Genomic DNA, 72,089 nt, shown 5'->3' with positions numbered 1-72,089 from the left:
ACTTTTATTCAGTGTAGCGTTTTCTTACATTTTAGATCTTATTAATGGTACCTCGCTTGTGATTTTAATGTAATTGTAAAATTGTTCAATCAAATTACTAGGTTTTATAGCAACATATAAATAGTTAAAATTAAATCACTAATTTTTCCTTAACTGTTCTTGCAAGGATTTATTTTTAAGTTTTATAACTATAATTCAAGTTCTAATAATTAAAATTTTTATTTCTTTATTTTAATAATATTCTAATTTCCAAAAGCCATTTAAAACAGAGATTCTTTTAAATAGTTTGATATTTAATAAAATAAAACACAGCTACTAAATAATCACAGTCCTAGGTATTTTTAAATTTATTATTTTAATAGAATTAGCTCAGACCGTCATCAGACATGAAAATAAACTTTTAATTAGTGGTAATGCAAAATGGTAACTGTTCTTAATTAGGCTTATATTGACTGATAAATTTTAAATTTCATAGAACTATCTCTCAGCGTTCAAAATTATAAATTTTAACCCCCTCAATTTGAGGGGGTTACAAGATTTATATGGTCATAATTTTAGAACGCTGTGAGATAATACTATGAAGATTAAAGTTTATCGATGATTATATGTCTAATTCAGAACAGTACAAAAATTTTTTATCAACTTGTTGACCCTCTAATGGGGGTTATAGTATGATTATAGGTTTTTAAATAAGATATTATGGACTTACTAAGAAAGAGTAACCTTGACAATCTATCACAGAGTATTGTGGAAAAGCTTTTAACCAGGAAGTGTACGCCTTCTTTTATATCGGTGTCGCAAGATTGTTTCGCCAGAGCTAACATCGAACCTCTTGATTGTGCACCATAACTCTACCCACTGCGCGAAGGCTACTGTTTTATGAGTTTTTGTGTTTCCAATCTTGACTAAAAAATTCTTTAGTTGATTAGATATGGAAAAAAAAAATACGCAACTTTCAATGATGTTTTACAGCAAGTCAACTAATATTATTGAAAGTCCATCATTCATTCAATACCGTATAATACTCGGTTAATCATCAATCAATAAATAAATATTTTTCTTAAATTTTTTTTGTGCCTCGTAGTCTTCAACGACGGTAGTAGTGTAGTAATAGAGCGTTTGCATCATTAGCTTGAAGTTCCAAGTTCGATCCATACCACGTCTTTAAAAATACCGTATTCAACTTTTGTTCCATCCTAATAAATCATTAACTTATTATTATAAATAGTTTTATTGTTGTTATTACTATTATTTATGTTATTATTACTATTATTATTATTATTATTACTATTATTATTATTATTATTATTATTATTATTATTATTATTATTAAAGCTATTGTAACAATGATTTACGGAAAATAAATAGCTTGTTTTTATTGTGTTGTTGTTGTTGGTCAAGGTTTGTGTTTCAGAGTTAAAAAGTTGAGAGTGGTTTCTTACCGCATAAAAAAAAAATTAAAGATTACTCTCTTTGACTTTGGTGGCTGTCTCGACATTGGGGAGGTGAATAACATAACAAAAAAAAAACACTTTTCTTTTGAAAAAGTTTTTTAAGCAATTCAATAATTTCCTACTCATTAAAACACCTGAAAAATGCAGAAAAATAATGGGAATAATACAAATATATGTTTACATTATTGTATCAGATTACTCCTGGTAAACCAGATTATTACTATACTTTGTGGTGAGTGTTAAGGTAAAAATCAATTTTAATGTTTACAGGGATTCCTTAAAAACACTTCTGAAGTATGAACTTTCAAAATTAAGCACAACTACGCCAAGTTTTCAAATTTTTTAATTTTTCCAAGCCAGATCTTTGTGATTTGAACAAGTCATTACTAATTGAGTTAACTTTTAACTACTGCACTGTCTCCATCAAAACCAATACATTCTTTGATGAAGTCTGAATTCTATTATTGAATTGTAATTTAGTTTAAGATAGCTTTAAAAATATTTCTTTTCTCATCTCTAGTGTCTTGTGGAAAAAAACTTTCCAATCTCTAATTATATCTATTATATATTTGCACTTCATTACGTAACAATTCTGTTACTTAATATAATGCAACGTATAATATATAAAACATAACATTATATAACGTAGTTTGACAAGTTTAACAAAGTATAACGTAACTTAACAAATAATGTTTTTTATCATAAAGACTTAGCGTTTCTAAAAAATAACAATAACATGTTCATATTTAAAAAAACAGTTGTTTTTTTAAATACGAACATGTTATTGTAAAGGAAACTCTTAGAGCACTGTGAAGTTTTATCGATAAATGATATAATATAGATTTAGTAATATATCACGTTTTATATGATATATCAAAGTTTTAGTGATATATCAGAGTTCAAAATGACAAATCAAGTTTTATCGGTATATGATGAATCTTAGAGTACCACATTAAATGGTTAAATAAAATCTAGTTTATAAATATATATAGTCAAAAGTGCTTAAACAATATAAAGTCAAATAATTTTTTAGTATAAACTATATTCTTAAGTTTAATATATCACACAGTGGGCCATGGTGTGCCTAAGTCAAAATTATTTTTATTCAATTTTTGTATAAAAAACTACTATTTAATGAGCGTAACATATTGATTTACATAAAGGACATAACATAAGGACTGCTAATCAAAAAATGCGTCTTCACTAAAATTTTTTAATTTTAAGTTGTCACCCTGAACAATATTTTAGGTGGTCAAGCGCTTTTCTTAAAAAGTTAAGAAAAATATTTATATATGTTTTGCCATTTAATTTTAAGTAATTTATATTACTACGAATTTGAATTGTAGTTTTAATACATATATACCCAGTGGGCACAATGACGTTGAAATAACGTTGAAACAACGTCGCAAACCGAAGAAATGCAATGTTGAAACAACGTTGAAATTTGATGGAATTGGAAACAAAATCCGACGTTGAAAACCACGACGTTGAAACAACGTCGATGAAAACGTTGTTTCAACGTTGCTCTAACGTCTTATCGACTACATATCATCCATATTTCAACTTCGATAAAATGAAAATTAAAACTTCAACGTTGAAATTACGTTGTTTTAACGTCTTATCGACAATATATCAACCATATATGGTTGATATATTGTCGATAAGATGTTAGAACAACGTTCAAACAACCTAATTTCAACGTTAAATTTTGGTCATTTGATAAAAATTATACAGCCTATTGGATATAACTTATATCCAATAGGCTGCAGCCATGTTAAATTGTCATCGTTAACATGTTAAATTGTCTCGACTTGGATTGCGATAAAATAAGACAATAAAAAAGCAATATTTTGCGCTAAAAGTAGTGTTTTTCATGTTCAAAAAATTATTTTAAGGGAGTTTATATAAGAAATAGATAGAATGTTACCATTTTATATATGCATTTTATATTAACATATTCGAATCGTCATTTACGCACCGACCGCCACCATTGGATCTGTCGGGTGCATATTTCAACAAACTCATGATATCTGTTCTGACTTCAGCAACCATAGCAGTCGTTTTACTAAGCATGACGCTCTCTATAAAAAAAAGGTATTGCCTGAGTAATTTGCAACAAGTACAGCAAGAACTTGAAATTAAAGTAGCACCAAAGCATCAAGTTGTGTTTTTCAATAACAGATAACATTACTCATGACTTACCAACAACAACCTTACAAATTATTGTGTCTTTAAATTTCTCTTTACCCTTGCCGCCAGCCATGTTGAACTTTGATTGTAAACCATTGGTCATCAACCTACAACAAAAAGTTATTATTTTTATAAATACATTAAACTTTGATACAATATCAGGTTAGGTAGCCCAATGGCACCGCGTAAATCGCGGAATTCCGAATGGTTTTAAAATTTCAAAAATTCAATGACTTTTTTTTTTGTAGGAATAGGTCAATTTCAATAAAAATTATACATATATATAATAGATCATCCAGGTCAAATTTAAAAAAAATCCGAAAAATTGTTTTCGGAAAAAGTCCGGATTATCCCCCCTCCCCCCTTATTTTCCCTCTTAATTTGCTTTCATCTGAGTTGCTTTTTACTTTTTAGTTTTAAATTTCATCCTGTAAGATAGGGTCTGAATTATATTCAGAATCTACTATTGCAGTAGCCTCACAATTGCTGCTGCTACAGACATCTTCATTTAATGAAGCTGAGCAATCAATATCAATGTCACTACTAAGAAGCTCATTAACCAAAACATTATTACGTCTCCATCGCTTTAACCGGGTAGCCATTTCCCTAAACAACAGAAGGCACTTTTATAGTATGTATATATACACTTATATGTTGTCTGAAAGTTTTCTTCCTTATTTTGTTGACAAAAAGTAAAAGTTAAAATGCAAGACCAGACTTTTTTTTTATTAATTGATAGACTGCCTGCCCCAACCAAACCCTCAGTCGATGTAGCAGCACTCCCTTGCGAGTCAGGCTAAAAGATAGTAGATGTAGCAGCACTCCGTTGCGAGGTAGGCTATTTATCAGACGATATAGCAGCACTCCCTTGCGAGTCAGGCTATTTGTCAGTCGATGTAGCAGCACTCCCTAGCGAGTCAGGCTATAAGATAGTCGATGTAGCAGCACTCCGTGCATGATTTACAGTAAAAAAAATAAAAATAAAAGCATTTTATTAAAAAAAAACGAAAATAAAAACATTTTAATAAAAAAAATAAAAATAAAAACATGGTTTATAGTGTTAAAAACATTCAGAATGTTTTAAAAAACATTCTGGTCAATTAAATTTGCGTTTTTGCGGCTTTTTTAAAAAACGATTAATTTGTAATTAAATTAATGGTTTTAACTTTCTGATAACTCGCAAATGTTGGACGAAAGTCAAAAGAAATTAAAAGTGACGTATGTGTTGGCGTAAGAATCACTTTTTTTCTTCCGCTTTTCCCAAATTTAAAAAAAATATAAAAATAATAATAACAATAATAAAAATACTATAATATAGTATTATGATTATTATAGTCTATATGATATATTATTAACATATCATATATTTTATGTATATATCATATGTTATACATAATAATATCATATATATATATATAATATATATATATATATATATATATATATATATATATATATATATATATATATATCATATATTATATGTGTATATAAATATATAAATAAATATACATATATAATATATACCGTGAAAAGGGGTGACTATGAACAACGGGGTGAAAATGAACATCGACGCCAAGTTTACTAAATTGTGAAGAATCACGCACTATATAATTAAATAGTGTGTTTTATGTTATTTTAATTTAGCTATTTTATTCTAAAAACTTCCACTTATATATATATATATAAGTATTTATATATATATATATATGTATATATATATATATATATATATAATATATATATATATATATATATATATATACATTTGTAAATATAAAAATAGTATAGTATTATGATTATTACAGTCTATTTGATATATTATTAACATATCATACATTTTATGTATATATCATATATGTTATATATATATATATATATATATATATATATATATATATATATATATATATATATATATATATATATATATATATATATATAACATTGATAAAATATATTTTATATATATATAATATAAAATTAGTATAGTCAAATATACTAACATACATAGTAAAACAATTTAATCAAACTCTAAAAAACTACTTACTTAAACAAACTCTAAAACAAATTTTAAGCAAATTCTTCATGCAATACACACACTGATAAAATAAAATAAAAGATCTATTTAATATTTATCACTAACGCATCGCAAATTAAGAAATGTGGTATCGTTAAATTGACAAACTCAAAACCTTATGAAATGGCAATAGATGGCCAAATCAATGACTCGTAAAGTCACGCATGCGTATTTGAGTTCTCAAGATGCAAAACGAACGGTGGAACTCATAATATAGACGTTGAATTAACGTTGATTCAACGTCGCGTTAAGTTGATCGTTTACAACGAATTTTCAACGTTGATAAAATGTTGATATTTGGCTATATGACGTCGCGACTAAAAATCAACCGTAAATCAACGTTGAAATAACGTCGTGTGTCCACTGGGTAGGCTATCAATTAGCATTTCGGTTTATCTTCTTGAACGTATTTGAGTCATTTTATGATCAATCAAAGATAATGTGTTTAATGGTTGAAATAATTGCGTTTTTTCTTGATAATATTATGCTTGTATTTTTTCGGCCATGTTTGGCCAGGATTTTTATGGCTGATATTCACTGAAAAAAAAAAATTTAATGAGTTAAAAACAGTTTAGGTTGCAGATACTTGCAGATGTCGACTATGTAACTAAAACATTACACATGATTTTATACTGTGACAACTGTCAATGAAACATTTTTTTTTATATTACTATATGCTATTGATTATACAAAAACCCTATATAAATAGGTTGCTTAGATATTGTAAGTAAATTTTTCGCTAACTATATTTAACTTATATTATATTAGATTATGCAAAATATATTTTATACATATATATATATATTCATATATATATATATATATATATATATATATATATATATATATATATATATATACATATATATATATATATATATATATATATATATATATATATATATATATATATATATATTTATATATATAATATATGTATGTATAAATATATATATACGTATATATAAATACACACACCTTTTTATATTTGATATGTTTCAAATACAGTTTTTTATTTATTACAGGTGTTACTGAATTTGCACACTCAAAATGGTTTACAATATGGAATTTCGATTCTAAATGCATAGATACGAACATTTGAATGCTTAATCCACATTGCTTATAAATTGCCAATCAAGAAATGGTCTTCAAGATTACCAGCTGACAAGAAACAAATTGAAGTGCAAAAGAAAAAAATTCAAATTGCTTTTCACGAGAAAATGGGACTGATTGTCGATAGACCTAAGGCTAACGGCTCAGGAACATCTAATGATGGCAACACCTCCAAAAGAGCCTTTCAGAATGAACAATTGTTTTCTGAAATAACAGGATTTGATTTTGAACTTATAAAAAATGCTCCATGTTGTTCTGACTTGTATATCATGTGGTTTTGAGCTTGATGCAAATTTATACAGGGAACACTGTACGCATACAGCTAGGTTTTACGTGGAGTGCTATCCATGGTACTATATGCCGCAGAGCATTCACAAAATGTTAATTCATGCTTCCAGTGTTGTTGATTACATAACCTTACCAATTGGCTCTTAATTAAGTGAAATTAAGTAAAGAAATTATAGAGGCCCGGAATAAAGATTTTAAAAAGTATCGTGAGCATTTTACACGCAAGTCTGACCGTACCAAATGTAATGAAGATTTATTTAAGTGATTATTTTGCTCTAGTGATACAGTCATTTCTTCATTAAGAACAATTGTTAGTACTAAGAAGAATTTTTTGCCAAAAAGTGTTCTGCAATTATTAAAAAACAGTGTTTAGATGTTCTTATGGATTTTTACATGCCAAATTTTGGTTTTTTGGTTTGATTGTTATTAAAATCTAAATTTATGCATTGCAAATTAAAGTTGTTAGTATTCTATAATTAAGATGAGTTAAAAAGTTCCCACATACATTTATTTGGAACACCAGAGCATCAAAAATCCTATTTTTATAATAATTTGCAGTAAATAAGAAAACAATTTGTATAAAACTGGTTGTCACTATAAAAAGCTTGTTGCTATGCATAATAAAGTATCCATAGCAACCAAACCTAATATCGTAATATAAAATACACACCTCGTATGAATGCTCTTACCAAATTTTGTATATATGACACAAATAGGTTAATGCTACGCCAAAATAGGTATCCATAGCAACCAAATAAAAAATAACTCCTTCATAAGAAGCGCAGACCTTTTACTAGTGCTCGTGGCAAATTTAGTATGTATAGCACACATAACAAGTCTGCAATTACGAAAAGTAGGTCGTTGCTATGCAATAGTTAGCTTGCTATGTAATCGTTAGCAACTAAATAAAAAATAACATCTTAATAAGAGGCGCAGACCCTTCATTGGTGCTCATGCCAAAAATAGTGAATGTAGCACTACTATTAAATTAGTTATTAATTTTGTCTCAAAATTGGCCATTCTGGCCCAATGTGCTTTTCGACGTTAGAATTATATTGTTCTTCTCCACATTTAAAATAAAACGGATAGAATAAAAGACTTTAGGAGACGGCATATAATTTTTTTTTATTACTTATTTTTTATTACTTATGTTTTTTTACTTATAACTTAGGTTTCAATACAATAGAAAAACATTATTCTGAGGAAGACAACACTATCAATAACTCAAATTTTTCAAAAAATGGAAATAGAACAGGATAATTCTAACGTCGCGACATGTCGATATATTTGTTGATAGGATTGTTGATAAGTATGAGTAAAGACGTCCACTCGATGTTTGTTGGATGTCTTGAAATATCCAATGCCCATTGTTCTAGAGCAAAATTAAAAAGTTTTAAAACTGACATATTCAAAATTTCTATACTATAATAATGTTTAATGTTTAAAGCCATTACCAAAAAATATCCTTTGGAGGTATGAATACACATATATGTATATATTTATACCTCCAAAGTTTTTAATGTTCTAAGTGTAGAAAAATTATCAAAATTCTTTTTATAAAACCATTTTTAAGTTTAAGTCTATTTGTAGTGGTTTTCAATAACTAGAAATAAATTTAAACTACAAATTTCTGGCAAGCCAGATGTTTATTAAGTCGGTTTATTAAGTTAATTAAGCTGCGGAAAATCTTATTTAGGTAAAATAGCTTTAAATTTTATCAAGAATACTTTAACATGTAAAATACGTTAGTAAATGTGGTTCCTCTAAAATATCTAATCATGAAAACTCTACCAAGGAGCAATAAAATGGGATACAACATAGTTTGTATTTGTCTTTCAACAAACTTAAAAGCTAGAAAGGTCTCAGAAATATTGAATATTTTAAAAAACTAAAGAAATTTAATTTTTAAAATTTAATATCTTAGATAAGCTTTTACAAAATTTAATTAAGTTGAAACATCTGGTATAGTATGTAAACTTATCCTCTTTCTTATAATAAAATTACAATATTTCTAGGGGTTATATATACCCTCGTTGTTCAAGTAATATAAAAAACCGTTAAAAAAACAAACAAATAATAAAACTTCAATGTAATGTGTTCTTGCGTCTTAAAAAAGAAAAATAAGGTTTCCAAAACGACGATGTGACGTAATTACCGTCGTCTTTATTCAAACCACCTTCACCTGGAGAACACTGGTGAAACTGTATTTCCAAGGACTCTCTCACTTTTCTCTTAAAATAGTCTTCCTCTACTTTAACAGTGTTGTCATTATTCCAACCAAAGGCGCCATGACAATTTCTGGAATGCGTCGCTACGGCCGAAATTTTCCATTTCCCCTCAAAAGTATGTTTTTGATGTTGGCAAATGCGAGATGAAACCTTGAGTTTTGTTTCACCTACATAGAGTTTTCCACACGAACACTCCAGTTTGTAGACTCCTGGGTAAGAGTAGTAGGGAAGTTGAGGCTTGTTTTTTTGAGTTATTAATTGTTGAAGATTTTTTGGTGATTTAAAAACTGGAGCGTAGCCTACACTTTTAAATATCTGTTTTAATTGATTACTTAATTTTGGTACCCATGGTAGAGAAATATAATTTGATTCTAGTTTTTTGATATTATTGTTGTTGTGTTGTTGATTATTTTGATTAATGTTTTTTATTTTTTTGACAATGTTTTGAAGTATTTTTTATTATAACCATTTTCTGTAAACATTTCTGTTAGAAACTTTAATTCATGATTTATGTGTTCTTTACTGCATAATGCAAAAGCTTTTTGGATAAAACCTTTAAATACACCATAAATTATTTTTGCATCGTGACAAAAATGCGGCTTTATTGGCACATTAGCTATTGCATCTTTGCGATAGATATTAAAAAAAATATGTTCCGGATTTGTTATTTGTTATTGAGAGATCGAGAAAATTTATTGTGTGTGAATCACTTTCTTTTTCAATCGTATATTTTATATTTGTGTGATGATTATTTAACAAGTCAAGAAAACGTTCTGATTCTGCCTCATTTATAAAACATACCTTTTAAATGATTTTACACATATTGGTAGTGTAAGATATTGTGCCTGTAGTAACGCTTTTTTTTCGTAATGTTTTAGAAAACTCTCTGCCATTACTACCATTAATGATAAACCTATATGATCCTTTATAAAGGATCAGGCTTTGTTCGAATTAATAAAACCGATGCTCTTAAAAAAATTGAAGAACAACTAGGAAAATCTAAAATCATAAACTATGATCCAACTCAAAAACTCCTTCGCAAAGTTCAGAATACTTTACGAAATCTGAAAACAAAGTTTACATAAAATAAATATAGATTAATTTATCCAAGTGACGCCACTCTTCCACGATTATATGATGTCATCAAAGCACACAAACCAACTAATAACTACCCAATGCGAATTATAGTAAGCACAATAGGATCGCCTACATATAAATTATCAAATTATTTAGTAAATCTCATCCAACCTACCTCCAATCTTAACAAAACAAAACTTCGAAATTCAAAACAGTTATTTGAATGTGCTCAATCATGGTATATCGATCCTGGTGAATTTCAAGTTTCCTTCGATATTGTTAATCTTTACCCTTCAATACCAGTTAAAGAATCAATAGATATTTTATTAGAACAACTCCGTAACACTCCTGTCTTTAAATCAAAATTATCTTTTTCATAAATAAAAATACTTTTAGATTTGTGTTTGTCAAATTGTTATTTTTTACATGAAAGCAACATACACACATTGGAAGATGCTGGTCCAATAGGTCTATCAACACTGTTAAAGTAGAGGAGGAATATTTTAAGAGAAAAGTGAGAGAGTCCTTGGAAATACAGTTTCACCAGTGTTCTCCAGGTGAAGGCGGTTTGAATGAAGACGACGGTGATTACATCACATCGTCGTTTTGGAAACCTTATTTTTCTTTTTTAAGACGCAAGAACACATTACATTGAAGTTTTATTATTTGTTTGTTTTTTAACGGTTTTTTATTTTACTTGAATAACGAGGGTATATATAACCCCTAGAAATATTGTAATTTATTATAAGAAAGAGGATAAGTTTACATACTATACCAGATGTTTCAACTTAATTATAGAAATTTAAGAAGCCATTGATGCGTTTTTAACCAATCTTAAAAACGATACTAATGCAGTGTGTTTTCTAATTTAATGCTTTTAGTAAAAATATCCATTAGTGTTAAAATAAAGGAAATATAAATAAATGTATGCATCGAATGTTCTTTGTAAAAATGGGACAAACTAATATATATTTAAACTCGTTTATACAAAACATTAAAAAGTATTTTGAGTTTCTTATCAAATCTCATACTTTTTTAATGGATTAAAAAAATATAATAACAATGATAATAATAATAATAATAAATGTAATAACAATAACAATAATAACAATAATAATAATAATAATAAAAAATATTGGAGAACCCAAAGATTTTTTAAATGGAATCTGAAAGAAGTATTGATTAATTTATAGGTGCTAAATTAAAAAATGATATTAGTTTTTCTTTATCACGTCAATTTTTTAAATTATAAGGTTATCATTTTCTTAAAAAATGTTTTTACAAATAATATGAATATATAATTTTAAATGTAATCAAGGTAAAAATGTACGCTTGTAGCTCTTTCCGGAATGTTCAGATTGAGGACTATGGCATTTTATGCTCCAACAAAAGTCGGCTATTATTTGTACATCCCATCTACCTTAATAACGTTCTTCCATAACCGTCAAGTCTTGATAAAATTGTTCTCCGTGCTCATTACTGACAGTACAAGGATTTTCAAGAAATTGGCGAGATGGCAATGCAGAAAATATAGTTTAATGCTCTTATTGCAACCAAGTGCTTTATAGTTTTCCAATAGTTGCTAAACAATTTCTATGTAATTATGTGTGTATGTATTTCCAAGAAAGTTCTTAACAATGACTTTAACTGATATCAAAGCATTCTTCTCAAGATCCGACATGGTTCTGGTAAAATATTTATCTTTGATAAGCTTTCGAATTTGTGGACCACCAAAGACACCGGCTTTCAATTTTAGGGTCAACACAGATTGTCCAACGATGCTTTTTATACTGTAATAACTCAATAACTCTCTTTAAATCTCCATATTTTTCACGAAGACAGACAGAATGCTCAGTATACACGGCACCAAATAAATCGCTATCATGAAGCAGGATGCACTTCAAGGTCTTCTTAGAAAAATCAATGAGCATTCGCTATTCAATTAAGTTGTAGTCTGAAAATCCCAATTCCTAAAGTAAACCAGAAATGTAATTGCAAAACACAAAAACATTTCAAATTGAAACTACTGCAGAAATTTATTTTCTCTAGTATGAAAGTAAGATACTTTTACTCCTTTTTCAACTAAGTTTTTCTCATTTAGTCTTGATGCTAGAATTTCTGAAGATTTTTTTGATAGGCCGAAATCCTGTGCCAAATCGTTCAACTCTAGCTGATCAAATCCCTTAAGCTGAATTGTGATGTTCAAAATCTGCATCATTCCTGTCACTATCTTCTTGAACATCATTAATTTCTTATAGAGAAAATAGTTGTTTGAACACTGGCACTGGAATTTCATTTGAACGACAAGTTGGTCTTAAAGCTAATGGTAAATTAGGATAAACTATTTTCCTTTGATTATTTTAGTTAAATTCTTTTACCAGACAAAAGTAACAATCTGTTAAATAATCTTTTACATCACACCAAACCTTGGGAATCCCGAATGCTAACTTTTCTTGTGTTCCCTTAGTCCACGTAAGTAAACATTTGACACACTACTTGCACACTTTGTGAGGGGCTCAGGACTTGTCTTGATCAACAAGTTTCATCAGGAACATTTAAATGTAAAACTCACATGTTTTAAAAACAACCAAAACATTTTAACAAAATTAAAAATTCACACAAAAAGTAGTTTGTAGCCCAGACAAACTATTTTTGTAGATAGACGAACCAATCGTAATCAGCGGGTAACTCTTTTACGGTGAAATTTGTTTAACTAAAGCGCAATGGGTGGAGAAAAAAGTTGACTTCTTAAAAAAAAAACAATTTCAGTTTTGGAATCAGCATGTCATTTTAATCAAACTAGGCCCCCAAATCAAATTCAACAAAAACTTTTCTTCAAATTGTTTCTCAGAGTAATTTATTGAAATCTTTATAACTTAAAGTAACGGGTGATGCGGAAGTTATCGGACAAAATAAAAACGTCAATAACTTATTTATAAATAAAAAAACAAACTACTATTATATTTTTTTTAAATAAAGTATTTATCTTTTAATAAAAATATATTATTTTTTATATGAAAAAACACCACCATCTGCAATATATCTCGATTTTGCTCTGACGCCTTTCATATGCGACTGTAAAAAGTTTAAATCAATTTCTTGTAGTTTTAGTTTAATGTGATCAATCAAAACTTGCTCTGTTAAAGCTTGCCAATCTCCCTCGTAAACCTTCTGTGCCAAATTTCCCCAAAAACTTTTAATTGGTCGTGCTTGAGGCACATTTGGGGTATTGGATTCTTTATCAACGTAATAGACATATTGGTCCATCCAATTTAGAGAATTTTTAGAATGATGAGAACTTGCTAAATCTGGCCAAAATAAATAGTTAAAGTCTCCATGATACTTGTCATTAAATGGAAGAAGTCGTTTTTTTAAACATTCATTAATATAGATTGATGAATTAACTGCTACAGCCTTGGAAATTTGATAATCTGTCTTGACCCATTGAAGACCTTGATTAGTTTTTTATTATCTTCAACTTAATAAAACTTCTTTCATAAGATGCAACTGTCACTGGTAGTGTCAAAAATATCCTCAGACAGATTAGCAGGTAAGCAGCTTTCAAAGAATATTTATGAGTAAGCTGTAAAAGATCAATTGGATTGACACTTTTTAAATTATCCATTAAAGATTCTGCCTAAAATTTGATTTTATTTTCAATTTTTTTACCTGTTACTAAAAGGAAAAATTTCCGTTCAAAAGTTATGAAGTATCTAAATTTTTTATATCTATATTTAAAACTACTGGTTTAAAAAAGTTTTACGTAGAAAAAGCATGTTTGACTCTAAAAATACGTTTTACAATAGACGTATCCCGCATTCCAATGACGTAATGATGTAATGACATCAGGCAATGATAAAACGTAAATATCGAAATAATTGTTAAAAAAATTAACTCTCAAGTAGAACATGTTCTGGTAGATTTACAAAGTTATTCAACTGAAATACCAATTGTTTTAGAAATAAATAGAAATTTAAATATTTTACATAACTTTAAATCTGCAGATGAAACTTTAGCATGGTGTAAAAGTTTAAAATACTTGCCACTATTCACTATTAAAGAAATAGAAAACTACAGAAAAAAAAAAGCTAAAAACAAAAATATTGCAATAAAAAAAACATTTGAAAGAGGTAAAAGATTAAAATCTGAACGATATATCATTTGATAGTATTTACACCATATATATCATCGATAGTATTTACACTTCATATAACCTAACGTGTATCATAGTAAAAGCAAAATGCAAAGCAAGCATGAAAAATGAAGTTTGTGATATAAAAGTTTATATTAGCAGATTGACTAGCTCTGTTAGAAAAGCATATTGCTCGTGCCCTGCTGGAAATAGTGGTTATTGTAATCACGTGATGGCTTATTATTTGAACTTGCAAAATATTCTTTAAATTTACTTGAGTATGTACCTGAAGAGATTGCTTGTACAAGTAAATCAAGGCAATGGGGCATTCGAGGTCATAAAACTAAAACAATAAAAAGTCCTGTTATGTTTACAAATGTCAAAAACTTGAATTTAAGCTTGGCATTAAGCCTACTTTATATGATCCAATGCAAATAAAGTGTAAAGAAGAAACTTTAAAAGGAAATATTAACAATCTAAAATCAAATGTTGCTTTTTTCAATAAAGATATTGGTATTGTTCATTGCGTACCTGACATTTCTAGTTTTACTAAAACATCATTTGGAAATTTTCCAATTGGTTCTCCTTTTTTTTATCAACTCCAGATAAATGAGAGCTTTGAACTTATCACTAATATTTAAAAACTTAAAGCCATTTCTTTTAATGTGTCTAATACCCTACCTCCTTTACCTCTTGGCTTTTATAATAAAAATCATTGCTATATACCTTGCAATTTGGAGCTTAATGAGAAAAAAAAAGACTTTTTGTTATCAATAAAAGTATCAATGAACAAAGCAGAAAGTATGAAGCTGATACAGTTACACAAAATAAAAATCAGCTGTGGTTTAATCTAAGAAAACATCGCTTAACTTTAAGTATTTCTCATAAAATTTATATACGCAAAAGACAATTTGAAACTCTTGCTCAACATTTAATTAATAACTCACAAAAAGTTGACTTGCCTAAATTTATTCAAGAGTCTTTAGACCACGGGCTTGCTTATGAGCCGCATGCACGAGAGAAGTATATTGATGTTTTGAAAAATAGATTAAATCGCAATGTTTCAGTTAGGACAACTGGAATTGTAATACAACCTAATTTATTTTGGTTATCTGCGAGTCCGGATGGTCTTGTATACGATGAAGAGGCTAAATATTATTATGGTTTAATTGAAATTAAATGTCCTAGGATGAAAAAGCGCTTGTCTTTTTCCGAATGTTTGAATGACAATGATTTTTATATTGGACTAGACAATGGACACCCATATTTAAAAAAAGATCATTATACTGGTTATTATACACAAATACAAATGGCTATGGGGTTAAGTAATTCCCAGTTTTGTGACCTTGTTGTGTACACATTTAAAGGAATTGCTATTATAAGAATACTTTTCGACCATCAGTTCTTTTTTAAATTAATTACAAAGTTAAATAATTTTTACATTAACTATTTTTTACCACATGTATTGGACAATAATGTAAATACCAAAGAAAGTATATTACCCTCAATATGTAAATAAAAGTTTTTACTTTTGAATTTTGATAAGTGGTGGCAAAAAGTTACATAAAAGACAAGTTACTGTCCATAGTTGGTTAATTGAACCATGAAACACCAAAGGAATTTTATTACTTATTTGGCGAAATACTTGAATTCTATGAATAGCACGTTCTACATAAATTCTGAATGATGCAATGGTTTGACTTTTTGTAGCATCTTCTTTACTTAGCTGTAGTTTTCCATTTAAAAAAGATGGTATATTTAATTTAACAATGATTGTGTTTAAATGGTCTGAAATGGTAAACCCACGATCAGCCATAACTGAATCATTTTCGTTCCAGAGTTCTTTATTAAGGAAACCTGATCTTACAACAATTTTTTTGTCAGAAATAGCTCCATCATAAAGTTGACTTATAGAAGTTATTGCTCCTGAAGGAGCAATAACTTTTATTTAAATTATTTTATATAATATTATATATATATATATATATATATATATATATATATATATATATATATATATATATATATATATACTACGTATATTAACACTATTGAATTACAGTATTCATATTTAGAAGATTAGATAAATTACAGCATTCATGTTTAGATTGTACTAAAAAAACTATTTTACCAGATGTTTTATTTCTAACTTCTTCTAAAAAATGAAAACAGGCTATAAAAATTAGAATAATAAAAACAACCAACAACAAACCAAACATTTATTTAAATTTTTGTTTAAAACAATGATCAACATCAACTCTTCTTGAGAATAAAAGTACATCATCTCAAATTCGCAAGTTAACTTAACTTGAAAGACCGCATGAAAATGTAACCGCGCATAAAAAATTCTAGAAATTACTTAAAAACTTAGAAATAGTGTATTTTACAGAATACAGAACCGTAAGTAACAATACGAACAATAGGCGAAACATTAGGCGTAACTATGCGCACTATTCATTACCGTATTAATATATAGATGATGAAAAGCAAATATTTCTTTATATAGTTAATTGTGATGCAGAAGCTCCAGGCTTAATTTTTTCTTTTTTTTTCTTCTCATTATCCTTAGGTACCCTAGAGGCAAGTTTTTTACGGTGTATCAAAATCAAAAACAAACTTTTCCGGCTTTTTTTAACATATATACTAGCAATAAATGACTCGTAAAACAAATCATGGAATGTCTAAATGCCTCATTCTACCAATTATTTACATCTCAAGATTATACTCTCACATGATATTTTCTTAAAAAGAACTACTCATTATAATCCGGAATAAGAACTAATAATAAAAAAAATTCCAAATTAAGTTAGTTGATGTATGTTGCTTCAACTACTTTGTTGCTAATAAAATAAATACACAAAGTAAAAAAAAAAGTTTCATAAATAAAAAAAAAAGAATAAAAATATAAAAAAACAAGAAAATATTCTTATCATATAATAATTTTTTTGAAAATCGCATGATTAATGGCAATCTTTGGTAAAATCTATTATTTTATATAACAAAAAAAACATCAAATGGAAAAAATATAAAAGCAACAAAAGAATTAGTTCTGAAGTCAAAACGAAACTATAATGTTACTTGGGAACACGTTATTCTCCGAAATTGAACTGGGTGAGAAGAAATTTGATTCTATACTTGTACCGCTTCACTCTTACTATTTAACAATTTGAATTTATATTTAGAACTTCATCGTTTATTATTTTGAAATGATAAATTGTACTCATGCATATAAAATATCTGTTTTGTATAAAAATTATTTTTCCATTAAATTGGTTACACTTATATACAGGTTATACTTTTATGTTAATAAATCAAGACGCAAGTGTCAACAAAACAATGACTGGCATTGCAGTGTTGACTATTTTAAAATAAATATTTGCTTTTAAATTTTATGCTTTACTATAAGAGATATTTTTTACTTGCTTTGCTTGATTGGCTTTTGGGGACTTAAATAAGTGAAGAAATAAAAAGTGAGTAATAAATATATGATTGGCCTTTAAATATTCATTAAATAAAATTGCTAATGAAATACGAAAAAAATTTAATTTTTTTTGAAAAAAGTATTAGCTTAAAATGCATTTATATAAATATATATATATATATATATATATATATATATATATATATATATATATTATTTTTAAAAATAACACGATGTTTTTTATTCTTGACATGTTTCGTAAAATTTTATTTACATTTTCAAAAGATTATTTTACAATAATAAAAAACTCTGAAATATATATTAATAAAAATAGAAGTTTTTACAGAGAAATATTAACGGACAAAAAATTATACATAATAAACCAATATATTTATTACAAAATAACTCGGTAAATAACCAATAAAAAAAACCAACTGTCAAAAAAAAATATATATATATATATATATATATAAATAAACTGACAGTAAAATTAAATAGATAAGTTTATAGTATAATGTAAAGCTTGTTTATTATATGAGGGACTTTCCCATTTAATGTGAAAATTTTAAAAATATTAACTTATTTTATGCTATTACGACGTTCAACATATATATATATATATATATATATATATATATATATATATATATATATATATATATATATATATGTATATATATATATATATATATATATATATATATATATATATATATATATATATATATATATATATATATATATATATATATATGTATATATATTTACTTAATATTTTGATAGTGTAAAGTATCGATAAAACCAATAATAAATGTCAGAATTTAAACACGGAATTTGCAGTTGTTGCAATGACGTTGGTTTAACTTGTGTTACATTCTTTGCACCAGCTATAATTGCTGGTAAAAATGCTGAATATGTCGGAGATAACTGCTGTATTTACGGCTGTTTAGGAACATCATGTATTGGATTGTATCTACGGGCAATGACACGAGAAAAGATAAGAAAGAAATATTATATAAGGGTAAGTTTTTAGAAAAACTTTAATTTCTTATTATTTCAGATGATAAACCTGATGATAACAACATTCGAAACTAGCTTCAAAAAATATTGGAATACTGTATAAAGCAGAACAGTTTTTAAACCAAACTTTTTTGAAATATATATACTTTTCATCTATACATTGTTACCTAAACTATTTGAATATTGCTCGGTGCTGCATCAATGTTACAAAATTAAAAAAACTTCTCTGCAAATAAACACATGCTAGTAGGATTATTACAATTGAAGGTCGACTTACAAAATACTTTTTAGTAATTTTAAAATAATAAATGTTTTCAAAAGAAATCTTTATCAATTTGTTATATTTATGTTTAATTTTGGTAGAAAAACGGAACCGTATTTATTTTACTCAATAATTAAAAAAATAAATCATATATACAGCACAAAGTTCTTAAAAAATAACTTTAGCCAATTCAAAACATTTTATTCAGCCACTAAATACTCAATCACAAATCGAGGACCTAAATTGTGGAATACGCTTTTAAATGATGATCTTAATACACTCTCTTCGCATAACAAATTTAAAACAACACTTAGACAAATTCTTTTACTAAACGACAATTAGTTAAATTTTCTTTAAGGCGTTAAATAAGAGTACTCTTATGATTTGATTTATAATATAATTACGAATGCGTTAATTAATTTTGTATATACACATACAAAAAAAAAAAAAAGAAGTCCAATAAAAATACCAAAATACAACTTTTTGTTTATTCAAATTATTTAAATAAACCTTTAATGTGCAAAAAAAAACTAGAAAATGAACAAATATATAGGTTACAACTTACAGTTTTAAACCAATCAGATACTTAAAAAATTAGTGATTAAAATCATAAAGCGAAACTTTTCTAGTAATTTACAACCTAAAAGACATCGATATTGCATTCTATCACTGTTCCATAACTTAATTTAGATGGTCTGCTAAGAAATCCAACAATTTGTCGTTTCTTTTACGACGAACACCTAAATCAAAAATTCGGAAATACTTTGCAATTTTGTTTTTAAAGGCTTTTTGATGGCTGGACAGCAGAAATGTTTTTTTCCGAGTAAAATAACATTTTAATAAACAAAACAAAGCGTGATGTTGTACATCACGATTAAAGTTGGAGGAAGACAATGGTTTGATAATAACCAGAATTAAAGTATTTATAAGAAGAATTAAACTTTAATTTTATTGTTTTTAAATTTGTTAGTTGTTTTGTGGGTTGTATATGGAGAAAAGAAATGATTATAATTTAACTGAATAATTTAAAAAAGTAATAAATCAACAGAAGATAAAAAAAATTGAATGAATTGTAAAATTAAATGAAGTCGTATGGAAAAAAGTATTTATATATTATCATAATTTAATCAACCAATTACATTGCAAGTAAAAGAAAGTTATTTAATAGAGTATTGTGAGAAACTCAAAATCTTATAACATGTGAGAGATTCAAATTTTTAATAACAATGACTTCAAGAAAAAGAAAAAAAATGGCAAAACAGATTATATTTAGTCTGTCTGACAAGTGTTGAAAGTTCTTCCGAAATTTATTTTTGATTAAATGTACTTGATAATGAAAGTAAAATTGTTTCTGGAAATTTTTTAATCGACTAGTAGACCTTTTCAAGTTGAATAAAATACTCTAGAATTTATCAAGTAGAAATTTGAATATGTTGGTATAGGCATACCAACCATTAAAATTTACGTATTAAAAGAAATCAGGAGACTTTTGCATAAAATTTGTACAAGACAATGACAATATTTATGATGTGGAACTTGAAGATTTTATTATGAAACTTGCTCCACCAGGTATGGCTCATCTAAACGCCAGTATCTTATGTTTGATGATGGTCTGACCTATTTTAATAATTAATATATTATAATCTTCTAAAATTGTATTTTTTGGTGTCATCGTTGAAACATATCCTGTAAAAAGCATTATGGTCAAATGTAAATAAATATAGACCACCAGCTAGTATAAGTTATAGAAATATACTTTTTCTCTTTTTTTATCTAAAATAATAAAAATCACATTTAATTAGCATCTAACTAAAGAAATAATGACTATATCAAATGTTTAGAGTAAACAATTTCATTGAAAAAGTTATTAATACTATAAGTTATACTGACTGATTGAAACTTCGATACATTAGTGTTAGCAAGATTGTAAGTACTAATTTTTCTGATTTTTCTAAATAATCAGGATTGCTTACAAAATAGTTAGATATGTTTTTTGTATTGACATGAGGTAGACCAGAAGTTTCTTTATAATATATAACATAGTAAAATATTCAAAAGGTCTAAACATTGATGATTTTTAATGTTGACATTTTGGTCAATAGAACAACACACATTTTTTTTTTGTAGTTATTTTAGGTGCTCCCAGAAGTCCTTACGGTCTTATCACAGAGCACCGCGGGAGAGCATTTAACAGAAAGTTCACGCCTCCTTCCATACCAATGTCGCTTGTTAAGCTAGAGCTGGCGTCGAACTTAGGACCTCTGGGTTCTGAGCCTGAACTCTAACCACTGCGCCACGGTCAAAGGTACATCGTACGTGTTGTACATTTGACCAATTAGACTTCTTTTTTAAAACGCAGAAAAACATACTTCTCGGTCGTAAGAGGATAAAGTCTTGGATAAAATTTTTGCACAAAATATGAGGGAACATCACAAAGCTTGAATGGTTTAAATTTATTAAATAGACCACGCAAAAAACGCCTTGAAGCAGTTAAAAATGTGGTACAACAGGTTGCACTATAACCTGTTTTGAAAAGACATAGCATTTTTATAATCTGCAGCATTATGTTTTAAAGTTAAATTTTCGCTTTTAATTACTTCCATTTTTTCCTCTATTCTGTTAATTGTATCACCAAAGAATTTTTTTAAACGATTTATATAAAATACGTTAGTTTGCAATAATAGTTTGCGGTTTTGTGTATAAAGCAGAGTTTATATTTATACGGTTTAACGTTAAAAAAAATAGCATGTCAGATAGTTAGACCTACAAAAAATTTTAACCACTAATTTGTTCTACAAAAAAAAACATCAAAAAAATGGAACTAATTTTTAGAAAACCTATTGAGGCTTTATTAATTGACCTATTTTATAGATTTTCATTTCCGACCAATTTAAGAAAAATTAATTTTAAATCGATTATCTAGTCTGTATTTTTAACTTGGTCTTTTAAACTATGAATTTTATTTTTTTAAGTTAATAAGGTTGATCAAGTTAGACTCGTATTCAAATCAACAACTAAATATACAAAATGCATACCGAAAAAGTGAAGTTATTAAATTGAATATATCATAATTAAAAACATTTATTCAACAAAAATATATTTGCAAAAATTAACATCAAAAATAATAAAAATTCAAATTCTTAGAAGATTACGTTTTTTCCCTATCTCCCTCATTTAAGAAAAAGAATAAATATGCAATATCGTTTTTAAAACCTAAAAAGGCTATAAATCTTTATAATTACTTTTTTATAATATAGTTAAATATAATCTATACCATTAAAGAATTTAGACCTTTCCAGACAAAATAAGTATGCATTAGTAGATAATTTTCAAATATAGATTTTTATAGATAGTTTTAAAAACAATTCTCTATTTGTTTATTATTTAAAGGTAATATTTTTAGAACTTGTTTAAACTGCTCAGAAGTTGTAGGTGTTTTAATATCTTTAATAATGATCTTATTCCATACATTAGGTCATCTATTAGTTATTAAGAACTTCGTAAACTTATAAATTATTTTGGGTTGAACAAAATTATTACTTGAATATTAGGTCACGTATTCGTGTTGTAATTTTATTAAATACTTGTTTAGATATTTGGTATTGTATTATTGTTAGTTTTATACATAATAACAATATAAATCATTATTTATATTTATTTGGTACAATTTTATATTTCTAGATTGTTAAACAATGATCTTGAATGTGAGAGGCGGTGTGCATTTGGTAATAATCTAATTGCATGTTGTTTTTTTTCTAAAAACCTTTTTTGTCTATCTTTTATTGGTGCTGCACCAAGCATTGCTAGATAGGAATGAATAAATTAGTAGCATATGTATTTCAAACATGATTGATCTAAGTATGGCTTTGCTTTATAAAGTAACCGAATATTTTTAGAAATTTTATTTTCAATCATGTTTATGTGTTCTTTCCAATTTATGTTTTAATCTAAAACTACACATTTAACTAATTTACAATTTAACTCATTACAATTAACTCATTACAAACTCATTACAAACTCATTACAAACTCATTACAAACTCATTACAATTACAAACTCATTACAAACTCATTACAAACTCATTACAAACTCATTACAAACTCATTACAAACTCATTACAATTACAAACTCATTACAAACTCATTACAAACTCATTACAATTAACTCATTACAATTACTCATTTAACATTCTCTTTTTACGATGTTTTCTCCAATAATAAGTTTTGGAAGAGCAAGAGTAATCATATCTTTTCTATGGAGGCGATAGAAAATAGTATACTTAGTTTTAGTTAAGTTAATTAGAAGTTGAATCATATTTAATCATCCGTTTAGTTTTGAAAATTCAAGGTTGACCATTTTAAATAATGTTGTTATATCACAATGAGAATAGTATAAATTTGTGTAATCAGTAAATAAGAAAGAATCAAGAATATTAGAGGCTTTGCTTATATCATTATTATAAATTAAGAATAAAACTGGTGCTAATATATATTCTTTAGGAACGCCGCAAGTAATTGTCATATTGTTAGTTTCTTAATTGCCGAATAAAATTTATAATTTTCAATTAAATAAATAGCTTTTAAACCAAGCTTGCTTATACTTTTGATTCTGCAGTTTTCTAATTTTTAAATAAAATACTATCATAAACAGTATCGAACGCCTTACTAAGATCTATGAAGACACCTTAACTGAACTTGTTTTTGTCAAAAACTTGAAAAATAATCTGACTTAGATGAAGAGTTACATGGTCAGTAGAGTGCCTTTTTTAATATAGAAAACATATTCAATTATAACATTACTGCTAACATTATGAAATCCTTGTGCTTTGTTTAATTTTAATGAACGCACAACATCTAATAACTCTTTTTCAGTTAACTCAGCATTTTCCATGACTAAATCGCTAAGAGTCAAGTTTTCCTCATTGCTAAACTTATTGTGTTTTAATTTTAATGCTAAATTTAAACCTGCGTTGACAAACGCCTCACTAAATGCTTTAGCAAATATAGATTCTTTTGCAATATCTTGATAATGATAATTTCGTTTTTTTTGAAAGACCATTTCGCTTAATTTCTTTTTTTTTCAATTACTTCCTTAATCACTTGCCACTTTTTTTCAGTATTGTCTTAAAATTTTATTATTTTATTTGAATAGTATAACTTCTTTGAAAGTTTTGTAATTGATTCAAAGTGACCTTTATGTTTTTTATATCTGAAGCTCTTTTTTTCAGAACTTCTTGATTCAATCGTATTTTTGTTTTTTCTGGTGTTTTTTAGAGGTTTATTAATGTTTTAGTTTTAATAATTTTTGTTACCACCAGGAAGGCTTAATCGTAGTGTAATTTAAATATCCGAAGAAAATTGTTAAAAGTAGGATTTGAGGTTTGAATTTGGATTTAGATAATCTTAGTCAATTTTGCTTAGCTCAAAATTTAGATTTGAGTAGTTACCTTTCCTAAAATTATAATTTAATCTTTCAATTGTCTGTTTATGAGCATTGGCTACAAATAGGTTGCAGCAAATTGATACATGAAATTGTTTAGTGTTAACACTTAGCGGAGGGTTTGACTATACGTCAAAAACTCTATCCAAGGACTTTGATTGAATTAAATAAGCAACAAAAAAATTGCAACAACTACCTTTTTAATTAACAAATGTTGAAATGGTGACTGATTGGTGAATAAAGTTTTTACTTAACGCATTGATGAACTCACGATCTGGTGCACATGGTCCACTGGGGCATAAGGGCATGTTATCCAAGTCCCATACAGTTTTGGTGTAAGTAAAGTTCCCAACAATACACATACCCAAAAGCACCCTTTTTTAACTAAGTTTAAGGTTGCAAAAATTGAGCATTTTACTGCAACTTCACGTATTTGTATGTTAGCTTGCGAATCACTTATTTCGGGTGGAAGCCTAAAATGCAATCAAATAAAATTGTTTCTTCAATAAATCTGACTTCGCATCAAACTCTAACTTTTAGCTACATAATGCTATGTTGATAATTTCAAAAGTTTTGAGCTCTTCTGAAACACATATAGCCACTTTTCCACCATGACTGGGTCTGTTTTTATTGAATTATTTGTAATTAATTAAGTGAGAGCATTTATTTTTTCAAACCTCGTTTCGACGAAAGCAAAAGTTTGGCTTTAGTGAGTTTTCCAAAGCATTTAACCGCGTTATCTTGTTATTAAGTGATGTAGCGTTAGTAATAACATGTGGCATGGTTGGTTTAAATATTTTTGCTAGTTTTGACAGTGGCTTATTAATATTAAACTTGGATAAAACATCTTGTTGATTTAGTATGACGATGTTGTTTTTACTTGGTTTGCTGGATCTATTTTTACTTTAATCTTTTGTTTTTAGCTTGGTTGACAATGAACTGCTGTGTTTACTACTGCTGATTGATTGGTGCAGAACGTGCAATTTGGGCTATTTTCCGATCCACATACGGATGTTTGGGTTGGCCTATGATTTCAAGGGTCATAGACAAATCAATGCAGCGTACCCTTTCACTGCGGATGACGAACCGAAATGGGCTATTGAGATTTCCATGTTTTTCAAGATGTTATTTATCATTTTCTTTTCACTATTCAGCTAGGAATAATCTGCTAACTCTACTTTCGTTCTTTTTTTGAACAAAAATGTTCTTAAATTTATTTGGCCAAGATCGTTGTTGCTGCAAAAACAGCGCTTCTTGCTTCTACATTGTAAAAATCCACTATTACCGGATTTTGATAATTTATTGAGGTTGAATTAATGCCAATTTTGATGTTGGTTTTAATAAATGAGTACTGGTAATTTTATAATTAATGTTTAAATAAAACAATATTTCTTTGATATTGTCCATTACTTTACTATTGTCCATTACTTTGATATTGTCCATTACTGGATTCAGTCACCAGGTCTTTGGTGTTTGGAAAAGATAAGCCTAAAAACACAACTTTTTTGGGTTTGTTTTCTATTGCTCTAGCATTTGCAGATACTGGACAAATGTGTACTAGTCTTAGCTGTATTAGCTTGTGACCCAGGTTTGGCTAAGGCTGCTGAAAAATCATTTTACTTTGTACTCTTACTCTAAATCATATACGCAAACTCTTTTTTTTTAAGATTAATTCATCTTTATTAATAAAAACTAGGTCCAAATTTTTAATCCTCTGCACTACTTCATTTTTAAATTTATTAATAGTTACTTAAATTAGTTCTTTTACCTTTTTTTCCTGGTTTAATCCAAGCGCATTTTGAACTTTGATCGGAACACTGATGAGGGCTATCACCCTTATCAGTAGATTTCTTCCTGGTTGTGAGTTATTTAATATATCATTAGTTACCTTGTTAACACAGAATAGATCAAAAGTTTAAATGTGTTTTTTTCCATATAGTTAGAATATAATATAGATCAAAATTCATACAACTCCAGTTTCCCTTAAACAACGGTTAAAGAACTTTTAAACCAGGATTCTTATTCGTTTACAGCTAACTTTGCAATTAATTTCACGCTTACCATATTAAAAAATAGTTACAATAACACAATCAAAAAATGCGTACACACTTAATGGTTTGTATAAATGAACGCCAAAGTTACATGAGTGGACTTCTGCAATACCTGTGTAACGGTAAAAGCTCCGTCCAATTAGAAGAAAGTATAATTATAGTGCCTTCTTCATTCAAATATCAAAAAAAAATTTTGATTAGATTGATCAAAAAAATGAATGTTTTCAAAACTGCTCTAGTATGAGCAGCAGTTGAGACTGGTGAACGAAACTGAAGTTATAACTAAGTTTGTGAGCATGAGTATTATAGAGAAATTTGATCAAGTTATTAAAGAAGGGCAATCACCAATGAAACAGTTAGGTATCAGATATTGCTGTCAAAAATTAACTTGCATTTTACGTGGAGATTACTTAAAAATAGCTTAAATATTTTTAATGACGCTAAAACCAACATGGGTTGAAGCTGAGCAGGCATTTTCTTACCCTAAACTATTCTATATATAATTGGAAATTGTTTTGGCAATGAAACTTTGGTAGCGTGCTTACTGAAATCATGTTTTGAAGTTTTAAAATTTTTTTATGTTTTTTATTTCAACTCTGTAAATTGCTTTCATTTAATAATTATATTTTTGATTACAGTTATTACTATGTAAATGTTGTATGTTGTTACAATTCCAAGATCATAATTGGATGACAGGACAGACCATTTTTAATGGATTATTTTATACAACACCTTGTTAATAGAATATTTTGTTTTTGAAGTGAGAATTTTGCTAAATCTTTTTAATAGGCACTTATTTTGTATTGATAAGTTTTTATAAGAAACAATTTGTTTGAAGATTTTATAAATAAACATAATCTAATATAATAGTAAAGAATGAATATATTTTATACTTATAATTTTATTTTTTTAGGGAACTCTTTTTAAAGATTTATGCTGTCATTTATTTTGCTGTTATTGTGCATTAATACAGGAAGCGCAGGTATGTATGTAATTTTGTAAGTATGTATGCTTGTTTGCATGTATGTATATTTGTATGTATGTATGTATGTATGTATGTATGTATGTATGTATGTATGTATGTATGTATGTATGTATGTATGTATGTATGTATGTATGTATGTATGTATGTATGTATGTATGTATGTATGTATGTATGTATGTATGTATGTATGTATGTATGTATGTATGTATGTATGTATGTATGTATGTAAGTGTGTATGAATGTATGTATGTATGTACCTATGAGTTTATGTAAGGGTAGGAGGGGGTAAACTTTGGGGTATTTTTGTCATAAGGCTCAATTTAATTTACATTTTTTTTTTAAATCTCGAAAAATGTAAAAACTTTGGTTAAGGGTTAAAGGGTTAAACAATCAAGTTAATAAGGGTTTAAGGGTTAAAAACCATATTAACTTCATTGTTTAACCCTGACTTTGAGGTAATCAGTACTATAATGATGTCTAATTGCGTAAAATCTGATATGTAATATTATTATAATTATAAAAACGAATTATTTTAGTTTATAAATATTCTTTTGGTAAATAAAATATACTTCAGTGCCAAATTTAAGTATGTTCTTGTTTATATCACAATATAATGTTTAGGAAGTTGTTGAAACAACCAAACATTCGGTTTGGGTGTAACCTTTATATAATCTTTGATTTTTGAATTTTAAACTTTTGGACTTGAATTTAGAGTAAGAAAATAAAAAAATAAAAGTTACAGGTTGCCATTATTTGATGAAGGAAAACAACCTTTATTATCGCTTACTTCTATATAATAATCTTTTACAAAATTACATTATCATTAATATAGTTTTTTTAAGATCTCCATCGCGGAGCAAATTCTTACATCTTCCCCTTCTTCTTTAAATGAAGTGTTTTACTATTTAAGTTCGGGAATGTTTTAATATTTCCTCCATAATTCTATATGGCGTCTTTCTCTGTTTGGATATGTTTTCGGATTCGGTTCTTGATAATGGCTATTAAATCGGCATAGTAGTTTTTATTTCCTTTTCTGGTGAAAATGATCTGTTCTGAGAGTATTCTTCGTCTCCCTCTTTTTTAATTGGTGTCGGATTTAATTGCATATCCATCGGTATTTTCTTCATGTGTGAAGCATTCCGAGTTTTTTGCGAGTTATCAACGGGAGATTTGGCAGTAATCACTATACCGTTCTTTGCCGTAATTGTGTAGGTTTAAACTCAAACGGTGTCGTAGTTTTGTTATATCTTTTTTGTTTTATCAGTACTGGATCTTCAATATTTAAATTTGGATTTTTTGCGTGGTATTTTAAATCGTGGTATTTCTTTCTATATAACTTAGCATTTTCCTGTCTTTTCTTGGCTTGATCATTAATATTTGTATCAACTCTTCTATGAAATGAGGGTATTGTGAAACCTGTGAGGCGATTGAACATAAGTGTAGATGGTGGTATCCGAGTTGTGCAAAGGGGAGTGGTACGGTAGGAGAACAGGAAGTTGTATAACTTCTTTTTCCAGTCTCTTCGTTTAATGTGTACAGCTTGTATTGCTTTCATCAGTGGTTTTATGAATGATTCGGCATGTGAGCTAGCTTGCGGCCAAAACGGCGTAATTCTTTTATGTTCAATATTCAGTTTGTTAAAAAACATCTTTATTTTGAATCAAGTAAAAGATGTTCCACTATCGCTGATAAATTTTTTCGGTATTCCATGTACTGCGATCGTTTTCTGTAGAAAATCAATAAGAAGGTAATCGGGTGTACTATTTAAAATATCGACAATTGGAAATTTTAATGTTTGGTCTATGAGAACTACCAAATAAAAACCGTTAGGTAAAGGACCAAGGTAATCTATGTTAAGTGTATCTCAAACTTCCGATGGTGTTAGTGTGATTAATAGTTCGGCTGGTGGATTTTGTTTACCAAGTGCTTGACAAATTGCACATTGTTTTATATATTGTTCTACTTTACTGTCTAGGCCAGGTAAGTAAACTTTCTGTCTCAGTAGTGCTTTGGTTTTCTCGAGTCCCATGTGACTATTATGCGCCAGTTGTATAACCGTAATCTCTAGTGATCGTGGAATGATAATTCGATTTGCTTTAAGGATAATGTCTGATGTTTGATTTTCTGTAAGTTCTTGGCTAATCTTACGGTGAGCAAGTAACTCTTTTTGAAACTTTCTTATTTCTGGAGGATAATTCGGATGTGTTGGGATCGAAGTACCCAACGCATGAGTTGATGTCATAGTGTTTTTCAGTTTATCGAACGCACCCTGGCACTCAAAGTTCCAGTTCCATGATGAATCTTTATGAAAAAGGTTTCGTAAAAGATAAGTAATTGTTCTGTAGTGTAGAATGAAACGCTTAAAATAGTTCAGAAGCCCGTGAAAGCTTTGGAGAGCTTTAGTGTTTTCTGGTATAGGCATGTTTTTGATATTATTATGTTTTTCAGGATCTGGTTGCATTCTTTCTTTTGAAAATATTAATCCAAAAAATTTGACGTTTTCTTTTCCAAATAAGCATTTTCAAAGTTTAGAGTTAAACCTGATTGAATCTTTCTAATACTTTGTGTCATATTGAATTGTGTTGTTTTGCATTTAAAGCAAATATTAAAACATCATCAGCAATATTAGAGTTCCTTCTATGTCTTTCAAAACTTCTCGTAAAGCGTTTTGTAGTTCCTCCTGCGCAGAATTTACTTCAAAATTAAGTCTTTTGAAACGTTTAATTTGAATTTCGGATTGAAAAGTAGTAATTGATCTCGATTCCGGCGCAAGTTCGAGCTGGTGAAATGCCTTCATTAAATCTAGTTTTGAGAACACGACTGAGTATTTAAGTTTTATAATAACATTGTCTAGGGTTGGAGACGGGAAACGCGTTCTTCCAATAGCTTTGTTAGCGGCTCGCATGTTTACATAAACCCTTAGGTTACCGTCATTTTTTGGAACAATTACCATTGTACTTATCTAGGGTGTCGCTTTGTCCGTTACCGTTTCAATTATTCCTTCTGCTTCAAGCTTTGTAAGTTCATCTTTAACTTTTTCTCTTAGTGCAAAAGGAGTTCTCCTTTCCCTTTGTGCGACTGGTGGTATACTTTTATTTATTTTCAACTTAACTTTGTAGTTAGAAAGTTTTCCTATTTTCCCGCTAAAAACAAAATTTTCAAAAGTTTATAAGTGGTTGTAATCGTTTTGGAACGTTTAGAAGGAGAGCATTGTTTAATTTGCTAATGTTCCGCATGGACTGGAACTTTTGTTGTTTACTGTCGCCTTAATTTTTTTGTATTGTTTTTTGTTTGTTTAAAAGTTTCTCATTGACGTCAGTATGTACTGGAGCTTTATTCAATTGTATTTAACTGAGTAACTTTTAATGACGGAATGTGGACTAATAATGGAATGTGGACTGAAGGAATTTCGTTTGACTTTCTATCACGGCATTAATTTGCCCTTCAATTTTAAGTTTTGGATTGTTATCCCCGTATGTAATAATCTGTGTTTTAGATTTATATAGGCGAAGCGGTCTTTTAATTAAATTTTTAATCTTTTCAAATGTTTAGAACATTTCAAAAGTTTAGAATATTGATAGAAGCTCCGGTATTTATTAAAATGGTTATTGGTATATTTTCTATATTAATCGTTACCTCGAAGTTTTCAACTGCGTCAGTATTTATCTTGTTAGCATTTACAGAGTACCATTCTCCTTGATTTAACTTTGCACGAGGATTTTCGGATTCATTGATATCTTTGTAAATTGTATTTATTGTTTTCGAATAGATTTGTTCATTTCTTTGGTATTTCTCTCGATGTGTTTTTGTATTCTGTTCTTTTTGTTTCTTACTTTAACAGACTTTTGCAAAATGTCCAATTTTCCGGCAGGAATAGCAAGTTTTCTCTAACGCTAAAATGCATTAGTGTGCGGGAATTCAGTTCCGCATCGATAACAAATATTCTTCAGCAACTTATTTATAATATTATATGGTTCTTTACTGATTAGTGGTAATTTTGTTTTCTTGACTGTATTTACTTTGCTTTGTTTATTCGTTTCTTTCTCCAGTTCTTCTATTTGCTTATCCATTAGTTCAAATGTTTTTGCAGTAGTTAACAAATCTTGTAAAGTTTTGTTAGGATTTTGAAAACTGTATTTACGAAGTTTTGAAATGTTTGTACTAAGCTCAATTTGTTGTTTAATTTCTTTATCTTTGTCGGCAAACTCGTATTTAAGAGCTTATTTGTGTAATCGAACGAAAAACTGCTGAGTGGTTTTATCTTTACGTTGAGCCATTTTACAGAAAATAAAAACTTCATAGCTCGGGTTTACTTGGGGTTTGAAGTGTTCATTAAAAGCTTTGACTGCTAGCTGGTATGTGATCAACGTATCTTGCGGTATAATGTTTTCATAAATTTTGTAAGTGTTGTCGCAAAGTAACTCTAATCGTTTTATGTGGCGTTTCCAGCTAGAAAATAACTTACTCGCATCTTCCGTATATGAAAATGGTGGAAAGTTTGGTAGATTAAGGTTTTTTATAGCCATGGTAAATATAAAGTTTACTTAAATCCTCTTATTTATTTATTTTTTTTTTATCTTCGTTGCCAATTTAATAAAGTAAAACAACCTTTATTATTGCTTACTTCTATATAATAATCTTTTACAAAATTACATTAATATAAATATAGTTTTCTTAAGATCTCCATCGCGGAGCACATTCTTACATCACATTTAGGGTAGAAATGGTAAATGTTTTAGGGAATTTTTTTTCCTCGCTGCAATCACCACAAGTTTTATTTCTTAATATACGTATAAATCCTAGCTTTGCTGCAGGTCAGGTTATACGTATATTACACAGTGGTATAGCTAAATATTATTGCCTATAGTCATACTGTTACAGGTGCCTAATATCTGTCTCTCTGGAACAAAAACTTTTCTAAAAAAAACAAGCTTTAGTTGCTTGTGGGACCTTAAGTTTTGCTTATACTGACCTTGCGGTAGCTTGGCCACTCATACTACATACAGATAAATATATTTACGTGAAAAGTTAAAAAAATTTATGCCCATATATTAACTTTATTTTGGTGCACCAAAAAGTCCTCACGGTTTTATCACAGTGCACCACGGATAAGCATTTAATTGGGAGTTCACTCCTCCTTCCAAACCGATGTCGTAAAACTTTCCCAGAGATGGGGTTTAAACCACAAATCCTTTGTTTCTGAAGTAAGTCCACAAGCACGGCGCAACGGCTGCTCAAATCTAAAAATAATTAAATATAAAAGTACGTAGTTGTTTAAACCAAGCCTTTTGGAGTCAAAGGATATTCTTGAGCAGGTGAACTTTTTGTATCAAAGTGTCAGAAAATCTTTACAAAAATAAAGCTTCCACTAAAAAATTTTGGGGCTTCTCAATCTTTAGGACATGATGTTATAGCCCCCATAATTCAGGGCAGGTTTAAACTTTCTATCCAGAGTTTTTAAATAATAAATACATTTACGCAAGAAACTTGTAAAAAAGAACTAACAATTATGCCAATTATTTTGCTCTCAAATAAACTACCCTTTCTGAGTCTTCCATGGGTATATGCGCATTCTATCTTGTATCTTTGTCTAAATTCCAGACCTTTTGAATGGTTGGCCAGAGAGTGAACATTTTTGAGACGGTTTGATTTAGAGAATGGTTATTATAGCTAAAACTATCATTGACGGAATCATATGGAACTAGAGAGGGTTTTAACTATGGGCAGAAACCTATTATTGATATTTTCAAACTTTACAGGGAACAAATACCTAAAACCGCGCAAATCGAATAATGCAGCAAACTAAATGTTAGTGATATAAAGTTTTACTTTTTTGCATTACTTTTGTACAAGATCCTGTCAAAGTTATTATTTTATATGGGATTTTTGCGCTTAAAATCACATATTCAAGCCAAAATAACTTTATTATTACTTTATTTTTGTAAAAAGAAAAAATAGCAAATATCACTTGATATCATGTTTAAAATAAAAGTAGATGCTGGGCGGTGCAGAAAGCCACTGTAGCTTACACCTTATTTCTTAGAAAGCTACCATAGTTTACACCTTATTTCTTATAAAAAAATGATTTAAACAAAGTAGCTTACCCTAATAAACTTGTTTAAAGACATTTAAAAAAATTTCTACTTGTTTTTAAATGCTTAGATGCCCCCTCTAAGGTGGACAGGTAAAATACTGGTCAGCTAATGGGTGAGAAATCACGTTTTTTTACAATTGCATAAATTGCATTTCGGCTTTTTTAAATTTCTTTACAACAACTACCTAGTTATAAATGACAGTTTCACAGATTTCAAACGTTTTCCAAATTATCAGATTCATAAGAATCTTTAGAATCTTCTGTTTCTTGAGACCCAGTTATCAGCATCTCCAAGTAAAGAAGCTGAAGAAATGTTGCTACATCTGAAGACACTTTCTTTAAAGACAAAATTGTTATGTCTTCAAAGATATCCTGTAATTATTATAAAAAATTTTGTTATGAACAGAAAAGCAAAAATAGAAAGTAAAAGATGGCAGATCTTAAAAACATGTAAACTAGTTGAACTTTTAATTAAACATCAATAGGGATAGAGAGTGGGTAACTAGATTGAAGCAAAAGTATTGCTTTAAATTTTTTTATGATTAGGACATGCTAATTTTTTATTCTTTATATAAATGAACTTTTTTTGTTACCTGTATGTTATGATCACTCATAACAATAAGAAAGTAAAACAAATAAGACATGTTATTAATCTAAAATGTTTTTTGTGAATGATGGACACAAATCTTTCAGAGACAAATCTTTATACTAAAAGCCAAATCCTTCCAAATTGTTGCATATTTCTTTACATTTTCACAAATTTGAGAAGTCATGTTCTGCTTGAAATCATCTTTGATCCTTTTTCTCTTCCTGTATTTTATAACTTCACAAACTTCCGTCACTAAAACAATTAAGTTTTGATCCTGAATTTTCATTTGAATGTGGAATTTATTTTATGCATCGTAAAGAACACAAAAAAATCACCGTTTGATATTTAAAAATTATATCGGCAGTTATTAATTCATAAAACATTTCTTAATCGACCAGAATATTTCTTAATCGACCTGAATTACTATCTTTAAACTAAATTTGAGGTCTTTAGACTGGTTTTGAGATCTTTACACTGTATTTGAGATTAGAATAACTCTTAACCAACCAGAACTACTTTCTTTAGACTGGGTTTGAGATCTTTGAATTCAGTTGTTGAACTTAATACTTTAGTTAAATTATACTTTACTTTTATTTATTTGTTATTTTTTTAATGAAATCTAGATTAAAACAAGATAAAAAGTTGACCGAGATCAGATGGCGCATTCCACAAAAGACAAATAGTTACCGCAACCGGTAATTTACTGCGACAAAAAGAGGAAAATTTCTGCCGCCTGTGATAATTTTTGCTTTTAAAATTACCAAAAAAATATGAAGAGCCATTAAAAATACTGCTTTAGAAAGCTAATAAATTGAAATAGGAAACTTCTTTCAATCTAATATCAACAAATTTAACACAAGAGCAACTGGTAACTTTATTGTACCCATGGAAAAAAAAAAGTTCTTAATTTTCTATTTCTTATCGTGGCCCATATTTATTCAACAAATTAATTCCGAATTATACCTCGATTTCTCTCCCAGGCAATATAACTTCTTTAAAGACGAAACTCAAAAATCATGTTCTTAATATGGATAATTACCTAGAAATGTTCTAGTTCTGATGGTAAATCAAAATTTACGCTCAAATTAAAATAATCAGCAATCAAATACATATGGAAAATGTAAATTTGTTTAACAAATAAAGCTAGTATTATTATTATAAACCTCAACACTAACACAAAACATAGTTCAATTAAAAAGAAAAAAAAGTTTGCAATAATAACATGTAAAACATTTCTTTAATGAGAATCACATTGTTTATATGTGTGCTTTACGCAATACCTCAAGGTTCTCGATGATAAGACTAATCTCAGTCTTCTACGAGTTCCCTACAACAACAAAACCCTTCTTATCAAGTCATAGCATACCTAATTATTGCTTCCTAAAACGGTATTTTGTAAAATGTTTTTAAGTTTGTTTAGGAAGTACAGTTTCTTTATAATATTGCAGTGTAAAAAATTTGTAATTAATATGTAGTTGTGAAAATTTAAAGAAAAAAAAAAAAAAAAAAAATATACTACACACTAAAAAAAAAGGTATAAATTTCTACCTTAGGGTAGGATATGTGATATACCCTGAGTAAGGTATAATTTTCTACCTTTTAAGATTATATTAAAAACAATTATTTGTCATACAATTTTCTAACTTAAAGGTATTATTTTCTAACTTTTAAGGTAGAAAATTATACCTTACTAAGGCTATATCACATATTCTACCTTAACTTAAAATTTCTACCTTTATTTTTTAGTGTGTAAGTACCATGTTGATGCCGAGTAACTCAAAAGATTTTTTTTTTATTCAAAAAATAATCAGGTTTTTTTTCAGCCACTTTATTATTATCATTATTATTGTATATAATCTGTTATACAATAAGTTAGCTTCTATGAACTGGAAATCAAACGAGGGCCTGCTATAGTAGACTTTATTCTAGTAGATCGACAAAAATTAATGTATTTGATTTTTAAATTCGTTGACACTAGGTGAGGAAACAGCATTGGAAGGCAAGACTTTCTGTTAGAATTTTAAAGTTGTCTCTATGCGAATTATTTGAAATTTCTCTGACAATATCATGGTTGTAGATATTTGAAAAATCCAATTTAAAAACAAGTGTGTATTATATTTGCATATAGGAACTTGACTTCATTAAAGTTTTTATAGACTTTAAAATACTGAATTAAATTGCCTCTCGTTCATCGTTCTGAAAATTTTGTTAATTACAATTTTGGCAATCAAGATTTGAAGTTCATTTTTTTTAATTGAGGAACTAGTTTAGTTGCTCTACGTTGAACTCTTTCATGTCTCTCAATTTTTATTTTTTAAATAACGGTTCCATACTGAAGCGCAAAACATAAGCAGCGGGCGTACATAGGTAGTATATAGTTTTAAGAGTTCAATTGGATTTCAACTAAAAATTGGATTTCAACTAAAAAAATATTTTTTAAAAATACCAATCATTTGATTAGTTTTTATTGCTGCATTATTTATTTCAGACCAGACCACTTAAGTTTGTTCTTGAAATAAGCTCCTATTGACTTTTCAATATCGACATTTTCAAAAAGAAAAACAGTGTTCAAAATGAGTTTTATAACAAGTTCTTTAACAATGCAAGCATCAAGTTTTCTTTCAAATTTTCTTTTAAAGATAAAATGGGTTTGAAGAATTAAAAGTATTCAGTTATAATAAGACTGACAGTCTTCTCTATCCAATCGTGGTATTTATTCATTATTTTATTGTAGAACCATATGGTGGCTAAATAAGTATTTTTAATTTTATTTTAAAAAACATCCTAAACTCTTTTTTATGATAAGCTGGAAGCCAAATATAAAGAACGTATGCTTAAACGTGGAGGAGGGTCTGCAAATAGCGTACTAAACCTAATAGAGGGTAAGGACATTTTATCGAATACTCAATTTTTACGGACTTACTAAAGTAGGGTGCCTGAAACTCATCAAACAATTCTTGCTTAATCTATTCATGACTCAGTATTGGTGCCATGAATGGTCCAACATCAGCCTACAAGCTTTGACCGAGCCAAGCCACAGTGTTTAATGCGTGGTCAGTGCAAGACAGCCGTTTTTCAAACAGAGTTTAATAGTTGCTAAACCAAAGCTCATTCTTATGAGGGTAATTGTGCCAGTAAAAATAATATGATACAATTTTTTAATTAAATATTTTAGTTTTTACTTTAATTCCGAAAAACTACAAAACATCATTCCAATTTTAAAATTCGCTTTTAATTTTGAAATTATTCGGAGATTTATTTGAGTATTTTAAGACTTAAATAATTAGGAGATTCACAATAAGTATATTTTATTCATAATTAATTCTTCAATTAATTATAATTGACTTATAAGTTTTATTAAAAATCAGACCTGAAAAATACAGCCTAAATGCTAACGACTTCCAACAAAGCCGCTACAACTTCCAAATAAACCTAAAACTACGCTAATGACCGGGTTTACGACACATTAAATAAACACTTGTTATAATGCAAAATGCATGTTGTTATAAAAAATAGGAAAATAAATATAAGCTTTTTGTCTATTACATAATATATTGCAAATTTCTAACTATGTGAATATAATTGCTATTTGTAGTATAGTTAGCAGTTAGTCTTGCAATTTTAATGGTTTTTGCACTTGCAAAGTTCCAACAAATCAAAATAAGTAGAATCATGCCGAGTTTAGGAACATTAACTTATCCAACTGCACAGAAACACTGTTTTAAATTGATTAATGGAGAAGAAGAGATTCTATTTTCTGACAATTAAGGTACTCATCATTGCCGCTGAATGTTTAAAGATAATTTAAAATTTAAAAAAATTTATTTACGCTTTAATCATTAATAAATTTTCTCAGAAAAAGAGTCTATTTAGCATTGATATTTTTTAAAAATAAGTTAAAGCATTTTTAGAAGGGTTAAAATCAAAAGGTTCTCTGACGGTGAAAATTGAACCAAAAAAAGCAAAATTTTACAATATAGTGGAAGCTTTAGAGCAATTCAGAGCTCTTTATTTAGTACGGAATATTTTTGGTCGAATAACAAAGCTCGTCCGTTTGTTTTTGGGCATAAAAGAGAAGACGTTGTAGTTTATAGAAAAGCATTCGTCAATTATTTTTCTGACAATATAAAAAACTATTGTATATTTTTAAAAACAGCAACTTCTGAATACATATGGAGCATTCCTGAAGTTCTGCGCGAATAGTTATGACCCATGATAAAAGAACTGTGCGCTCGAGTGATACTCAACCATTTAAATGGTCGCATGCTTTCTTTAGTCTAATGTTTAATAAAGGAACAGAAATCAGTAAAATGTTAACTGATTTTATGGTGTGCCATCCAAAATTAAAAACCTTTTCTTTAAATGATTGTGAATGGAAAAAAGCTGTAAGTGAAGAACCGCAACTAATAAAAAAATCTAAGTTGAATTTTTTTCCTTGAACTGCAACGAGCATCATTACGCCCGGAAAGGACTGTTACTTTTAACAATTCTAACTCAGTTCACTCGACTTCTAACTCTACGGAGATATAACGTAATAACGTCGGTTTTTAGATTTATAATTGACTATAAAGCAGATATGAGATATAAATATATCATAAAATAATATTTTAAATGTTGAGATGAAATAAAAACTCATAGGAAAACAAGATAAGTTTAAAATTAATCTAATTATTCGAAATCAAATAATTAGATTTATTTAGTGGTTCATCTATAATTTTATTCAAATTCTTTTGAACCAATTCTTAGTAATTTAATTAAAGTTTTCTAACATTTTTTTTAGAACTTATTTCCTATATGAAAACTTATCTTTTTGAAATTGTTAAAAAAGTTAAAATAACAAGTTTTGTAATTAATTTTTGGCAACAACAGTCAATTGTCCAACAAATGTCCGTTTCAATTTCCAGTCCAACAAATGTCTATTGACATTTAACTTTGCAAAAGATTTTTTTTTTATAATACTAATGATGTTTTATAGTTTTTGGCCCAAAAGTAAAAACTATAATCTATTATTAAAAGATTACTTCATATCTTTTTTACTAGCAAAGCTACCCTCATTTTAAACCTGTTTTATATATTTTTGGAAATTCCTAGCGGTCCCTGATGGTCCACGAAGCAAAATGTATCAAGTAATTACTTTTTCTTCTATTTCTTCCAAAAATGTATCAAAATTAATCATAAATTTTTGGTAAGGTAATTTTTATAAAAGAAAACAGTAATGAAGTTTTAAAAAATTTAATAGCAATTTTTTTTTTATTATCGTTAATTCAATTTTGCGGGTTTTTGGCCATAAAAAGAAAGTGTTTATGTAAAAACGGCTTCATAACTTTATTGGTAGTATCATTGCAGTCATTTTAAACTTATGTTGAAAATTTTTATAAATATATTGCAGTCTCAAATAGACACAAGGTCAGTCACTGCCCTAAATTTACTTTTCCTTATAATTATTTTAAAAAAGGATTGTTTCTTATTTATTAATTTTTTTTCTTCTTTTTCTTCTAACACAACTCCTAAAGAAGAAATAGAAAAAAACAAAAAATAAAAATTTTAATAAGTGATATGTTTTATTTTTGAATAACGGATTTTAAGGGTTTCCTTTTGGTCACTTTAAAGATCGAACCACGCGTCAGAATTTATTATTACCAACAGATTCGGAACAGCAACACGTTAATTAACTCGAAAAACAAAAAGTTATCATTTTTACTCAATATGTGAATTTACGATGCTGTGCACACTAATTAAGAAAAGTTTATAACATAGATTCTTAAAACAAAGTTTTTAGCATTTTTGATTTTGATGCCTTAATTTACCTTGTAGTTAAAGGTCGGTACCGAGTTTGGCCTTGGGAGCTTCTTTTTTTTAATAATAATAGTATACTATCAATAAAATTAAAAAGTGATGAGAAAGGCGTTTTTGGTTTTAGCGTTAACTGGAAAAATCCTTTTGGGTGTTTGTTAGAACTTTCCTTTTTTGTGTGTGTGAAAAGTTCATTAAAGAAATCAGATAAATAATAAATGAAACACAAATAATGTATTTGTAGAAAAAAAATTAAAATGAATTTAAACAATGTCATTAAGAATCATTGCAATATTCATTTAAACACCAACTTCAACCATCTTCCATATTTAAAATCGTTTGCATAACCCTCTCTAGTATGTTTAGCAGCACGTGCTCAATCAATGTTGTATTTTTTGCCACAGAACCAATTCTTTTCAAAAGCTGAATTCGTTGTTCCACAATATCAGTTATGCGAATCGCATTTTTAACATAACTTTTTATTTTAGACCAGATTATATTCACCTGGTTTAGCATTAACTCGTAGGGTCCTAAACGTTAGAGCAGAGCTGGAGAATTTTTAAACAGCCTTTCCAAACAAGCGTAAACTAGAGTATTGTCTGTTACGATGACCAAGTCCTCTAAAAGATTCCCAAATGTAACCCACGGGTGAAACATAACAAACATCTACTCGTTACAATAATCTGCATTAAATGATCCTCTGCAAGTATCCATCATGACGACATTTGTGGTTGATATAGCTGCAATCAAATGTAGGTTTTCACCTTTTAAAGCAAACATTTTCATTATTGCTCTTCATTTTTTTTTGGCACGTCCTTGCGTTTCTCTGCAAAAAAAAAAGATCAAATTTTGTTTCATCGAACCAAACTGTCTGATGCCCATTAGTGATATGTTCGTCGATGTTCCTTGCATACTCAGCTGTTTTTTGTTTGGTTTTCATCACTATTGCTAGAAAAAAAAACCTTGTGCACTTTTTTTAATGAAAGCAATCTGCCTTCGAGGTAATAGGCGGCTATTGTTGTGCTGACACTAATATTAAATTGTTATCATATTTTTGCTTTGACACTCAGTCAACTTTTTTGGTTTAAAACCACCACTTCCGAATAATTTGATTTTCCGCTGCAAACCAATTTTAAAGCGAACTTATTTTCGAACCCTAAATTTTGCGCCAGTGTCACCCAATTGTCATTTTGCTCAACACATTTAGCAACACTTCTTTTGTCATTCGGTGAAGATAAAACGTAATGTTTTATTTTAACTTGTTCAATTGTACGCACTTTATGCCGACAAATTGGACAATTAGGTTCTGGTTTTTCCTGAAGCACATGTAAGCTAATTTAGTGAAATAAATGCTGATACGGATTCATTTTATTAACAGACCTTCGGGTTTTAGTGTATTGACAAATAACAAAATGATCTTTTAATTCCATTATTAATGCTAGTGCATACAAATGCTTATTTTGATATTACTAACTTTTTGAAGTTCATGTTCCAGAAAACCCTTTATAATTATATATAAGCTTACATTGTGAATTTTTAAAATCAAATTATGTTTTCTTATCTACATTTACGCCTTCTTAATTACATATTACGATTTGTTATTTACATGTTGTGTTTCTCAATTGCATTTTGGGACTTTTTAATTACGTTTTGTGTTTCTTAACTAAATATTACGATTTCTTTATTAAAATTTTCATGTTCTCAATGTCATCTTGAAAAGGTGCAGATAAAGGGATGAAACCATAGGCTGGGATGAAACCATTGATATTTTAACTGTTGTTTTTGGTAAATAGGTATAGTTAAATTACCGGAATAGAAAACATTCCGGGAATTTTACTATAGCTATTCCATTACGCGAAGAGACATTAGAATTAATTTTGGATTCCAATTTATGTAAACAACAATAGCAAAATATTAGAGAAGGAGCTTTTACCAAAAATTGTAATTTGTATCCTGATTACAAAGAGATTTGGAATGGTAAATTGGTATCTAGACCAAATCGTATATCAAGTTCCGATATTGTTGCACAAGTACCATTAATGATCTTATTAGAACATGCTGTGAGACGTATTTTACAATTACAAGATGAAGTGATTTTTCAGCACATGGAGTCCCTTAATAAAAACGAAATTACAGCCGAGATAATATTTAGTATGGTTTTGACGGTCATTCAGCCTGTAAACAAAAGTTGGATACTGCTGGCTGTCATTCTGATTCAAAATTATTTGTTACAACTTTTGTACCACTCCGTTTGAACTCAGAAGATAATAAAATCTTATGGAACAATTGCACTCCTAAATCTGTGCGGTTTTGTTGAATATTTAAAACCGAAAGCTTAAAGGAATCTACAGAACACATTTTAAAAGAAAAAAATGGATATTAACGGAAAAATAGATAAGTCAGAGCCAATAACGATTTTTTTGTCTGATAATATAAAAATTCAAATTAGCTTTAATTTATTTATGACACTAATTGATGGCAAAGTTTTAAATATATTAACTGCAATAGTATCAAATCATGCTTTTCCGATATGTGGAGCTATTCCAAATAATTTTATTAAAGTGCAGGATTTAAAAACCACAGAGTTCTTTAAGCCTAAACTTAATACTTTACTGTATGGCATTAGTCCACTGTATACGATTTTTTGAATGCATCGTCCACATATCATACAGGCATGATTTGTGTAAATGGAAAATTCGAGATACTAATAATAAGAAAATTCTTTTATATAGACAAAAAAAAACGCAACAACTGTTCCATGAAAATTTACAACTTCACGTGGATAAACCAAAAGGAGGATGTTTTTGATAAACCCAACGACGGCAATACTGCACGCCGAGCATTTGAAAATATTAACAAATTTTCCAAAATTACTAATGTCGATAAAATGTTGATTAAAAAATTTAAGATTATTCTTATTTCCATCTCCTGCTAGTATCAAGTTAATTTAGGCAAATTTGAAAAATATTATTTTGAGACTGCAAAACATTATATGTCTTAATATCCTTGGTATCCGATGCCTCGACTGCACACAAAGTATTAGTAAATAGAAGACAAATTATAGAAAATACAGTATTACCAATTGGTTATTTTGGTAAAGAAGGGTCTGAAGCAAGACATAAAACATATAAATATGATAGACATTTTCATGCTCCGGCAGAGAAAAAAATTGAGAAGATATTTTTTTAAGAGCTTTAGATACCTGAGATCCTATCATTTCTAGTATTAATTTAAACAAAAGAATTCAGAACAATCATAAATTTCCTCTTTCTTCTGAAGTAATAAGTTCACTAACAGAAATGCCATTCAATACCACGCAAAATCAACATAGCGAAGAAGTAAGTGACGGCAATGATGACTGCGAAAATAAAACTTCTGATGAGGACTTAATTTCAATTAAGTATTTTGACTTCATTGAATTAGATAGTGAAATATAGTTGTATTTTAACTTGCCTTTTGAACATTTATTCATCTTATTATATTTCTTTACATATTAAATATAACTATATATTAAGTATAACTATACATTAAATATAACTATACTTTAAATGTATATAAATATTTAAATATTTTTCCCTAGCATCTATTTCCAGCTGCAGCTGAGTGCTCAGCTTAAAGCTTCACTTTAAATCAAATCGCATTCTTTTACTGCGGTTTCGAGCTGTTTGCGATTACCATTTTATAATTCCATTGTATATATATGGTTAGGCTCTTTTTTTTTCCCATGAGCATATGATTGCATTTCGATGTTAAATAGCATGAGCCATTTTTTAAACAACTTAATGGCTGTGTCAAGATCTTTTTGAAGACTTAGTGCATCTTTTTCAGAATTGATAATACCTATGATCTTGCTGTCGTCTGCATATATTTTTCTATGACTCAAAATTAATTCCGGTAAGTTGTTAATGTAAAGCACAAAGAGAAGCGAACCTAAAACTGAACCCTGAGGTACTCCGCCAAACACTTTTTGCCATGGCAAGAATGTATTATCTATTTTGATACCTTGTTCTCTATTTTTCAACCACTTTTATATCCAGATACGTTGTTGAACGCGAATGCCATATGCCTTCAGTTTCTAAAAGAGTCTTTCGTGCGGTACCTTATCGAACACTTTCGAAAAGTCTGTATAAGTTACGTATGCTGTAAAACCCTGATTGAGGGCATCTGTAACAAAATCCCGTGATTCTGACACAGTAAAAGGTTTTCGTGCACTCCCTGTGTTTGACGAAGCAATGATGAGCTGCAGTAATAATTTTTTTTTTGACAAATTGCTGCATAATACAATTGTGGATTAAACCTTCTAACATCTAACAAGTTACCAAGGTTTTAGAAACTGGCCGGTAGTCGCTTGCCTTTAACTTGTTTTTTTGAATATAGGTGTTACTTCTGCTTTTGGATATAGGTGTTACTTCTGCATTTGGAACAAAGAATGTTAAAATAGAAGACTAAAATAACATGGTTAAACGGACAGAAAAAGTTTCTGCGCAGTTTTTCAAGACTCTAGGATGGATTCCATCAGGACCTGATGCTTTTGAAGAATCAAGTTTTAGCAATCTGTTTTGACTATTTAATAGGTGATAAAATCAATTCTTTTATGGCAAGATGCTGGAGATTGCTTTGGAAAATTAGTTAGCGGTCCTTGCGGCTTTACTAAATACAGTATAAAAATAATCATTGAGTGTCTTACATATGTTTTTTTTACCACTTTTGTGACGGTCTTTGGTCTTTTTTATACTCTGCTCTAATAAGTTGGTAAGATTCTGGTCCTACTGACACATAATTACCCCCGAGTGAACTTCCATAACCTCACTAGTAACCCATAGGTTTTTATTTGGCTGGTTTAATTTTATGATACTTGGTACGTAGAGTGAAGTAGCTTCATTGTATTTGTGAATTAAAAGTTTGTGTTTTAAGGAAATAAAGTATTGGAATATGGGTAGGATCAGTTTTAAAAGTACGCATACTCTAGTTTTAAAAAAACTTCTTAACTAATGTTTGTTTCTTTCTAAATTATATATTTTTAAATTAGGAGGAAGGATGGGAAGGGGGTATTTTATAGACGTACTTACTTTTGAGGGAAAGGGGAGCACTTACATTTACTTATGGCATCGGGGGTGAGGGAGGACGTTCTTTAAAGACGACCTCTTATGACAAAATAATGTATTTTTTTTAATCATTCTTTTAACACTTTGTATTTTTTTTATACTTTAGTTATTAAGAACGTGTGAACAAAAGTTTTTTTATACTTTAGTTATATTTTTTATACTTTAGTTATTAATCATTCTTTTAACACTTTGTATTGTTTTTATACTTTAGTTATTAAGAACGTGTGAACAAAAGTGTGAAGCATTCGAGTTTTCAAACATGGAAATGAATCGACAATAAAGTTGAAAAAACCTTAAGTGTAATACTTAATACACTTAACAAGAGATATCAAAAGTAAACTATATTTAAGAATGTTAATTTATGTGAACAAAGTTAGTTAGTTAGTTACTTAGTATTTATTGCTGTAACTGGATTGGCCAGTGAGAATACTTTTAAGCACACTGTGACAGCCGCTTCAATCGATTGTTGTTTGTCCAACAGTCGAATCCTGCTTTAAAGAAGTTTACAGACGATGATTTTACTAGTTCCAGGGACAATGAGTTCCATAAGTTTGCCGATCTATTGTAAAAGAAATTATGCCTTTGCAGATTTTTTGTTGTTTCCCTGTAATACTTGAAACAGTGACCTCTAATATGATTTTGAACAGTTTGTATGTTATGTTCTGTTTTATTAATGTTGTTCATTATTTTATATAGTTGGATCATATCACCTCTTTCTCTTCGTTTAGTTAGAGTTGTCAATTTCAAAACTTTTAATCGGTCTTCATAACTGAAAAACTAATTGATTTAATCAGTTTGGTGGCTCGACGCTGAACTTGTTCAATTACTTTACAGTCACCTTTTTGCTACGGGGACCATACTGGTACTGAGAACTCTAGAAATGGACGAATAAGGGTTACGTATAGTGATTTAAGTAAATGACAGTCCAATCTTGCAAACGATTTTTTAATTCGACCTAACATTCTATTTGCATTATTTGTTACAGAAATAACTTCATCTTTCCACTTGAGATTTTAAGAAAATATTACACCTAGATCTTTTACGCTGTTAGATTCTGATAGTTTTATGCCATTAATATATAGAGGATTCTTTTTGTTGTTTACTCCATAGTGCATTACTACACATTTATCAACATTAAACTTTAAAAGCCAGTCTTCTGTCCATTTAAATGATGTATTTAAATCCCTCTGTAGACTTGAGGTACACTCATCAGAAATTACCTTGGACAAAATCTTAGTATCATCAGCAAACAATTTGCATTTATTCATTAATTTACTTGGCAGATCGTTAATGTATATAATAAACATTAAGGGTCCAATAACAGAGCCTTGTGGCACGCCACTAAAAATTTCAACCCTCTCAGAAACAACTTCACCTAGAACTATTCTTTGTCTTCTATTATTTATAAAAGCTTCCATCCATTTTAGAACTAAGCCATTAATACCATATGCATTAAATTTAGCAAAGAGTCTCTTGTGAGGAACACTATCGAAAGCTTTAGCAAAGTCTAGCATTACTACATCAACAGGTATACCATCACTGTTGCACGAAGAAATAAAGTCAAGAGTCTCTAACAAATTTGTGGTACAAGACTTTCCTTTTACAAAACCATGCTGTTGGATTGTTAGTAAATTGTTTTCGTTGAGATGTTTTTCAATTCTTTCTCTTATCATAGATTCTAATATTTTGCAAGGAATAGAAGTTAGTGAAATAGGGCGATAATTGCTGGCCACTGTTTTGTCACCTTTTTTATATATAGGTGTTACATTTGCTGACTTTAACTGGATTGGCAGTTGACTGGTTTTAAGTGATTCACTACATATAAGAGTTAGTGGTAAAGTAAACGATATAGCACAATTCTTGAGGACTATTGAACAAAGTTTATCAGCTCCAGGTGATTTATTGTCTTTTAGTGATTTAAGTTTAGATAAAACTAACTCAAAGCTAATATCATCAGGTTCAATATCCTTAAATTTAATTACATTATTTAATTCGAGATAAAAAGGTGGAAGATCTCCTTTTTCTTCAATAGTAAAGACATCCTGAAAATGCTTATTTAGGCTGTTAACAATTTTATTTGGTTCATGGGATAAATCGCCATCAGGCATTCTCGTGGCCTTTATTGAGTCTTTTATTGAATTTGTACTGTTTAAATACTTATATAACAGTTTAGGATTAAGTTTAGAGGTTAACACTAGATTCTTTTCAAATAAAAGTCGAGCATTGTATATTTCTGTTTTAACTAATTTGCATAACTGTTTATATTCTTTGGTCAGTTTAACATCATTCCATCTGTGAGCACAACTTATGTATCTTAAATTTCTTTTTCTTCTTATTAACTGCTTGATTTCGTTATTAATCCAAGGAGTTGCTAAGCTTTTGATTCGTGAAATGTCTATGGTTGGAACAAACAAATTGCATGCTTCAGTGGTATAGTAAATTAATTCATTGTACATGTCTTGCACTGTCTTGTTTTTGTACAACTTCACCCAATCAATATTGAACATAAAATCAGAAATTTTATCAAATTTAGCTTTGCTATACAAAAACTTAAAGTTACTACAAGCTAATCTGCTAACATTATTCTTTAAGACGAATTTAAAGTAAATAATTTGATGACCTTTGTTTATGTCACCAAGCACAAAACTTGGATCAACAGCATATTCACTGCCAGATTCTGTTGTGAATATTAAATCTAGAACATTTGAGGTTGAGCCATTAGCCAACTGAAAAGTTGGTATGTTTATATGTTGATAGAGGAAAGTATCACTTAAAGTTTTATAGAATTTATGTTTTATGCCACTGTCATTTGAAATTGATGCTATACTACCATTTGACTATTTAATAGCTGGGAAATTGAAATCACCCATAATTAGTACATCTTTAAAGGCATTAACATCAACATATCTTCTTGCTATTTTAAAAATATTGTCAAAGTCCACCATATCAAAAAAGTAGTTTGGTCTGTATTCACAACCAACTAGGTATTTATCTTGACCAAAATAAACTACTGCCCAAACTTGTTTTATTTTGCTAATACTAAAATCAGTGTCAACCAGTTCGTATGAATCTATTGAATTTTTTATATATATATTTATATATATAAGCATACACCGCCGCCTCTACGATTACCAGTTCTATCATATCTGTATATATTGTACCCAGGGATATTTACAATTGATTTACATAGGTCATCTTTCAGGCCATTAATGATTTTCAAATAATTTTTTTCTTTATCCTCAAGGTTTTTTATTTTGTTTGATAGTTCTCAGACATACTTGGAAATTTTACCGTACCACTCGTGTAACAGCTTTGAGGCTGGAGAATGATTGCCCTGTTCAAAAGATGGCCAGTTTACTTGGTATAAAAAATTGCTTTCCAATTCCATCTTCTATCACTTTATTGGTAGACTACCACCCTAAACAGTGGATTACTTCCTGTTCTGAACTTTTTACTTATTCTTGTAAACCTTATTACACAGGGACTAAAAAGTTTCAGTATGTGTTTTTTTCCGTGGTTAATTTCCATTACTAGTTGATTTATTAATTTTGTATTAGAAATAAATTGTTTTACAATTTCAATGCTTAGATCATATATATATATATATATATATATATATATATATATATATATATATATATATATATATATATATATATATATATATATATATATATATATATATATATATATATATATATATATATATATATATATATATATATATATATATATATATATATATTATATATATATATATATATATATATATATATATATATATATATATATATATATATATATATATATATATATATTGCTGTTTCCTTTTTTAGTTAAATAAATTAAAACCGAAATGTTGACAAGAAGTGATAAAGTTGTAGAAACTGAACTCAAGTCTTTGCCAACCAATTCCAGTTGTTTTTTAGACACAACCGACCAGCCTTCACCATCGTCATCATCATCAACAATAAGGCCTGTTTCTCGTGCCTCTACTAAGTTTTGGTTAATTGGACACCCGTCACCATCAATAACTGGTTCCAAACTACCCGATTGCAGACAGGTTTTGAAATTTTTTCTTTTTTTATGAGGCGATGAAGAAAATGTCCGAAATCATGTAACAAATCAAGAAATTGGCTATATAGTAATCGACGCTGTTGTTTTTGGAACATGGCACGCATCAAGACAAAGACAAGACAAAATTCAGTGTTAGATCTTATGTGTCTCTGGAATGAGTGGAACCGCTTGTTGAAGAACAAGAATCGCGAAAGTGATGCTGGCGGAAAACGTGTTAACTTCTTGGCCAAGTTGGATATTGTTATTGATATTGGATCACCTAATACCATAGAGGAAATCATGAAATCCAGGCTACTGACTGCCCAAAAGAAAGATGATGATATTGCATTCTATTTAGATCAAAAAAATATACAGAAAGGCGAACATGGACGGGCATGACAAAATTTTTGAGATTAAATCAAAAATGAAAGAAGTCAGATATAATCGGAAAATCATACTTAGAGATGAAGAAAAAGAAAGAGTAGAAAAAGAAGGTAGACAGGATGATCAGGATGATGAAGACATGAAAGTTAATGACGAAGAACAGAATATTAATGAAAATATTGCTGTTCTTGGAGTAGATATCGGTTTAGAGTGGGACTTGAATTATGAACCTCCAATGATTCGACGATCTGAATTTTATTACTCTTCATCTCCCCAAAATAATTATGCATTGCGAGGAAATCACTTCTGCAGCGGACAGGCTGAAATAGTCCGATAATAAAACAACTATGATAGTGCCTGCTGTAATTATAGTTGCTGGTGGAAACTTGGACAATTTTGATATCTCTAGATCAATATCTCGTCGAAGTAGAATGTTAAATCGACAGAGGATTGCTGAGAGTGTTATAGATAATGTGAGGCTTAACCCACCCTAGTTTGGTTCCCTTCACTGGGACGGAAAATTGCTAAAAGACATACTAGTCGTGCAACATGAAAAGTTAGCTGTACTTGTGTCGGGTTCTCCAGAATACAGTGAGGGAAAATTGCTTGGTGTTCCCGTTCTCGTTGATTCGAAAGGAGAGACTCAAGCAAATGCAACATTGGATCTCCTAGAAGCTTGGGATCTAAGCGACAATGTTGTGACATTGGTATTTGATACCACTGCCAATAATAGTGGCATCCACTATGGTGCAGCTAAATTGATTGAAGAAAACTTAGGTCGAAAACTTCTCTATCTTGCCTCTCGACATCACATTTTTGAAATCTTTGTCGGAGCAGTTTGGAAGAAATTATTCGGAAACATTTTTGGTCCAGAAAATAAATTCTTTGCTGAATTTAAAACTGCTTGACCAGCATTGGATAAACAGTTGCCAATCGAAACTTTAGCTGTTGAAGGCACCTGGTTGCAAAACCTCAAAGAACAGACCATACAGCTTTTGACTCATCTACTTGCTAAGGAAGATGCTACAACACTTACAAGAGATGACTATCGCGAATGTGCTGAGAACACACTGATCACCTTTGGGCAAACTCCACCACGGGGTGTACACTTTCTTAAACCAGGAGCTATCCACCAAGCTCGGTGGATGGCATGAAACATTTATGCGAACAAAATGTTCATGTTTTCTAAACAATTGCCTTATGATCAGAGGATGACAACCAAACTTTTTAGAATGAACAGATATCTTTCTCTTTTCCACACACCAGCTTGGATAAAAGCTAGCATTGGTGCTGATGCACCTATGAATGACCTGCAATTCATCCACGACATGATGGACTACAAAGAAATAGACAAGGAAGTTGCTGATGTCATTCTTTCTAAAATAGCCAATCACCGATGGTATTTGATAGAAGAGGTAGTTCCATTTGCTTTCTATAGCAAATATGTTTTTTTGTTGTTTTTTTTTTTATTTATTTATTTCGCCGTTTAATAACTTTTACAATTTACAAGGTTTATAAATAAAAAAAACAACTGGCGGGGCAAGTAGAAGACATTAATTTGTCTTATCACCGAGCTCCAATCGTACGTATTTACAATAGCCGGATAATATATTTATACTTTACAAACTATTTATTAAAAATTATAAATGTAAAAATAAATAACAATTAGTTTAAGAAATACTTTAAGAACAATGTTCATGTTAAGAGTAATAATCAAGTAAACAAGAAAAACTGAAAGAAAAGTAAAAAAGAAAAACAAAAAAAAATTAATTAATTAAAGAGCACGTATTTTCAAGAGCCACTCTATATACTTATATTATACAAAGTATTTGTTGAAAAATATGAAAATAAAATTTATATCAATTTGTAATAAAGTAATATTTAAATAAAAAACAAAAAATTCAAAATAAAAGAGTACTTAATTTAAAAAAACCGTTTTATGTATGTATACTTTTAACCAATTTAATTAAAAGTAAAATAAATAACAACTCATTAATAGTTAAGTAAAATGTTGAAAAACTAAGATTTCACCAATAACTGTTAAGATTAGAGGAAACACCATAACTCAAACTAAAATAAAAAAACTAACAAACAAAAATTGATAAATTGATAAATTCTGATACATATTTTATAAAATTGAATTTTAGTTTAAAAGAGGCATTTAAAATTGGATATATTAAAATCCATAAGTAATAACACCTGTTTCGATTCTTTTTTAAACTGATGTATACTAACTTTTTTCCGTATTTGCAATATTAGGAAACTTTTTCCACAAATAGGGTCCACGATATTGAATTGAATATGTAATTTGTTTTGAATTATATTTAGGGACAATGTAGTTATTATTTGAAAATTTTGTCGGATATTTTTGTTTTATACATAAACATTAAAACTTGATGTAAGTTTATTTTATAAACATTTAATGCGCCCAGTATACGCAGAAGAGGCTCGCATGGTACAATTTTATCAGCTCCAAATAATATTCTGCAGGCATGTTTTTGTTTACTGTACAATTTTTTTAATTTTGTATGATTTGTACTTGCCCATGCAATATTACAATAAATTAAATGACAATGAATGAAAGAAAAATATAAACTTTTTAAAGATTTATTATTTAGAAATGGTTTAGCCCTATATATCATGGCAATATTTTTCGATAACTTTTTCTCAATGCTTTTTATATGATCACTCCAACGTAAATGTTTATCTAATATTACGCCCAAAAAGTTAACTGAAGTTTCTCTTTTAATGTTAGCGTTATTGATTATTAGATTTGGGAGCTTAATTGGAATATTTTCTAATTTATTTACTTTATGAAATAAAATAATTTTGGTTTTCTCCACATTTATAGACAGTTTATTACTTATAAACCATTCATTAACCTTACCCAACTCTTCGTTAGCTGTTTCAAAAAGTGTTTTAATATCTCTGTGAGAATAAAAAAGATTGGAGTCATCTGCAAAAAAATACAGTTTAAGAAGTGTTGCTAGATTTAAATCATTTATATATACTAAGATAAATAAGGGTCCTAAAATAGAGCCCTGGGGGACACCACAAGTTGCAGCATATGGAATTGTTTGTTTTCGGGCATATTGGATAAATTGCATTCTATTGGTCAAATAGCTTTTGAACCAAAGTAAGTTATTATTTTTTACTCCATAATATTCAAGTTTTTTTATTAGTATGTTATGGTTTACAGTATCAAAAGCCTTTGATAGATCAATGAAAACTCCTAATGTAAAGTAGTTAGTACTAAATGCGTTTGTTATTTGATTGACTATATCAATCACTGCATGTTCAGTGGAACATTTTTTTCTAAAAACCAAACTGTTTTGAGTACAACATATTGTTTTCTGATAAATAATTAAATAGCCTGTTGTACATTATTCTTTCAAGCAATTTTGAGAAACACGTTAGTTCCACTGTGATGTTAGTTCCACTGTGATGTTAGTTCCACTGTGAAAAAAGATATGGCAGCCAAACTCTCCAGAATACAAAGAAGCTGAAAAATTTGTTCGTACGGTAAAAGTTGTAAATGATACCGCAGAAAGAGGAGTTAAACTGATTTCAGAATTTGCCACCATCATAACCAGTGATCCAGAATAAAGAGAGTGGTTGCTGCAGGACGTTGAAAATCACAGGCAGCAACATCCTGCTTTTGGCAAAAAAAACTCTTGGACAATGAAACAACATTAATAACATTCAGAAAGACAGTCTTAATTTTAGTTTTGGGGTTCCCGTCTGATACTTTGACTATAACTGTTAACCAAAAATGCAGAACTAGCTTGGTTAAACTGGATAATTTAACATAGATTATGCAAGCTGCTTTTGTTTGGCTTGATTTCTGTGATTTAATTTCTAAATACTTGAAAAATGAGATTCACAATAATTATTTCTCTGTGTTTACTGTTTTAAACAGGAAATTGGGGCTTGTCTTTAGGGGCTCTGAGGGGGCTCTAGAATAGTTATTAAAATTTGATAAAAAAATTTTTTACATCATACAAAAACACTAGAATGGGAAAAAATTCAATTTGGGTGGTTTTGAAAATTTTTTGCATAGTGGGCACCCCTAATATATATATATATATATATATATATATATATATATATATATATATATATATATATATATATATATATATATATATATATATATATATATATATTTATATATAAATTATATATTATATATTTACAGGGTGGGGAAAAAGATCACGTAACTTAAGTAGATCGATTAATTTAATCTAATTTAAAAACTTTATTTTTTGTTGATGGTTACAATAGTTTTAACAAGAATAAACTAATTAAAATCAACACATTTAGCAATTATAGACAATACGCACTCACATGAAAATCGTTAAAAACAATAAATAATAAATAAACCAAAAAAAATCAAATAAATAAATTGACTATATATATGTCCACATATATATAGTCAATTTTCGATTAATCTTTTAAAAATTATTTAAAAACAAAAAACAAACTACAATTTACAAAATTATAATATAAATTACAAATAACATTAAAAATATTCAAACTCAAATTCAAATTCAAATTACAACCGTTTCATTACAGAAAAATGAGTAAATATTGTATTATAATGTCAGGATAAATAAAATAGTATTTAAAAACGACAGATTTTACAATAACAATTTTTTGCATACCAATTTTTAATATGTTTTTTGAACACCTCAGAACTTTTAGAGGACATGGTCTTGTTATCTAGAGTGTTCCATAATGAGATGGCTCTAAATATAGTACAACATGTATCCTTATATTTGCAGCAATTTGAAGGTAGAATCATTTTTTTGCTACAACGAAGTTTAAAAGGAAGTTTTTTTGTATTGAATAAATCCTTCATAAATTGTGGATTTAGACAATTAATTGATTTAGAAACTTCTATCATAAGAAAGCGCAAATTTCTTAAGTGGATCCTCGGACAATTATCAAAACTTAACAATTCATCAAGAGATAATTCAAACCTTTTATGGACAATACAAAGAGCTTTTTATGAATTTTATTTATAAGGTTGTCATAGTATTTAGAACAAAACATCCATATTAGGGGACAATAAGAAAAATTTGATATTATGAAAGCGTTAAACAACAATGTAGCTTTATTACGGGATAAAAAACTTCTTATGCGTGAAAGAGCAAAACATTTGCCATTAGCTTTACTACATAAGTATTTAATGTGTTCTCCAAAATTTAGATTCTTATCAAAAACAGTTATATTACCTATTTTTAGGTATTGATTTTTTGTGTTTATTAAACCAACTGAAAGTAATTGGAATTTATCAGGGTTGGCAACCATTGAGTTAAACTTAAACCAGGCAATGGTATTAGTTGCTTCTTTTTGCAATCGAAAAATAACCTTTTCTAAGCTGTAATCACAGGCATACAGCGTATTATCATCTGCAAAGTTGCTCAATTCAGTATCTTTAATAAACAAGAATATATCAGTTATAAAGATATTAAAGAGGATGGGGCCAAGAATGGAACCTTGAGGCACTCCCGACAAAATATCAACCCAATTAGAAACAGAAGGTCCTATCCTTACCCTTTGTTTACGACCACTAATATACAATATAAGAAATTTAAGACTTTCTTTAGAGAAACCATACGCTTCTAATTTAGCAATAAGTAGGTCATGCGGAATAAAATCATACGCTTTAGATAGATCCATTAATAATGTTCCAACAATACCTCCATTGTTAATGCATTCATGCCACTTATTAAGTAAAAAAATAAGTGTATGCTGAGTACTATAACCTCTACGAAAACCACACAAAAGTTTGTCAAATTTTGGCTCCATAAATAACAAAACCTGTTCATAAACGATCATTTTAAAAACTTTAAAGAGAGCGGGTAGGATACTTATAGGGCGATAGTTAGCCTCACCTGTTGGGTCATTTTTTTTAAGACACGGTAAAACATCCGCCATTCTTAGAAATGACGGGAATGTTCCATCTAAGATGCTATTATTGATACAATCTGTAAGACTATCCCTAAATTATATTAAGTAAGATTTTAACATAAAAGTTGGTATTTCACCACTTGTTTGTTTTTTTTCATTCATAGACCCTATAATTTTTGTAATATCATCAGGTGTAATACAATGAAACTTGAAATTATGAATTTCATTCATTTGAATTTATTTTTAATGTTTTTTATACTAGGATGGTCAACATACTTTTTTATAGTTGACTCAACTGGGTCTGAAGTGCAAGGAGAAAAAGACCATTTAATATGGTCGGCCATACTTGATGACAATGCAACATTTATGAAATATTTATTATTTATTAAAAATATATTGTAATTCGTCTTTGTAATACAATAACAATATATTGTTATTGTAATAAAAGACATTTACATTTTTATTTTAGAAGAACTATTATATTTAACTGTTTGTGTAACTAAAGTTAATTTTCATATATTAAAATCAAGAGGAAAAAATAAAAGGGCTGAATAAAATAATGTATGAATGTTATTCTTCATAATAGTAAGGCTATCATCAAACAGGCAATATTTTGCGGCCATTTAGAGCTTAGAAATACATAACAAGATGGGTGATGCGAAATCTAAATGAGTAAAAAATAAAATTTGCAATATATTGCAAATCCGTAAATAAAAAATAGCAAAAATAATAGTAAGTTCGTCAGAGATGAATATAAATACGTTAAAATACGTTAGCTTTTCTACTTTAATGTAAAGTAATACACTACAATAGTTATTTTAATTGTTTTCATTAAAACAATACAATAGTTATTGTAATTTTATTTCATTAAAACAACACAATACAATAGTTCTCAAATTTTATTGTATTGTTACAAAAAAAACAATAAAATTTTTTTATTGTTTCTGTAATATTACAACACAATATTATTGTATTGTAATGTGTAATTGTATTTAATTTTTACAATTACAATTACAATAGTCCTAACCCTAGTTTTAACTTTCAAAAAATTGAATAATAGATATATAAACAAATAATTTAAATGAAACAAAAGTAATTACTCCCAATCAAAAGCTTTAGAAAAACAAAAAGATTTATTACCATTTAATGGTTTTGCTAAAGTGGTCGTCCATAAATTACGTCACGCAATTTTAAGACTTTTTGAAACTTTTTGACTTCCACCTCGTAACACACCGTAACATTTTATTAACTCTTCCTTCCCCCCCCCCCTCCCCCAATTCCCTAATATTACGCAACAATATTGTACCCACCCACCCTCCTACCCTAAATAACATTTTTTGAACAATTTTATTAATATTTATAATTTTCTTAGCTTCTTTGAGTTAATGGATTAGTTCTTTTCAGTCTGCTTAATGTTTTTTTTTACCCCAATAGTGCCGTGTAAAATTGTATTAATTAACATTGCTATCTTAAACATGATTCCGATTTTGAATAACTATTCTTCTGATAAATATATGCAAAAAAATTATTTTATATATATAGTTTTCTCATAACTAGCATTGTTAGCGTGGCTAAGTGGATTCCACTTCAGACAAGTAAATGAAGGGGTCGAAATTCGTCTCTCGGTGGTGGTAACTTTTTTTTTTTTTAGTTAGCGCACAAAGATTGTTTTTTTTTGTTGCTGCACACTTCTGTGCACCAACTAAAAAAGGTTCTGCACTTGGACCATATAAAGTCAATGCGCAGAACGTGTACTGCAGTCTATCTGCAGTACACGTTGCAGCTGTAGGCGCAACGCGTTATGCTAACGGCTGTAACAGCCTGATAACAGTCCGTTAACAGGCTGCAATTACTCCATTAACGAAGAGTACATATTGACTAAGTAAGGTTTAGGCGCAGTTGATTTTACAATCAACATTTATATATATCAACTTACGGTGTTAGTTTACCAAGATACTTTTTTAATTAAAAGAAAGTCTACGCTAGATTTAAAACTAAAAAAAACAAATGTTGCGCCACAAAGTCGGAGAAATCTCCCTCCCCTCCTTCTTGTAACAAATTGTCAAAAAATCGATTCTATGTCATATAGACTACATTATAGGCTATATATCGTATAGCCTATATTATAAGCTGAATTACATATAGCCTATAATGTAGAGCCTACATTATAGGCTATATAATATATAGCCTATACATAGTAGGCTTTGTGACAGCAATGTTATGCAAAATTTATTTCAATTAAACCCTAACAAAATTTTTCTTATAGTTTATCTAAAACTAAATTTTTTCAAATTTAAAAAAATAAAACTTGATCTAATTTTAATAACATAGCTACCCTACCTATACAACCACGTAATAAAATCTCATTATTTATGTTTTTACGCATCAAATAATATAATTACGCTGACAATAATATTTTAAAAAGTCCATGATGGTTTCTGAGTCATCTTTTGATTAACAAAATAACTAACTTTCAAACTCTTATAGTGTCTAAATCTAAAATAAATCATCTGATCTGAAAATTCCCCGAATGGATTTCAAATATAGATATCTACAGTTCCAGCTTACAAAATATTATTCTTTTTAGTGTTCTTGTAAATATATTTGTATCTTTAAAATTAGACATTTTGATGGTCGTTTGTCTTAAAACTATTTTTTTTTTTTTTTTTTTTACACTTTGCCGATAAAAAAAAATTTACAGTCGAAACTTATAATAAAATAATTACATGACCGGGGCTAGAAGAAGACAAATTTAGTCTTATCATTAAGCCCCAAATATATAACCCCATTAAGCCCCAAATATATAACCCCATTATACAACATTAATTAAGACAAAGAGTTGTAAATTGGAATTTGAGATGCACTTATAAGCTATCTTTCTTCGTAATTATATTGATTCTAAGTTAATCATCTTGTTGTCTATCAAGCTGATTACTTTCAGAAAAAGAAACGTTTTTTAAATAAAATGAATTATAATTTTTTGATAACTTTTTAACGAACAAATAGTTTTAAAAAAACGAAAAATAAATGTTTAAATTTTGTTTTTTGATTCAAAAACAATAGTTCAGCTATTTCTAACCCTAATTTTGTTTTTTGATTCAAACCCTAATTTTGTTTTTTGATTCAAAAACAATAGTTCAGCAATGTATTTCTAACCCTAATTTAATGTTAGAATTTGTAATATTTGGCTATTTTTTAAAACAGACTCATTTGCGGAAATTTTTGATCAAGTTTTTACAAATTTTCGCTTTTTAAAAAAAATGCCTTTGGGAGTTTTAAGAGCCACTATGACTGTCGTGCGGTATCAAACAACGGGCCTCTTGACTCCAATCCAGAACTCTGACTTCTGCGCTACGGCTGCGCTTATCTATTTTAGAAATAGGTAATAAGAGATTTATAATAAAAATATATTTTTATTTATACATTATATTATTTATTTATACATTATATACTGGCATTTAGAGATTTATAGATAGGGAATGAAATAGGGAGTAAAGAAATGCCAGGTTTCATTATATGTACTCCATTTACATTGAGTTGATTACTAATCATTATTTCATCTAGTAAGTTCATTATTTTGGTTTCAGAATCTTCCTAACTTAGTAAATCGTTTTCCAAAATAAGAAATTTATATTATTATTTCTGTGTCAAACAAAACTGATTGTTTCGTATTCAACAACCAGTCTAAACAGTCGCAAAACATGTCAGGACTAACGAAACCGGGAAAGCGCGCATCCCCCTCCCATCCCACTTAATTTTCTAAAGGAAATTGTTTGTTTTGTTGTTGTTGCTTTTTTTTGAGAAAATTCTAGATATTGAGGACTTTTTTAGAAGTTGGTAATTGTACCCCTCCACTTTTAAACCCGTGTCATTGGCCATGTATGTAAAGTACACACTCAAGCCTAAAGATCCAGTTTGAGTTGCGATTTTTAACCTGGTTTTTCTGACGGTCCTAAAATCCCTCATCAAATCTTAAAATTTAATCATAATTTATGAAAAAGTTGACACCATTAAGTATATTCGAATCTTGTAAAACCATATCAAGCCCTGGATTTATGTACGCTAGTTTCGAGACAAGAGTAAAGGGCTTGTCGACGTCCCCACAAAAAATTTCAATTTCCTGAAAGCTTCCAACAAGAAGTAGTTGGATAAAATGCCCAATGAGTATATGGATATCATATGTTCCAGATTTAGGAGCCAAATTGAAGGTGTGATTAATGCTGAGGGAGAATATATTGAATTAAAATGTGGAAATTTTTACTGAAAACTTTTTAAAACTGTTTTGACAAAAACTTTGACATTACAATGTGAAAAAGTTGATGTGTTTGGTCGAAAGAAAAAACTCCAAAATGGGTTTTTGACAGTGAAGATTGTTTATAACCAACTATTGTTAGTGCTTTGGATTTTAGTCGTTTGTTAAAAAAAAAAAGATTAAAAAATCCATATATGAAGCAACTTTATTAAAAGAATAATTGAGTGAGTTTCAAGTTTTTTTTATTTTCCTAAAGTTTTCTCTCGCGAATTAATCAAAATATTTACAGGCTAGTAATTTAGATCATTTAGTTGGCTGGTTAGTTGTATAAAATACAAATTATAAAATTGAAAAAATTAATTTGGATGAAGTTGTCATTGTAGCAGAGAAACTTTTACAAATTATGTATGATAAGTTTACAAGTTTTGAATTGAATGATATTTTTATTGTGAAAGATTAATTACCATTCATGCGTTTTAGATATAAGAAGTGCAAATATAATAAAATGTGCTGATATGAACGTTTTAAAAATTCTAAAGATAAGTTAAGAGTGCAAGTTTTTTAATGTACCATTGATCGATAAAGAACCAGTTTTAATGAAAGACTTTCATGAAATAAGGAAGTAATGGTTGATATTTTTATTGCGAAAGAATTTTTTCAACCTGAAAAAGAGAATAATTTCCTAAAATCAGCCTTTTAAAAATTATCTAAATCAAAAATTGGTTTCTAAACTTGAGCATTTTTTTAAAATATACGGCGATCATATGCAATTTTACAGCGGTGTGCAACACCACCATCCCCCCTTCCCTCCCCCGTCCTTCATAGAAGTCATTCTTTAAGTTTTTTTGAGGAATAGATTGATTTGTCGTGCATTTGACATATCTCATTTCGATAGTTTTAGGTTTCAAGGAGCTCTTTTTTTTAAAAGGTACTTTTTAAGAATTTGCTGCTGCCTCGTTCATTTTATTTCTAGAATCGCCCCTGGTGACAGCATTCCAAAGCCTCTGACTTTGAACATTTTAAAAATATACAATGATAATGATACATTTTAAGATAATCAATTTAACGATAATTAAAATATAGTTTTTTTTACATTGTTTAAATCTTTTTTTTCAATTTAGTTTTTTTCTTTTTTTAAAGCAACGATGTTATCTGCAAAATTGGAACCTCTAACTGTTTTCTGATTTTTTAAAGTAAATATTTTAGATAACAGTGTATACTTTCTTTTCTACCATTTTAGACATTTAAATATAAAAAAAGTTGGCAATATTCTCTACTAACCTTGCTGCTTAACGATGTTAAATTTGAGACAGATAAATAACATTGTAAGCCAACCTCTGGACAATTTATTTAAATAATTGTATTCATTTGACTCCTGTTGACAATGTCGAGAACAAAGAAATTTGCAACATATTTTAAACTTTTTAATCAGTTATTTGGCGATAAAATCAGCAACAGTCATATGACTGGCTACTTCACGAGAATCATCTGATAAAGTTATACAATATAAATCTCTTTCTTTGATCTGTTCTATCGAAAATCTAGCATTGAGTATCTTCAGCAGCATTAACATCTAGATTTAATATTAGATAGCATCAATATATTTAGATCAGCTGAAGCGCAGTGGTTAGAGTTCTGGCTCAGAACCCAGAGGTCCGAGGTTCAACGCCAGCTCTAGCCCAACAAGCTACATTGGTACGAAAGGAGGCGTGAACTTCTTGTTAAATGCTTTCCCGCGGTGCTCTGTGATAAGGACTTCCGAGAGCACCAAAAATAACAACAACAACAACAACAACAACAAAAAAATTAATATCATTTTTTAAAATTTGAATTCCTTATTTTATCAAACTTTTTGTTAGGATTATCTTATCACTATAAATAACGTCTTTCAAACTAACAAGGTACCTGCGACCACTCATTTGACGGTATTTTTCAAATCTTCTTTCTAATGGTTCACTTTTAAAACGAGCAATCAATAAAAATTTATAAATATCTTTTAATAAATCCTCTATTAACAAAGCTTGACATAATAAAGTTTTTTGTAGCGATAATTTTTGAAGAGATAATGTATATTTCTCAAAATTTAGAATTTTGAGAAATATACATTATCGTCAGCCAAAGCTCGAAAAAAATAAGGTTATTTTTTATTATAGTAGTATCATTTCCTAGACAGTAATTATAAAACTGATTTTTTGACATTTTGCTTGTAGTTGTAGTAAGTTCTGTAAATTTTTTTATAAATTAATTATTTTTGTTTAGAAAGTTGTTTCGAATCTTTTTATTCTGGTGCACTGTGCCAAAGAATATTTAATTTTTTGTGATTGTACATTTATAATGAAATCATCTGGTTTTTAACCATGTGCATTAAGTTTGTCAACTTTGTAAAAGAGGAAACATTTGAAGCATAATTTTCATAAACAACACCTTGAACATTAAAAGTGTTTTATATTAAATATTTAACAAGGTTAAGAATTTCAATCTTTAATCAATCAGTTTAATTTATAATTGAATTTACATGACAGCATGAGAGATAACATAATTCAAATGCTGTTGAGCGTCAGGCAATATCAATGAGATCCTATACAATAATTGTCTTCAAAAATTTTATTTTTCTTATTAAGTATTATTTGTAAGTCAATCAGTGTAAGTTTGGATTTAAATTTTTTGGCTGAAGAAGAGCCCACAACTGATTTTGGTAAATTATTTCACCGAAAAACAACCATGTTTGTAAAGAATTGTTGTCTATTTAAACAATTTTTAAAAAACTCTGATCTATCACGATGTTTGTAACCTCTAATATTGCATGATGGACCTGGTTTTTTGATTAAATGCATTTGTATCTGGACTTTCTTTATATCAATAGCAAATCCTTTCAAGATTCAAAATCTTTATATAACTTATATTATTGTATAACCTCTTAGTCTTTGAACTTTGAAAGTTGTTAAACCTAATATTATGAGTCTTTGTTTATATTCCAGATGTCTTACTTCTTTTGTCAATTTGGTGGCTCTTATTTTAACTTTTTTTGAATTCTTTGATATCTTTTTTAGAATAGGTATTCCAAATAATGGTCTAACGAATAATTTCCAAATGAGGTCTAACGTGCGTGAAATAAACCATTTTCGTAAGGTATTTTTCTTTATACCTAAAATTATTATTTGATATTGCAAACATATTAATACACCAACTACCATGAAAGAAACAATTCATCTATAAAGTTCATTTTATTTGCGAATCTTAATAACATTTCTACCCGAATATTCAGCGCATTTTTGCAAATACTTTTCATCAAAAATTAAAATTGAAGAAAAACATTTTTTCGACATGCTCCCATTTTCATGTAACAACTGCTAATCTTTTATAAAATCACCTACTTTAAACTTTCATAGAATCAATTTCACCTGCTTTGAGCTTGCCTATCATTGATATAGATGGAAGTTGGCACTCTTTCGGCAGTAAATGTTAAGTTTGTAATAGCGTGTAGCACAACATCAAGGCAAATTAAAGCATGTTTAAAGAAATATTTTTTTATTATTTGGTGAATATCAAGTTCTTAAAGAATAGAAGAGGACTTTTCTTTTTCATTTCTAAAACAAGAATTGAAGTTTTTCAGCATACTCATCCTCTTTAACATATATTGGTGAGTTACTCTGAGCCAAGGTGGTAAAGAAACAGGAAGATTCTTTATTAAAATGTTGAGTTGAATGAATATATTTTTCAATACAAATACATTCAGCAATTTCAGGTATGTCCATTTTGAGTAATTTTATTAAACACGAGACAATCATCAAATCTGGAAAATGAATATCCTGTTGGTGAATCAGTATTTGTAAGAGAATTAATATCTTCAACAACCTCATTTCGTAAAAACTTCTAATATTTATCTTCCTGAAAAGTTCTTTTAGTTGGTAATTTTCATGGTAAAGACATAACTGAAATTGAAGCTGTTGCTATGCTAGCCGGGTATACTGTATGAACAGGCTTAGGATTATATAAAAAAACGAAATCGTTTTGCTGATCCTCCTTTGTGTATTGATTTTTCAAGAAAATGTTTTAAACTGATTATAGATGACTTCCATGTGGCAGTCATCTATAATCAGTTTAAAACATTTTCACCTTTGTGGCAAAAGGTGATGAATTAAAAAATTTTTGGGTTAGATTTGCCAATAAAAATTTCTGGACGTGGCAGTCCAGAAATTTTTATTGGCAAATCTAACCCAAAAATTTTTTAATTCATCACCTTTTGGAAAACTAAAAACTGGGACCAATTCACACCCATTATAATTAGAGGTACAAGCAACAACACAGCGTTTATTAACCATTGATACTATTAATAACTAAAAAGTAGTCACAAATAACAATAAAAAACTTGACGAATTTTAGTGGAGATTTTTATTAATCCAACGCAAAAACTTTCATACGGAGTCCCATTTACTTATTTAAAGTTTATAGTACAATAATTAAAAATTTTTGAGAAAGTTCGTCCCACCAATAGAATATATGTTTTTTTAACTGAACTTTTATTTATTTTTTTGATTTAAGCAGAATAGAAGGCCGTTTATTTAAGTAGGCCGCGGCTTAATATGTCAACACCAACAGTTTTAACACTATCTGCTACATAGAATTACTGTAATGGAGCATTCAGCAAACTTAATTAAGTTTCGTTTACGATTGCTTCATTACGATCTTCTTTAAATCATGACCATCTTAAAGTATTCGTGATAATGCCTATCGAAAATGATGCATAAGATGCATTTCATTTCCGAGTGAATAATTCAAAGAAATATTGAATATAGTGAATATGTCTTCATCATTGATAAACCAGATGTTATCGGCGTTAAGTCCAAAATGTATTACTTAACATTGTTTCTTTTAAATATTTATGTTATAATTGTTATATGTTAATAGTTAATTTTGGAATTTGTTTACTACGTAATTATTATACAAAAGATATATTTTATGAATGAACTATAAAATTACATATTATTTGTTAGTTGGTTAGCAAATATTTTATTATTTATATAAATATTGTCTATATTCATATTATTAACAAACAGTGATTTAAAAAAAGTTATTTTTAACAGTTTAACAACATTTAATAATTTAAATAAAAACTTTAGTTATAAATTATTTTGTGGTACATTTATAAAAAGAAAAATTTTAATGCTACAATATATGTAATGAAGGACAATTAAGGAGAAAACATTGTAAGGACAATCAAGCGTCAATCACAGTATATTTAATAAAATAAGCCTTTTTTTTATAATTGATAATTAGAAAACGAAACAAAAGTAAGGAGATAAAATGTTTTTGTACGCTATATGTGATTTTATGCTCTAATCTAGAGGCCAATTTTTTTACTGAACGATAGGCCTATTGGTTCCCAGAATGTCTATGCCCAAGATAAGCATTTTCATCAAGACCCTCTCTTTTTTATTATTCAAATTGTATCGTAATATTGATTAATACTTTTAAACAATCCAACTAACTGTATAATATGTACCTTTTTAAATTATCTACTTTTTTTAAATTAGTTTTATTTACCTTCTTCATCAATTTTTCTATAAAATAGAGTATAAGTTTAAAAAATTGCTTAATAGTGTTCTGTCATCAATACCCAGTTTTACCCGGTAGTTAAAACTTGTATATATTATCGCTTAACGCTATACAGTTTTCGGAAATTGCAATTAAAATATTCTTTATGCCGTCTTTACAACATCTTTAGGCATTTTTAGCAGTTTTCTGGAAACCGTTTTTTCTTTATGCCGTCTATACAACATCTTTAGGCATTTTTAGCAGTTTTCTGGAAACCGTTTTTTCGACGTGCTAATGGGTTTTCGACGTGGCTAATTGGTTTTTAAACACGCTATCATTTATCTATACTAATCAATTAAAATCCAATTAAAACGAATAAACGACGCCTTACGTTTGTTTATAGTTTTTTATAAACATTCTTGAATAAAGTAACTTAGACTGAGTTCAATAGAACGTTTTTAAGTAGCATTGAATTAGAAGAAGAACGTAAACCTATTTATAACATCTTTAAGATATTTTCTTAAAGATTTTCTTAAAATAGTGTCAAAAAGACGTCTAGGTCTTGTGGACCGCAGTAGATGATTCAATGAAATTTCATAAAGGTCGTTTACATTTTCATAAAAATAAATACTGCCATTGTAACTGCAAAAGCTGATTTTTAAACAATTCATTTTTTTCATAGTTTATAAATACCTTATTCATGATTTTGTTTAACTTTTTTTAACTGATTAATGAGTGTAAATGGGTCGGTAAAAGAAAATTGTTTTAAATATTTTAAGATATTTTTATATCTTTTATATTTTTATATTTTATATGTATGAATATTTATATCGTTATACTCATTTTTGTTATCATCATTTTGAATAAAACATGTTAAGATCACCGAAAAGGAATTTTTTTCCATTTTTTATATGTATTTATAAATCAACTTATGTATACAGAATAAAAAAATTAAAAACCAAATCAAACAGGAAACTTTTCTCACAATCTGAAAAATAATGGAAAAAAAAAAATGATAGTGCCATTTAATTGTTCTTCAAAAAATTGTTTCTGTTGTAAAACAAATCAAATAAACACACATATATTGTTTTGTATTTTCTAAAGGCGCATTAAACAACTAATTATTTAGTCTGTTGAATTTTACTCACGAACAATATGTACATTTGATAAAACTTCTTGCTTGCATTCATAAAACCTTATAAGCTAAAAATTAAAACATCAGAATAATATATATATATATATATATATATATATATATATATATATATATATATATATATATATATATATATATATATATATATATATATATATATATATATATATATATATATATATATATATATATATATATATATATATATATATATATATATATGTTTATTAGTTATGTAAGTTTACCGGTAAATTTTAAATCGAAAAGGGTAAGTTTTCCTTAAAAAAAAAATTTTTTTAAAGAATAATAAAATAAGTAAAAAATAATTTCAAAATTTTCCGGTAAATTTACTGGAAATTTTTGCCATAAATTTTCCGGAAATTTTTACCTTCACTACACTAATATATATACAATTCAAATAAATAACAATTTCTCTAAAACTTTCAAACAACATATTTTATCAATAAAAATTGAAATAAACAGGTATAAAAAAATTAGTTCAATTTCTATATATTTATAATTTTTTGGATACATTAAATTGTAAATTATATAAATTGTAAATAATGTTTTTTATACCTGATGATGTCAATTGTTATTGATGAAACATGTTGCTTGAAAGTTTTAAAAAGATTGATATTTTTTTGAAAATTATTACTAAATTAGTGCTATTTAGACCACATACATATATATATATATATATATATATATATATATATATATATATATATATATATATATATATATATATATATATATATATATATATATATATATATATATATATATATATATATACAAATATATGCGATATTTTCAATACTTTTTAAATTTCAACATGTCGTAGCACTACATGATGAGCAATTGTACCAATATGATAAATTATCTTATATTGGCACTATTGAGATATGTACTACTTATTTATTTTTTTTTAACTTTAGTTTTACAAACCTCAAGAAGACCTAATGGTCCCGTCGCTGAACACCGCGGAAGAGCATTTAGCTAGGAAGTTCACGCCTCCTTTCTCACCGATGGCGTAAAATATGAACTGAGCTCGCTTTGAACCTTGGATCTTTTGCTTCTAAAGCAAGTACTCTAACCACTGCGCCAAGACGCTTATAGTATACATTAAGTTATAGTCAATATTGCAGCCTAACATAGATTATAAGTGTAACTTAAGGATGGAATCTTATAGAAACACAGAAGTTATAGGAAATTAAGCCCTATAGTGTCTATTAAAAAAACTTTAGCTTTCAAAAACCTAAAAGAATTTTCAAATATTACAAAAATATTATTAAAAAATTACTATAAATATGTTAAAAAAACTTTAGTTTAGCAATCAGAAAGAAATTTTTCAATATCTCTAAGAAAGAATTCAGAAAGAAATGTTTCAATAACTTTATCAAAAACTTCGTTTTCTAATCTGCTAGTGAGCGGCATCTTATATCCCTATTTTCAAAAACTCTAGAGAGCAATCTGACTCGTCTAACTACCGTCTAATTTGTCTTTTTCGTATCATAAGCAAGGTTTTTGAGTGTTTAATTAACAAACACTTAACTTCTCATCTTGCATCTAATAACTTACTTTCTGATCATCAATATGGATTTCGATCTTCTCGTTCTACAGCTGATTCGCTAACAGTATTAGTTGATAGGTTTTATTGTGCATTAGATAGATGTGGAGAGGTTAGGGCTACTGCTCTTGACATTTCTAAAGCTTTTGATAAAATTTAGTATGCTGGTCTTAATATAATAATGTTCTCGATATATCACATACTTTTCTCTTCCAGTAACTTCCAACTCTAATAGTGGTTGCTTGCAGCCTTGTTGGAAGTAAAGATGTTAAAAAAAAAAAAAAAAAGAAGAAACTTAAAGAACTTCTTTAGTTACAATATAAACAAGAGTCTCTGTCAAGAATAGTAACTCTATCTTCCTGGTTCCTTCTGATCCTGGACAAAATTTTACAGTTATTACAATTAGGAAATCAGCAACAGAATAATTAATTAAAAACTAATAGATTTTTAAAATGTTAGATTTCAGATGAGATATTAGAAGATTATATATTAAAAGGATAAAAATCAAATCTTAAAAGCAAACTATTTATTTTATAGTTGTTGAAGAAATATTTAATAAGATTGTAAAACCATGTTCACTGGTCCTTGTGAAAAGATTAAAAAAAGTGGTTTTTAATCAATAAACTGCTCCAACTTTAGTAGGCTTTAAGGATTACACGCAATGAAATACTGCGGCTAAAGAATTACGCTCACATTATATTTTAAAGAATATATTCATTAACCGAGTTCAAACTTTAGCCGAAACAGCTTTAGATTATGCATTAAATCAGGATTAAAAAAAACGGAAAAAGAGTACTCTCCAAAATACAAATAACATCGTTTATGGGATTCGGAGGCAGCAAACTGCTAAAATCATTAAGCAACAATTAAAAATAGCTGAAAATGTTATAAACAAAAGGTTTACTGTCAGTCATGGATAGTTTTAACTTTTTTTAAATGTACAGAACTAACGGACGAGGTGGTGCAATATGCATCTGTACATAAAAAATATGGATTTGAAAAAATGTTAGTTGGATGTGTCTACAGGCTTCCAAACTCTGCAAACAATTTAGACCTTAGTGAACCGATTATGACTGAAAAATGTATTTACGGTAATGGTGCTTTTACAGGTATTTTTGCTTGCCAATGATTTTAGTTTTCTAAATATAAGATTAATTCAAAACCGTTATATTATTTCATGTTCAGATCAAAATGGTTCTGAATTAAATTTTACAAAAAAAGTAAACAAATGCTAGTTTGTCACAAAATCTTTCCATCATTTCAAAGTTCTGATAAGGAATCTTCTAAGGTACTTAGTTTTATATTTACAGACAACTCAAATTATCGTATTTATTAACTTGCATCAAGCCTTCTTTTGGGTAAAATTGCTCATCCAAACATTGTTTTCACATCGGACTAATTGGTAAATACTAATTACTAGACTTAAATATTTATTTCAACCTTGAAGGATCCAAATATCATTTCCAATTTTTAATTTAATTATTTTGATATAAGCATGAACTGCCCTGTGGTGGTATGAGTGGTTTATTGGTTCGTAATTAATATCAATGTGTTGACGCATCTGAAATTGTGGTTATCCTCCTCCGACCAATTACCATATAGTGGCCATATACCAAGACCCATGAAAACAAGTTCAACTCACTATCACTATAAAGCATCGTAACCCGCTTCAAAAGACCAAGAGTGAGTGAGTTTAAGAAGGACGAAGAATTTTAGAGTGACAGACAGAAGAAGTTAAGTTAGAAAGATAGCATAAAGATAGCCGACAGTTATTGCACTGGATGTTAGAATATGCAAATCTTAATATAAATAGCACAGTGAATACTATTATTATTAGAGCGTATAGTTACGCCTATTGTTCGATATTAGTTACAGTTCTGTATTCTGTAAAATATACTATTTCTTAGTTTTTAAGTAGTTTTCACTCTTAATCAAGTGTTTTCTTAAAGAATTCACGACCTTTTATGGTACGAGTTCAAAATGTTTAAGTAGACATTAGGTAGATAATGTTTAGTAGCTTGAAATGATAGGTAATATAAAATCTTTTTAAAATTTTATTAAGTAATTAATTTATTGTAATCTTTTTTTAAATTGTACTTTTGAATTTAAAGCTTCTTGTTATAGATGGTAATAATGTAAATATAGATTACTATAATTCTTAGATGTTATATGCATATTATATTAACTTATGGTGTGTGCTATTGTTGTGGTGTTGTTTTTTTGTTATCTTTTGAGTTGATAGACATTTGGCTTACCTTCATTTGGTGTCTATTGTTAAAAATGAAAAATAGGTAATTTTATTATTAAAAATCACTGCCTTAAATCATTTACTAAAAGCCTAGACAAATTATTTTGCTATATATGCAAATTATTTTATTTCAATTTGATTTTTTGTCTTTAGCACTGTTTATTATATGATTTTGCTATAAATATTTTGGAATCATGATGTACCAGCATAAATTATTTTCTAAAATCTAACATGAAATAATGATATTTAACAAATACTACTCTGGTAAATCACAGCAGTTTTTCTCTATAAGGTACATTGAATTTCATTTTTTGTATGTAATGTTTTTTTTATTTATTTACTTATTATTACATTTTTTATTTTAGATTTATCAGATGATGTATTTATGTTGTACATAATACATCATCTGATAAATCTAAAGTTAATTTTTTTTCAAACATCTCGTAGCTGATATTTTATTTTAAGTCATAAGAGTATTGTATTGTATATGTAATCTTAGGCCAAATCAAGATGTTCCATACATCTATGATCCACTTTCAGTAGTAAATTTTAGAATGCGACAATGTGGTAATGATCTTTGCTTAAATGGTTTAATGTTTTGATTGCAAAATTTTATTAGTGAAGAGAACCCAATTTATCCTGCATTTAAAAACATAGCTGAAGTGGAAGATGAAGAAATTCGCCGAACAGCTACAGAAGGTTGCTCAGTCTCAGTTATAAAAATTACTTTACTTGAAGGGCGAGATAGAAGTTGCTATAATCTCCTTTCACATGATGTTGCAGTTGTATTTGTTAGCAAATACGGTGCTCCACCTGCTTCTAGGGAAGTTATTATTTACCTAAGAGGTCATCCTCTTAAGACTATAACAAGTATATCTGCCAACTTAGATCCTATGCTTTATTCTCTATTTTTTCCAAGGGTGATGCTGGTTGGCAAAATCAAGTGGTTCACAACCCTGAACATGCTACATTGGTTAGAAATCCTGTTACATTATCTCAGTATTACAATTATAAACTTTCAGTTAGACAATTAACCTAAACAGAGAAGCGAGCAGTATGATGCCTTACACAAACATGTAAACAACCTTGAAAATGATCATGATATTAGACCAGGACGTGTTGCAGTTTTGCCATCAAAAATATAAGAAGTTCTAGAGCTTTATTTAGTTGAATTTGTTCAAATATAGTAGTTTTAATAAAAGAAATGTTTGTTCCAGGTTTTTTGATTTTCTGTTTATATTATTGCTTTTCTGTTTATATACTTAAAAAAAGACATGGATTTCAATTTATCTTAAGTTAAAATATAGTCTTTAATAAGAAAAGATCACAATTTGTAAGATTCTTTTGCATTTATTTATTATCCAATTGTAACAATAGTAATGGTACTGGTAGTATGTTTAAAGAACACAGTGAAATTGAAATGGCTATTAATAGGCGAAGAATTTATTTGTGTAAATTTTAATAGGGAAAAATGATTGTTGTCCAAATGAAAAAGATAGAGCTAGGCAAGGTGAAATTAGTCATTGTTGAAATGTAAAATATGCTGCTCGGCAAGCAGAAAACTTACTTGCCAGAATTCAGTGTCACGCAGTGTTAATGTTTGTTTATTTAATTTTAAACACTTTAGAATGCTAAAAATGAATTTTACTAT

The 72,089-nt window shown here is 28.4% G+C and overlaps 1 protein-coding gene and 1 long non-coding RNA gene across 2 annotated transcripts in view; one reads left to right on the top strand and one right to left on the bottom strand.

Moving 5' to 3' along the window:
- Positions 1-18,008: 18,008 nt before the first annotated feature.
- Positions 18,009-45,705, top strand: LOC136091355 (cornifelin homolog A-like). The gene is made up of 4 exons (XM_065818827.1): positions 18,009-18,032; positions 18,767-19,004; positions 27,669-27,737; positions 45,533-45,705. The coding sequence occupies exons 2-4, from the start codon at positions 18,795-18,797 to the stop codon at positions 45,599-45,601; spliced, it is 348 nt and encodes a 115-aa protein (XP_065674899.1). The 5' UTR covers positions 18,009-18,032; positions 18,767-18,794; the 3' UTR covers positions 45,602-45,705.
- A 20,778-nt stretch (positions 45,706-66,483) lies between these two features.
- LOC136073744 (uncharacterized) overlaps positions 66,484-72,089 on the bottom strand; it is a 36,751-nt gene continuing 31,145 nt past the window's right edge. The window contains exon 3 of the long non-coding RNA XR_010644373.1: positions 66,484-66,667. This is a non-coding gene — a long non-coding RNA (uncharacterized LOC136073744). The remainder of the gene's footprint in view (positions 66,668-72,089) is intronic.

The sequence above is a fragment of the Hydra vulgaris genome, chromosome 15 (genome assembly GCF_038396675.1).
Source record: "Hydra vulgaris chromosome 15, alternate assembly HydraT2T_AEP".
NCBI classification, from domain to species: Eukaryota; Metazoa; Cnidaria; class Hydrozoa; order Anthoathecata; family Hydridae; genus Hydra; species Hydra vulgaris.
The sequence above is the reverse complement of the archived record's forward strand: the minus strand, read 5'-3'. Positions and strand labels throughout refer to the sequence as shown.

Coding starts and splice junctions, on each gene's coding strand:
- LOC136091355 (XM_065818827.1), top strand. CDS start 18,795: ATGTCAGAATTTAAACACGGAATTTGCAGTTGTTGCAATGACGTTGGT. Junction 19,005..27,668: donor GAAAGAAATATTATATAAGG/GTAAGTTTTTAG, acceptor TTATTTTTTTAG/GGAACTCTTTTTAAAGATTT. Junction 27,738..45,532: donor CATTAATACAGGAAGCGCAG/GTATGTATGTAA, acceptor TTTATACTTTAG/TTATTAAGAACGTGTGAACA.